We start from the raw sequence: 72,089 nt of genomic DNA, 5'->3' as shown, positions 1-72,089 counted from the left end.
CCCAAATTTTCTTATTTTAGGGTAACATCTAAATTTTGTTGGTGTAAGCCGTAGAGGCCAATACTTTTGATACTTGTATCGAATTATTTATTAATAATAAAAGGCATTTTCTTTATTATGGGTGATTAATAAAGTCCCTGGAATAGATAGTCCGTTTAATGTATTAAGTGTGACTTAATCATGAGAGCACATTAAACATAAGGACACTATTCTTAAAGTATCCGTAGTCGAGCTTTAGTGTGAAGTGGGATAACATTAAAGCATTAAGACTATTATGTTTGTAGACTGATGATCACATCTCATGGATCATGGATAAAGAGTTATCAAGTCTTAAACATAGGTATGAATATTAGTAGTAATATTTATACCGGATTGACCCGCTATGAGAATACTATATAGAAAGTTATGCAAAGTGTCATAAGTTATTCTCATGGTGATAATAGTGTATACCACTCTTCGACCTGAAACCACTATGGATCCTAGATGTAGAGTCGAGTGCTTTATTGCTGATCCAACATTGTCCGTAACTGGATAACCATAAAGACAATTGATGGGTACTCCACAAAGCATGTTGAGGGACATGAGTGTCCTAGACGAAATTTGCCCATCCTGCGTAACAGGATAAATGTCTATGGGCCCAATATTGAACTGGACAAGGATGACACGGTCTATACCTTGTGTTCAATATAGACATAAGGGCAAAGGGGTAATTATACACATAATTATTATCACAGGAGGTTTTGTCAGATCACATGACATTTTCGTGTCTTGGGTAGCAGTGATGTGTTGCTAGATACCGCTCACTGTTTATTATGTTAAATGCGTGATTTAATATAATTGCCAACGTCGCGAAAACCTACAGGGTCACACACAAAGGACGGATTGATGAGAGATAGAGTAACTAAGGAACATCGTAAGGTATGGTGTACTTAAGTGGAATACGAAATATGGTAAGGTACCAAATACTTAAGTGATTTTGGCATACTATGAGATATGAGCCAAAATACACTTAAGTGGGCTTTTTAGCTTGAAGCCCACACAAGTGGTTCTATAAATAGAACCCCTTGGGTAGAAGCATTGTCACTCCACTCAGACTCAACTCAAGTGAAGACTTGGAATTTTGTTTCCCTCTCTCTCTCACTCAAAGCCTTCATTCGTACCAGCTAGCACTGAGATTGAAGGAACCCGTTCGTGTGGACTGAGTAGAGACGTTGTCATCGTTCAACGTTCGTGATCGCTCCGTGGATTTGTATCCAAGGTTTTGTCGTTACAAGAGATCTGCACCAAAGGTTTGAATCGCCACAAGAGGTAACGATTCTATCACTGATCATGCCCATTCGTAAGGATCACTAAATGGAGAAAATTTTAAATTCCGCTGCGCCTTAGATGGCAATTCTTCTACAGTGGTATCAGAGCCACTTACGAAACCATGAATCTGATAACTGTTTTTGTTCTGTATTAATATGATTAAATACAGAATGAATCAAAGATTAAATTGAGATCGATCAAGTCATATATGTGATATATGTAATCCTGATGCAAAATACATTATATATGATATAGTGTTCTCGTTTCGTTCATTCAAACATTCAATGATTATTTTCCTTTGAGCGATCAATGGTCATTTGCTTCTTGATCCGACATTAGTATGGTGAAGCAATGACGTGTTGATCAATCATACTGAATCAACAATCAAGATGTGTTTGACGGTCTGAAATTGGTGCATCAGGGTTAGTGACGGCACAAGAGTTGTGTTGTCAGAGAGTTATGCGATTGGGGTTGTAACTGCACAAGAGTTGTGCTTTCTAAACACTTTTCCGAACAGTGTTAACCGGTTAACGCATATGGTTAACCGGTTAACGCAATACGAAATAAAAATTTTAAGGTTATCAAACAGTGTTAACCGGTTAACGCATTTGGTTAACCGGTTAACGCAAGACGGAAAACAGTTTTCCAAGAGACTTTCAAACAGTGTTAACCGGTTAACGCATTTGGTTAATCGATTAACGCGAGGCAGAAAACAATTTTTTGAACAGATTTCAAACAGTGTTAACCGGTTAAGGCATATGGTTAACTGGTTAATGCAAGGCAAAATTCACCCGTTCGGCTAACTCAGTGCTTTAAAAGTATCAAGTGTTGATGCGAAAAGCGACATTGATTTTAAATGAATTGTTCATTAAAATGTTGTGATCGGTCGTAGGGATTTAATTTGATTTTAATTAATTAAAGGAATTAATAATAATAATAAAGTGTTTATTATTGTCTTGTGGTGATCGGTTATAGCCTTAGTCTTCCTTTATTTTGTTTTGGGTTTTAAAATACGACCTGCGTGTCGTGCCTCTCTCTTAATCTCCCAAATGTAACTTCTTTTCTCATCTCACTCCCTCGTATGTAAAACGAGTTTCTTTTATGTAATGTAATGATATGAAGAAAGAAAAGAAGTCAGTGCCAAAGGAGGACAACCTTGAAGATCTTGCTTGGAGAAGCTTAGATCGTTGTTAGGTTAGCTTAGGTTCTCTCATTGGCTTGGGAGAACAATTGCACTAGGGGCCATAACTGTTTCATTATGTTTGTATGTATGTTGATGCATGTGAATGTATGTTGATGCATGTGAGAGACGGTTTATATGATAAACAAGCCGATGAGATCAGAAAAATTGCAATTCCCTCAAAATAAATATTAAGTTTATGCTTTCCAAGTTTTAACACTCATCAAGACTAGTATCGAATAATGTAGGTTTCGCCTACGCGAGGTGCATGTTCTATATTAGTAAGGTGCGATGGGATAATTGTAATATCCAACTGTTAAAACAATGGGTCAAACTTAACTAAAAACATTATAATAAGATTATATATATGTTTAGAAGCAAGAGTTGGGAATGATCCATATGATGGATTGGAATAAGGAGTTATTCACCCAACTGAAATTTTTGAGAGTTGTATGAGATACAATTGGAAGGAGTTTCTACCTAAATAACATAGTTTTGTGTAATCCGCCTACGCGGACTTAGAACAAAGTGAAATATAGATCTCGACCCACTAGAAAATCTTCCAACGGGAATTTCCGAATCAAATGATGAGGGTCATTTGTTTTGAATAAAATAGTGGGAGCATGTTTAATTAAAGGCCTAATAAATATGTCAATGATACTTATATTTTCATTAATCCTTATGTAGATAACCATGACAACAAACACCTCTAACAACATATTACGATCAAACCTTGAGAAGAAAAAATTGTCTGGGACAAATTTTCTGGATTGGTACCGAAACATGAGGATTGTCCTCAAACATGATAAAGGGAAAGGCAAGGAAGTTGCCAAACCCAAACCCACTATTGCTGCTTTCAAGCCTAGTGGAAGCATAGAAAAAGAAGGCACCTGCTTCCATTTTGGTAAGACCGCACACTGGAAGAGGAACTGCCCAAAGTACCTGGAAGATAGGAAGAATGAAGTAGAGACTCCAACTTCAGGTATTTTTGTTATTGAAATTAATTTATCTACTTCTGTATCATGGGTATTAGATACTGGATGCGGTTCTCACATTTGTACAAATGTGCATGGACTAAAAAGGAGTAGAGATTTGGCAAAAGGTGAAGTCGACCTACGAGTTGGCAATGGAGCAAAGGTTGTTGCCTTAGCCGTAGGAACTTATGATTTGACTTTACCTAGCGGTTTAATAATTCAGTTAGAGAACTGTTATTATGTACCAGCAATTAGCAGGAATATTATTTCCGTTTCTTGTTTGGACAAGTTCGGTTTTTCATTCATAATAAAGAACAACTGTTGTTCAATTTATTTGAATGATATATTCTATGCTACTGCTCAAATGAACAATGGATTATATGTCCTTGATCTTGAAATGCCAGTTTATAACATTAATACTAAAAGGATGAAACCTAATGAGTTAAATCCAACTCACCTTTGGCATTGTCGATTAGGCCACATAAATGAGAAACGCATTTCCAAACTCCATAAAGATGGACTGTTGGACTCTTTTGATTATGAATCATATGAGACATGCAAATCTTGTTTAATTGGAAAGATGACAAAGTCTCCATTCACAGGAAAAGGTGAAAGAGCTAATGATCTTTTGGCCCTCATACATACTGATGTATGTGGACCACTGAACATACCATCCAGAGGAGGTTTTCAGTACTTCATCACATTCACTGATGATTTCAGTAGATATGGTTATGTGTATTTAATGAAACACAAATCAGAGTCCTTTGAAAAGTTCAAGGAATTCAAGAATGAAGTACAAAACCAACTAGGTAAGAATATTAAAACTCTTCGATCAGATCGAGGTGGTGAGTATTTAAGCCTAGAGTTTGATGACCATCTGAAAGAGTGTGGGATCCTATCCCAACTCACTCCTCCTGGAACACCCCAATGGAATGGTGTATCTGAGAGAAGAAATCGAACCCTGTTGGACATGGTCCGATCCATGATGAGTCACGCCGATCTTCCAAACTCCTTTTGGGGACATGCGTTGTTGACAACAGCTTACACACTTAACCGTGTTCCATCCAAAAGGGTTGAGAAGACACCATATGAGATATGGAGTGGTGAAAAACCACATATGTCTTACATGAAGATTTGGGGTTGCGAAGTTTATGTGAAACGACAAATTTCAACTAAGCTTGAGCCCAAATCTGACAAATGCTTATTTGTGGGGTATCCTAAAGAAACAAGAGGGTATTACTTCTACAATCCTTCTGAGGGCAAAGTGTTTGTCGCTCGAACTGGAGTTTTCCTAGAAAAGGATTTTATTTCCAAAGGAACCAGTGGGAAGAAAGTAGAGCTTGAAGAAATTCAAGAATCACAAAGCATCGATACACCTATGGAGGAATTAGAGCAGGAAACACAAGTGGTTGTGGAAAAGCAACCTGCTCAAGTAGAACAAGACCAGCGTAGGTCAAGCAGGATACGTCACCTACCTGAGAGATATGGATATCTCATAACAAATCAAGGTGATGTATTACTCATGGATCAAGATGAGCCTGTGACCTACCAAGAGGCCATAACTGGTCCCGAGTCTGAGAAGTGGCTAGAAGCCATGAAATCTGAAATGGATTCCATGTACGCAAACCAAGTTTGGACCTTGGTAGAGCCTCCTGTAGGATTTAACCCTATAGGATGCAAGTGGGTCTTCAAAAAGAAGACTGACATGGATGGTAAGGTACATACCTATAAAGCAAGACTGGTTGCAAAAGGATATAAACAAATTCATGGGGTTGACTATGATGAAACCTTTTCACCAGTTGCAATGCTTAAATCTGTTCGGATTTTACTTGCTATCGCTGCATATCATGATTATGAAATATGGCCGATGGATGTCAAAACTTCTTTCCTTAACGGGAATCTTCTTGAGGATGTGTACATGACACAACCTGAAGGATTTGACATACCAGAAGAAGCCCAAAAGATATGTAAGCTACAAAGATCAATCTATGGATTGAAGCAAGCTTCCAGAAGCTGGAATCTTCGTTTTGATGAAACAGTAAAACAATATGGATTCATCAAGAACGAAGATGAGCCTTGTGTCTACAAGAAGGTTAGTGGGAGCATGATCGTTTTCCTGGTATTATATGTAGATAAAATATTACTCATTGGAAACGATGTCCCTACCCTGCAACAAGTAAAGTCTTGGTTGGGGAAATGCTTTTCTATGAAGGACCTAGGTGAAGTAGCCTATATATTAGAAATCAGAATCTATAGAGATAGATCGCAAAAACTGCTTGGCCTAAGTCAGAGTACATACATAGACAAAGTGCTGAGACACTTTAATATGCATGATTCCAAGAAAGATTCATACCTATGTAACATAGCCTGTGTCTATCAAAAACACAATCCCCTTCAACTAAGGAAGAAAGGGATCGCATGAATAAGATTCCATATGCATCTGCAATAGGATCTATCATGTATGCCATGTTATGTACTCAACCAGATGTCTCGTATGCTTTAAGTGCAACGAGTAGGTACCAATTCTGATCCTGGTGATGCCCATTGGGTAGCTGTCAAGAATATCCTTAAGTACTTGAGAAGGACTAAGGACTCATTCTTGATATATGGAGGTCAGGAAGAATTGGCTGTAATTGGTTAAACCGACGCTAGCTTCCAGACAAATAAGGATGACTTTAGATCGCAATCTGGTTATGTGTTTTGCTTGAACGGTGGGGCTGTGAGCTGGAAAAGTTCAAAGCAAGATACAGTTGTTGATTCTACAACCGAGGCCGAGTATATTGCTGCCTCAAGTGCAGCAAAGGAAGCTGTTTAGATCAGGAAGTTCATTAGTGAACTTGGCATAGTCCCTAGCGTTGTGGATCCCATTGGTCTCTATTGTGATAACAATGGTGCTATCGCACAAGCTAAGGAGCCTAGATCTCACCAAGGATCCAAACACATACTTAGGCGTTATCATCTCATTCGAGGGATAATAGATAGAGGAGATGTGAAAATATGTAAAGTACCTACACTTGACAATATTGCTGACCCACTGACAAAGCCTCTTGCGCAGCAGAAGCATGATGGGCATACTAGATCAATGGGCATAAGGGGTATGCCTGATTGGCTCTAGTGCTAGTGGGAGATTGTTGGTGTAAGCCCTAGAGGCCAATACTTTTAGTACTTGTATCGAATTATTTATTTATAATAAAAGGAATTTTCTTTATTATGGTTGATTAATAAAGTCCCTGGAATAGATAGTCCGTTTAATGTATTAAGTGTGACTTAATCATGAGAGCACATTAAACATAAGGACACTATTCTTAAAGTATCCGTAGTCGAGCTTTAGTGTGAAGTGGGATAACATTAAAGCATTAAGACTATTATGTTTGTAGACTGATGATCACATCTCATGGATCATGGATAAAGAGTTATCAAGTCTTAAACATAGGTATGAATATTAGTAGTAATATTTATACCGGATTGACCCGCTATGAGAATACTATATAGAAAGTTATGCAAAGTGTCATAAGTTATTCTCATGGTGATAATAGTGTATACCACTCTTCGACCTGAAACCACTATGGATCCTAGATGTAGAGTCGAGTGCTTTATTGTTGATCCAACATTGTCCGTAACTGGATAACCATAAAGACAATTGATGGGTACTCCACAAAGCATGCTGAGGGACATGAGTGTCCTAGATGGAATTTGCCCATCCTGCATAACAGGATAAATGTCTATGGGCCCAATATTGAACTGAACAAGGATGACATGGTATATACCTTGTGTTCAATATAGACATAAGGGCAAAGGGGTAATTATACACATAATTATTATCACAGGAGGTTTTGTCATATCACATGACATTTTCGTGTCTTGGGTAGCAGTGATGTGTTGCTAGATACCGCTCACTGTTTATTATGTTAAATGCGTGATTTAATATAATTGCCAACGTCGCGAAAACCTACAGGGTCACACACAAAGGACGGATTGATGAGAGATAGAGTAACTAAGGAACATCGTAAGGTACGGTGCACTTAAGTGGAATACAAAATATGGTAATGTACCAAATACTTAAGTGATTTTGGCATACTATGAGATATGAGCCAAAATACACTTAAGTGGGCTTTTTAGCTTGAAGCCCACACAAGTGGTTCTATAAATAGAACCCCTTGGGTAGAAGCATTGTCACTCCACTCAGACTCAACTCAAGTGAAGACTTGGAATTTTGTTTCCCTCTCTCTCTCACTCAAAGCCTTCATTCGTACCAGCTAGCACTGAGATTGAAGGAACCCGTTCGTGTGGACTGAGTAGAGACGTTGTCATCGTTCAACGTTCGTGATCGCTCCGTGGATTTGTATCCAAGGTTTTGATCGTTACAAGAGATCTGCACCAAAGGTTTGAATCGCCACAAGAGGTAACGATTCTATCACTGATCATGCCCATTCGTAAGGATCACTAAATGGAGAAATTTTTAAATTCCGCTGCGCCTTGGATGACAATTCTCCTACAAATTCCCCTTTATTTAAATCTTGATTTATTTATTAGGATTTCTAGAGAAGAAGGTCATGAGATTTAATGGGGGAGATTGTTGATGATTTAATGGCTTATTACTCACACGTTTTAGTAAAAATACTAGACTTGACTTTGAAGTTGCCTTGCGTTTCTATTTGTCATCACTTCTTTCACATGTTAATAGGATCCCTTATAATGAAGGACATAAAACTTGAAATCTAGAAAGCCAACGATATGGGTATACCAAGAAACCCTAGATAATGCCTCTACTTTTGTTTATAAGGGAGGCCTAGACCATGCCTTCGCGACAAAGGGACCTTCTAAACATTGAGGAGTGATTCTCCCGAAAAAAGACAAAAGGATACTGAGAAAATACAACATGTGTATCGTTCCCCTTCATGAATTCTTATTCTCCTTGAAAGGTATTCATATTACCTTCAACGATTTCGAGGTCAATGTGTTTAAAAATTTATTAATCACTCCTTCGCAATTGCATATGGTGAGTTGGGCTTGCATCAAGGTCTGATGGTACTAGTGTGAATACAAAAAGGGTGTGTTGATCACTCTGCTCTTATTACATCTCTTTAAATCTTAAAGCATATCTATTGATTCGACATAGGGTCAAGGTCTGATATCTCTATGGTAGTGTACTAAGATGTTTGAGGTCGACTCGGAGAGCGTGAAACACTTTAAAGATAAGTACTTATTGGTTACTCCCCTCAAAGAGGTGGCTCATGAGACCATGTGTATCATAGATCCTAGGCCTCTATACCAATGTTTGGATATGTTCTCCAAGTTATTGTGCTAAGGTCATTTCTTGGAGGGTTCTGTTGAACAAGTGACTCTAAGCATAAGAGCGCGGGGGGAGGGGGGGTGCGGAAGGGGGTGAATTAATGTATTCAAAATTCGTGATTAAATTCTAGTTGGCTTTTTTACTTAAGAAGCAAATTATGTTAGAATTTTTAAGATCAAAAAAGTGGAAAGTAAATTCTAGTTGGTTTTTTTACTTAAGAAGTAAAATTTCTAAGCATAAGAGTGGAAAGTAAAAGCAGTAAAATGAATAGTAGAAAGTAAAATGTAAGGGTTAAAGAGATGACATCGGAGATTTGTCCAGGTTCGGCCAAACGTTGGCCTAATCTTATCCCCACTAACCTTTGATACAAGTGAATCTAGAGATTTTTCATTGACTTATCCCCAGCCAAAAGTGAGATTTTCCATGGGTTGAACTCACAAACCGAATAGAGATTTTATAAGTTTATCTAAATAACCAAACATAACTTTTCCAAAATAAGTTCTATAACCAAACATATGTTTTTAAATGGTTTATCTCAAGAACCAAACTCAATTATTCAGGAGTATTACACTCTTCAAAATAATAACAAAGGCACAACACCAGTACAACTCTTTCCTTACAAGAAATTTTCACTCACAAGGCACTACAACAACTTTGGTGAAAAGAAAATATTTAGGGAGAGAGAGAGAGAAGAATTAGAGAAATCTAAAATTCTGGTGTAAAATGAAGAGTGGAGGCGCCTCTTTTATATAGGAGAAGAATTTGCATAAATAGGAAACGATCTATAGGCCAATTAACTCACCTAATTGATTAAATCCTAAGTCTAATGGATTAGGTACTTTAAATAACCAATTATGTGTGCCTGATATGTAAACTATTGATAGAGAGTCGTTGACAATCATTAAGAGGCTATCATAATCGATTATATAATCAATTTTGATTTATGTAATCCATTAGCCTTAAAATCTAATTGATTAGGTAGTTCAAAAATTTCTTCTAATCGAGTTGACCTAATCAACTTACTAAGGCTTAAAAACATATTTAGGTGTTTTGTTAGTAGAAATGAGGGTTTTGAAAATAATTTAAGTGTGTGTGCGCGAGTGTCCTTAGTATCTTAAGAGTTACTCTTATACTTTCACAAGACTTTGGTTACTCAAACATACACGACCATAAGAGCTTTCATATTCCTTTCTTTCATAACTCTAAGGCTTTCAGGTTCCTTTTCTAGCTACACCGATCATGTAAGCACTTCAATGAAACCTTAAGTATTTTACTCTGAGGCTTTCATGTTCCTTTTCCAGCTACACCGATCATGTAGACAATGAAACCTTAAGTCTCCTACTTGATGAGGCTTTCAGGTTCCTTTTCTAGCTACACCGATCATGTAAGCACTCCAGTTCCCAACCAACCTCATTCATTGGAGTTGAGAATAACTCCAATGAATGAGGTTGGTTGGGAATTGAAGTCTCAAAAGCTTACTCCTCCTCTTATTGGTCCTTATCAGATTCTTAGAAGAGTTAGCGAAGTCGCCTACCAAGTTGCATTACCCATATCTTTTTCAAGTCTCCATAGTGTCTTTCATATCTCTCAACTTTTTAAGTATATTCTTGTCTATTGCATGTGATTCAGCCAAATGATGTGAAAATAAGGCATAACTTAACTTATGAAATACCACCCTTGTTAATTGAAGATCGAAATGTGAAACACTCAAGAGGAAAGGAGATTCCTTTGGTTAAGGTCTTATGGGGCAAAAAAGTGGACGGTAGCGTGACGTGGGAGCTAGAAAGCCAAATGAAGGAGTCCTATCCAAGCTTATCAATTTCTGGTAAACTTTCGAGGATGAAAATTCAATAAGCGGGGGAGAGTTGTAACACACTAGATTTTTATTCCAATTTTACCTCTATTAATAATTTGCTTTTAGTGTGATTTCATGATTTTTATTATTATTAGTTTTATTATTATTATTGTTATTATTTATTATTATTATTATTATTATTATTATTACTATTATTATTATTGTTGTTGTTGTTGTTGTGTTTTAAAAGGAAAAAAATAATCTTGTTATTACTATTATTAAGGTTATTATTATTATTATTATTATTATTATTATTATTATTAATTGGAATTTATATAATTAATTAAATTTATTTGAATTAATTAGAAAATAATTACAATTTAGAAGAGTTAGTGGAAGAAAAAAGTTGGAAAGGGGTCAAAGGAATAAAAATATGATATTTTATTAATAGGAACATGAGTGAGTAGATATTTAGGGACATGGGGTTATGAGAGTCATTCTCATGACAAAACCCTACTAAGTCATTTATTTTTAACTGTGAGAAGTGTAAGTTGCTTCATTTTAGAATTTGAATGGCAATCAGTGTTTATATCGGTTGGGAAAGCAAAGTAAAAAAAATGCCAATCATGTATCGAAAGATAATGATTCGACATCCGAACGTAATTACTAAACAACTGAGTTCGAGGCGCCACTGACAAGGCGACTTGATCTCAGTTGAGAAAAAAATCAAGAATATGGTGTCACGTGACAAGGCATATGCTTTTGATTGATACACATAGTTGTGCCTAAAACACATTTGTATGTGCGAGCCACAAAAGTCCGTGTCACAAATTTTTATCTAATTTTTCTATAAAAGTAACTTATAACTTCTCGCAATTCGAACATGAATAGTCTTAGGGGTGAGTTTTGAAGGATGGTCATAATCCCATTCCTACTTTTTATTATTTCTTATTTTTAATTTCAATCTGCAATCAAATAAATCAATTTTGATCACTTTAGATAAACACATTTGAAGTAAGCAATGGTAATCACATATCTCTCTATGGGATCGATTATTTTTACTCATTGACACAACCATGCATTTTTGGTTCACACACATTCTAAAAGAAAGTAAAACATAAATGGACGCATGATGAACAACATGTGATAATATCTCATTAACTTCAGTACCTTCCTTTTGATCAAAGCCTTTAATGACTAGTCGTGCTTTGTATCTTCGATTGTCATCCCCGGGAATGCCATCTTTCTTCTTAAGATCCATCTACACCTTAATGATAGTTTTTCTTTAGGAAGCTCTGATTCAAGTTTGATTATTATTTTTATGAAGACTCTCGGTTTCTTCATTCATAGCCACTAGCCACTTGGAAAACTCAACGTAAGAAACAACCGCAATATAGCTAGCAGTAACCTCAACAATCATTTACCTCTTGTGCAATAGATAATGCATAAGTAACTAAATCTCAGGCAATGTAATAATCATCTCCTTATTGTTGAATAGGAGAAGCGATACTAAAATCACGATCATTATTAACACAATGATCATCCATGCTAAATTCATTTATACATGAATATGGGACATCGATAGTAGGAGGTTCAGGCTTCACAAAAAACTCCACCTTCTCGCTAGTACCCTGTAGATTACATGTACTAGTAGAAGAAGACAAGAAAGAATGTTTTCTAGAAGATAATAATGCATCCTCATTAAAAGTCACATCTCTAATAATAATTAACTTTTATGATTTTGAGCCAGAGCACCACAAAAGATACCCTTTTGACTTATATGCATAACCAAGAAATATGCGTTCAACTCTTTGAGGAAAATGCATATAAGAATATCTTAGACTACTAATGTTCTCTTTTTCTATTGCTTGTGGATTTGAAAAAGAGAAGATTAGTAGTCCAATATATCTTCCGTTGTTTCCAGTTTCTCACACGTGCCTTCATCCTCCACCAATTTGTGCCCCCTCTTTGAGTGTGTGAGCTCCCAAATTTTCTTATTTTAGGGTAACATCTAAATTCCCCTTTATTTAAATATTGATTTATTTATTAGGATTTCTAGAGAAGAAGGTCATGAGATTTGATGGAGGAGATTGTTGATGATTTAATGGCTTATTACTCACACGTTTTAGTAAAAATACTAGACTTGACTTTGAAGTTGCCTTGCGTTTCTATTTGTCATCACTTCTTTCACATGTTAATAGGATCCCTTATAATGAAGGACATCAAACTTGAAATCTAGAAAGCCAACGATATGGGTATACCAAGAAACCCTTGATAATGCCTCTACTTTTGTTTATAAGGGAGGTCTAGACCATGCCTTCGCGACAAAGGGACCTTCTAAACATTGAGGAGTGATTCTCCCGAAAAAAGACAAAAGGATATTGAGAAAATACAACAGGTGTATCGTTCCCGTTCATGAATTCTTATTCTCCTTGAAAGGTATTCACATTACCTTCAATGATTTCGAGGTCAATGTGTTTAAAAATTTATTAATCACTCATTCGCAATTGCATATGGTGAGTTGGGCTTGCATCAAGGTCTGATGGTACTAGTGTGAATACAAAAAGGGTGTGTTGATCACTCCGCTCTTATTACATCTCTTTAAATCTTAAGGCAGATCTATTAATTCGACATAGGGTCAAGGTCTGATATCTCTCTGGTAGTGTACTAAGATGTTTGAGGTCGACTCGGAGAGCGTGAAACACTTCAAAGATAAGTACTTATTGGTTACTCCCCTCAAAGAGGTGGCTCATGAGACCATGTGTATCATAGATCCTAGGCCTCTATACCAATGTTTGGATATGTTCTCCAAGTTATTGTGCTAAGGTCATTTCTTAGAGGGTTTTGTTGAACAAGTGACTCTAAGCATAAGAGCACGGGGGGAGGGGGGTGCGAAAGGGGGTGAATTATTGTAGTTAAAATTCGTGATTAAATTCTAGTTTGCTTTTTTACTTAAGAAGCAAATTATGTTAGAATTTTTAAGATCAAAAAAGTGGAAAGTAAATTCTAGTTGGTTTTTTTACTTAAGAAGTAAAATTTCTAAGCATAAGAGTGGAAAGTAAAAGCAGTAAAGTGAATAGTAGAAAGTAAAATGTAAGGGTTAAATAGATAACATCAGAGATTTGTCCAGGTTCAGCCAAACGTTGGCCTAATCTTATCCCCACTAACCTTTGATACAAGTGAATCTAGAGATTTTACATTGACTTATCCCCAGCCAAAAGTGAGATTTTCCATGGGTTGAACTCACAAACCGAATAGAGATTTTATAAGTTGATCTAAATAACCAAACATAACTTTTTCAAAATAATTTCTATAACCAAACATATGTTTTTAAATGGTTTATCTCAAGAACCAAACTAAATTATTCAGGAGTATTACACTTTTCAAAATAATAACAAAGGCACAACACCAGTACAACTCTTTCCTTACAAGAAATTTTAACTCACAAGGCACTACAACAACTTTGGTGAAAAGAAAATATTTAGGGAGAGAGAGAGAGAGAGAGAGAGAGAGAGAGAAGAATTAGAGAAATCTGAATTTCTGGTGTAAAATGAAGAGTGGAGGCGCCTCTTTTATATAGGAGAAGAATTTGCATAAATAGGAAACGATCTATAGGCCAATTAACTCACCTAATTGATAAATCCTAAGTCTAATGGATTAGGTACTTCAAACTACCAATTATGTGTCCCTGATATGTAAAGTATTGATAGAGAGCCATTGACAATCATTAAGAGGCTATCATAATCGATTATATAATCAATTTTGATTTATGTAATCCATTAGCCTTAAAATCTAATTGATTAGGTAGTTCAAAAATTTCTTCTAATCGAGTTGACCTAATCAACTTACTAAGGCTTAAAAACATTTTTAGGTGTTTTGTTAGTAGAAAGGAGGTTTTTGAAAATAATTTAAGTGTGTGTGCGCGAGTGTCCTTAGTATCTTAAGAGTTACTCTTATACTTTCACAAGACTTTGGTTACTCAAACATACACGACCATAAGAGCTTTCATATTCCTTTCTTTCATAACTCTAAGGCTTTCAGGTTCCTTTTCTAGCTACACCGATCATGTAAGCACTTCAATGAAACCTTAAGTATCCTACTTGATGAGGCTTGAGATATCTTCAAGTTAATAACCATTATCATTGATATGGAAGTTTATTGCCACCAACTTCAACAATTATTGGTGTTGTCGTCATTAAAATGCAAAACAGTTGTTAACTAGATTATCAACTTCATACCTACAAGCATATAGATCCATAAATTATGGATATGTTTACAAAATAGAGGATTTGTACGAAAAGGAGATTTACCTTAAAAGATAAAAAATATATTTCTTTGAGGGTCTGGGATATGTCGATGGGATTGTCCCCTCTGATGTGGTGGCAAGGAGATAAGGGAAGTGGTATATAGATACAAGATTGATGGTGGTTGTCAGCGCGAAAGAGTCTAACAGATCATTTTTAGTAAGTAGCATTATGAGGTCCCCATTTTTCCTGAATATCCTTTTAATGTTTCAATTTCTAACTAGTCTATTATTGGCCTGTAGACAAAATGAAATGTTACAAAATGATGCAACAAATGAAAAGGACTCATCGGGTCACACCTCTTATGAGGGGGTGATACCAATGCTAAGACTACTAGGGAAGTTCAGACTGCGGTCTTCCTCTTGTTCACTACTGATGTCTTTTCTCCTTATGGTCTTAGTTACAACTTCAATATCTTTCTTGGAAGATGATTTTTCTCTACGAGGAGAGCATTTTTTTGTTTGGAAAATATTCTCAGCTTCTACCCCCTCTCTTATCATTTGGGCTTCCTTCCGGGTCACCATATCCCGGAAGTACTTAGCAAGCCTCCCTTTCTTAATCATCTCTTATATTACATCCTTCATATGAATGCACTCATTTGTGATATGCCTTTGACTCTTGCGGAGACACCAATATTTAGACTTGTCTGGCCTAGATGATTTTATGACCAAGTAGGGATTCTTGATCCCGACTTCCTTGAACTCGGTGTTTTCCAACTATTTCTATATTTTCTCCCTCAAATACTTTAGGGAGTGTGTAGGAACTGAACTTGGATCAGGGTCCGCGATCCCAGTCTTCTCGAACACGGTCATTATCTCTTTATAGTGCCTGATCGTGTTTGAAGTTCCATGCTCTTCGACCTATCTCTCACTCTTTTTCTAGGAGTTCCTCATCATAATTGATACATGCATGAGCCCTATTCAACAAATTACTCATATTTCATGCTCCCTCGAGCCTAATATTTTCCTTGAACATGCAATATGATCTTAACCCCTTTATTAAACATCCAACATTTCTACTCATCATCTATGCCCCCACTACTACTGCCAGTTTTGTGAAGCGGTCAATGTACTAACAAATAGTTTTATTTTTCCCTAAAAACCATGTTTATGGATTTCCACTTTTGGTAGGTAATATGGGCTATGAAGGTGTCACATTGGACCTTCCACGAAGCATTGCTCCCATTTGGTAGGGTTTTTGAACTACATCTTTTTAGTACCAGTCAAGACTAGTGCAAAGAGCTTCGACTTCACCTCTCATCAGATGTGGTTGCAATCTAGCATCTGGTCTACATGCTCAACATGATCATATGGATCTCCTGTTGCATCATAGCTTCGTAGATTTGGAGGTTTCTCAAAAGACCTCGGTATAATCGAGGATGCGGATGGGCAATAAGTTCTTCTTTTACTCTAAAGCTAGAGTGTCTGCATTATATCTTTCCCTTTTTGGGGATGACGTTTTAGTGAATGATAAAGGTGGCGAACCCTATGAGGAGTATGATTGCCACTTCGTCCTTGGAACCGGTCGCGAGCTGGTGACTTCACGACGTCTCTCCATGGCATAAGAGTGCCAGCGGAAATCGACTTTGGCACGACGACCTGATCTCCCTAGGAGGTTGCCTCCAATATAATATTGTCTCTTGATTGAGGATTCTAAAGGTTATCTTCAATCCTGAGAATCCATCCTTCCATTAATTGTGAATTCTGCTAGTGCACCAGATTATAGACGTTGTTAAGCAAGTTTGTGACTCCATGTTCTCAAAGATTCTCCCGCAATAGCCTAAGGATTGGGGGAATTTCTTGTCCAATAATAACAGGTATAAGAGGAGGTTGATGTGATAGTTCATCTTAGTAAGACTATTGTATGGATCTAAAGAATGGAAGAGTTTGGAACGTTCCTTGTTCGACTCTTGGAGGAACAAAATCTTGTTGTGTAGGTTTATATTGAGATGCTACTAGAACATGATCGTCTTCTGTCGGATGACAATGAGGAGGAAGAGGCGGAGCTCGAATAGCTTTAGTGTCTACAATAACTTATCGTTGAATGCGGGACGAGTGACTTTGAATGTCACCATGCTTGATGAATCTGACTATAGATGTATTGGAGGAGGAGATTGAAACTTAAAGGAAGAAGATCTCGTTGAAACTTCATGAAAAAAAGATCTGGATATTTGGTGGAGAGACTGTGTTTTTTTTTGTAAAATTAGCAGAAATTAGAAGTCGATTCCCACATACGACACCACAGTTCAGTTAGAAATTAGAAATGAATTGAGAGGTAGCGAAGTTATATCTTGATGCAATGGAAAAGATGATGATTTGCAACACCAATTGAGTAAAACAAATCAAAAGTAATGTGTGAGCGAAAATGGATTTGAATACCTGAAATGAGGCACTTTATCCTTATATACTAAGAGAGGTTGAAACCGCTCGCGTATGATGTTATGTGTTGTAGTTGAAACTGACGGGGATTGTGCGTCAGATGGCAAAATTTCCCGCTTCTGATTAGAACAAAGGTCTACTTGCCCCGTGTACCTTTCAACTCGAAGTTCGATTTTGAACATCTTTCTATTGATTTTGCAAACGACACAAAACAAATATTATATTCTTTAATTTAAAAAAAAATTGAAATGTTGTATATTATAGGTGATAGTTTTGAGAAGTCAATATAATTTAAATTCCTTTTCAGTCGTGCGATATAATGCACACTTCATTTTTCGGATTTAAAAAATAGGCATAATTAGTCATCAAGTCCCTTAACTTAATTTAATGTTCTACTTTGGTCCCTTAACTAAAAAATATTACAAGTTAGTCATTTAACTTCACTTATGTTTCCTATTTGATCTCTTCTATCAATTTCTGATAAAAAAAAATTAAGTTTTGATGATGTGGCGTGATAGAAGGTCATCGGTACAAATCTGAGTCATAAAAAATTAATATATTGTTTAAACTACGAGAATTTTAAATTCGGGAAATTTCCATAGTTTAAACCGTGTATAAATTTTTAATTACATATACCGACTCAGATTTGTACTATGTCACCAGAACTTAATGTTTTTGTTTTGTTAGAAATTGATGAAAATGACCAAATAGAATAACAAAAATGAAATTAATGGATTAACTTATAATATTTTTTAATTAAAAAATTAAAATATAGCATTAAATTAAATTTAAAAACTAAAATATGTATTAAACCTAAAAAGAAATTAAAAAGATGGATTATGTACTTAAAAATCAAACTCATACATAATTCTCATTGTTGGAGCAGCCTTCTCCTATTTTCCATGCCCACCTTCCATTTAAAGACACATGTAATGACAGTCTTATTCTCTATGCCGTCTTAATTTCGATGATCGAGTTTCACAAAATTGTACGGGAGGAACATATTTTTCTTTTCATCTCTTATCTTATAAATACTAAATATTTTGTTCCTTTAAATATTTTATATATTTTTTTTAGCATTCTATTTTTAAGATACTAAGACAACATTACCATTTCCAAATTAATAAATAGATAATAACTAAATATAAAAAGTGTGGGGTCAGTAAGAGTGCAAATAGCATTGTTGGTCATTGGGATCGGTCATCGAAGGGACGAGGGTTCCCTACATAACATGTTGCATAACCACTTATGTACTACTACAAGTCTTGTCTGCTTTTTTGTCACCGTTTGCACATGTTGATATTTCCTGGTTTGGTGCTTCTAGTTCCACACCCACAAGCTTGGAGTTAAAACAGTGGATTGGAAACACGTGTTTGATTTTAACCGTGATCTCGGGGAGCCAGACATGGTGCTAAGGTGCATGCATGTTTTTTTTACTCAAAGGTGCATGAATGTTGAAAACATGATTTTTACTACCATGTATTATATAATAGAAATATACTATATATTGTCCCTCTCACGAAAATAGTTTTCTTTCCTTCATCGCATAGAAAATTTTAAGAGAATTTGTGATAACTATCATATATTTTCAGTGAGAAACAGTAAAAACAATGTCTAAAGAAATTTCCCTTATGAAGTTTTGTCCATCTTGAAAATATTTTTTTTTACAAAATTATTATGTTTGTTGATATAAGGGATTGTCATAAATAATATGTATTGCAAGATGTCATGATATATGTTTGAGACATTCGGTTCGGTTTTTATGAGTTCAAATTATAAGATAAAGATGTGGAGTAAGATGTTACACATATTCAGGATCGGTTCTTTTTCTGTGCAGTAGCACAGTGCCTCATTTTTTGTGGGGCTTCAAATTAACTATTATTAGTGAATATAAAAAAATTAATAAATAAAAATATTTTTGTATCACATATAATAAATAAAATATTAAATGCTGAAAAATAGGATATTTTGAAACCAAACGTTTTTTTTCTCCTTTCTCACACGTTCTCACTTCTCTCCTCTCAAACGTTATTCTCTTCTCTCTTTCTCTGTTAGAGCTGTTTGAAACCAGAAAAGAAATCTTATTTTTCCTTTTCAATCCTCTCTTTTATCAGGTTAATTTATTCAATTAGTTACTTTCCATTTATTTTTATTATGATTATTTGATTTTGAAGGTATAAAAAATAGTAATTTTAGATTTATTTTAAATTTTAGGGTGAAATCCTATTTTAGTTCCTGTATCAATATTGATTTTAGATTTTAGATTTTAGATTTTATGGTGGAAATGAGGGTAACTTGTGTTCTTTATAAAATTATAATATATAAATAAATAAAATTTTAGGGTGTAATGGGATACTAGTATACTATATATACTACTTAGTAGTATCAAAATTCAAAACAAGAATATTGTTGGTGTTGGTGACGATTTTTATACCTACTTTTTCTCATAAGACCAAATTGCAATTTGGAATCTTTCAAAGCAAAATTAGTATGTATTAGTATTGATATTTTTTATGATTAATGTATAATTTATTTAATTAAATGTAATTTATTTTCTTATTATTAATTTATAATTTTCTTTTAATTTATAATTATTAATTTTTTATGATACTATATTAGAGAAGAACACAACATAATAAAATATAATTGAATATTAATTAAAGTCTTTTCTCCATGATTTAATTATTAATAATTTTTGATGATTAATTTATAATTTCTTTTATTTTATGTAATTGATTTTTTTTGTTATTGATGTAGGAACACAATTTCACAACAGGATAATTAGTAGATCATCGACGGACACAAAAGACATTGTGAGAAATTTCAGATTTTTCTTATTATGCCTCCTAAGAATAGAAAATTTGAATGTGGAAATGATAAACGTAAGAAAAAGAAAAAAATTGAAGAGTTAATTCAATCTCAAGTAGGAGCTCTTGATAAATTTTTAATCAAAGAACCACAAGTTTCAAATGAAAGTCGTTATGTTGATAATATTGATAGTTTGCCTATTGAAAATGATAATCTTGATAGTGTGCCTATTGAAAATGACAATCTTGATAGTGTGCCCATTGAAAATGATAATCTTGATAGTGTGCCCATTGAAAATGATAATCTTAATAGTGTGCCCATTGAAAATGATAATCTTGATAGTGTGCCAATTGTTGATGAAGTTAATAATGATGAGGATGTCGATGATGATGATGATGATGTTGATTATGATATATTTGATCCAAGAAATTGGGCGAAGGAGAATGGCGATCCAAAATGCAGCGGAAATTAAAATTTTCTCCTTTAGTGATCCTTACAAATGGGCATGATCAGTGATAGAATAGTTACCTCTTGTGACGATTGAAACCTTTGATGCAGATCTACGGAGCGATCACGAACGTTGAACGATGACAACGCCTCTACTCATTCCACACGAACGGATTCCTTCAATCTCAGTGCTAGCTGCTCCGAATGAAGGCTTTGAGAGAGAGAGAGAGAGAGAGAGAGAGAGAGAGAGAGAGAGAGAGAGAGAAAGAGAGAGAGAGAAAACAAAAATGCAACCGCATTGAATGCTTCTGCACAAGGGTTTTATTTATAGAACCACTTGTGTGGGCTTCAAGCTAAAAAGCCCACTTAAGTGTAAGTGACCCATATTTTATAATATGCCCAAAATCACTTAAGCGTGTGGTACCTGACCATATTTCGTATTTTACTTAAGTACATCGTACCTTACGATGTTCTACAATTCATCTAAGTGCACTATATCTTATGGTGTTCCTTAGTTACTCTATCTCTCATCAATCCGTCCTTTGTGTGTGACCCTGTAGGTTTTCGCGGCATTGGCAATTATATTAAATCACGTATTTAACATAATAAACAATGAATGATATCTAGCAACACATCACTGCTACCCAAGACACGAAAATGTCATGTGATCTGACAAATCCTTCTGTGATAATACTTATGCGTATAATTACCCTTTTGCCCTTATGTCTATATTGAACACAAGGCATAGACCGTGTCATCCTTGTCCAGTTCAATATTGGGCCCATAGACATTTATCCTGTTATGCAGGATGGGCAAATTCCATCTAGGTCACTCATGTCCCTCAGCATGCTTCGTGGAGTACCCATCAACTGTCTTTATGGTTATCCAGTTACGGACAATGTTTGATCAGCAATAAAGCACTCGACTCTACATCTAGGGTCCATAGTGGTTTCAAGTCGAAGGGTGGTATACACCATTATCACCATGAGAATAACTTATGACACTTTGCATAAGTTTCTATATAGTATTCTCATAGCGGGTCAATCCAGTATAAATATTACTCTTAACATTCATACCTATGCTTAAGACTTGATAACTCCTTATCCATGATCCATGAGATGTGATCATCAGTCTATATACATAATAGTCTTAATGCTTTAATGTTATCCCACTTCACAATAAAGCTCGACTACAGATACTTTAAGAATATTGTCCTTATGTTTAATGTGATCTCATGATTAAGTCATACTTGATACATTAAACAGATTAGCTATTCTAGGGACTTTATTAAACAAACATAATAAAGAAAAGCTTTTTATTATTAATAAATAATTCGATACAAGTACCAAAAGTATTGGCCTCTAGGGCTTACACCAACATTGGGATCGTCTTCAACCTAAACTGATTGATTTATTAGTTGTGAAAGGTCCTAAAAGAGATAATTCTATTGTGAAGGGCCCTAGAGATAGTTTGAATAGACGTTTTACGGCTAATTTGTATACTAGAGCTTTAGCAAATGGAGAGGTGTGTGATAGAGATTGGCTTGTTTATTCGAAAGAGCTTGATAGAGTATTTTGTTTTTGTTGTAAAGTTTTTAAAAATGGGATTGTTAGGGGACAATTACCAAATGAGGGTTATAGTGATTGGGTACATGTTGGTGAAAGAATTAAAGAGCACGAGTTAGGCATGGAACATGTTAAAAATATGACTACTTGGTATGAGTATCGCAAAAGGCTGCAAAAATTTCAAACTATTGATAAAACAACTCAAAGATTAATTGAGAAAGAAAAGGATCACTGGAAAAATGTTTTAAAAAGAGTTATTTCAATATTGAAATTTCTTGCTAAACATAATTTAGCCTTTCGTGGTTCTAAGGAGAAATTGTACGAAGATAGCAATGGAAACTTTTTGGGTTTGATTGAAATGTTAGCTGAATGTGACCCAATCATCCAAGAACGTGTTAGACGTGTTACAACTCAAAAAGTTCATATTCATTATCTTGGGCATAACATACAGAATGAGTTGATTTCATTGCTTGGTTCTGCGATTAAAATTGAAATCATTAGAAAAATCAAACAGACAAAGTATTTTTCAGTGATACTTGATTGTACTCCTGATGTTAGTCACCAAGAGCAGATGTCTTTGATAATAAGATATGTGGATATTTCTTCAGCTTCTGTTAGTATTGAGGAATCAATTTTAGGATTTTTGAATGTGAATGATACAAGTGGTCATGGGCTTTTTGATGTTTTACAAAATGAATTTAAAGAACTTGGTCTCGACCTATTTGACGTGAGAGGGCAAGGTTATGATAATGGGTCCAATATGAAAGAAAAACACCAAGGTGTGCAAAAGAGATTTTTAGACATAAATCCGAGAGCCTTTTATACTCCTTGTGATTGTCATAATCTTAATTTGGTATTGTGTGATATGGCTAACTCTTGTATTAAAGCTAGGAATTTTTTTGGAGTTGTTCAACGCATTTATACAATTTTTTCCAATTCTACTAAGAGATGACAATTTTTGAAAGATAATGTAAAAGGGTTGACTCCAAAATCATTGTCATCCACTCGTTGGGAGAGTCGTGTAGAAAGTGTCAAAGCTATAAGAACTCATGTGTTAGAATTTACAGAAGCTTTGCTTGAAGTGTCAGAAAATGATCTTGATCCTAAAATACAAAATGAAGCTAAATCCTTAGCAACAAATGAGCTTGGTGATTTTGAGTTTTTGATGGCTATAATTATTTGGTTTGAAATATTATCTGCAATTAATTCTGTTAGCAAGCTTTTACAGGAAAGGGATATGCTTATTGATGTTGCTATGCAAAAAATTAAGGGGTTGATTTCGTATTTTGAGGGATATAGAGAAACAGGTTTTTATAAGGTATTGATTAATGGTAAGGAAATTGCGGTGGAATTGAATATTGCCCCAATATTTCCTCAAAGGCGTATAATTAAAAGAAAAAGGCAATTTGATGAGAATTTGAATATCCCATCAGTCGAGCTATTAGAAGAAGAATCATTCAGGGTTAATTATTTTCTTTACCTTGTTGATCAAGTTGTTGTTTCTCTTAATAAGAGGTTTGAGCAATACCAAGAGTATGAAAGTATTTTTGGTTTCTTGTTTACTTCTCACAAGTTACAATCATTAGATGATGCAACTTTGAAGTCTTGTTGTACTAACTTTGAGCAGGCATTGAAACATAATGAGCAATCTGATATTGATGGGAATGAATTTTTTGCAGAGTTGAAGTTACTAAGAGAAATGTTGCCTGAAGAAACCATAAGACCTACTGATATATTATTATTTTTAAAAGGCTTGGATTGTTTTCCTAATACAGTTATTGCATATAGAATCTTATTGACTATTCTTGTGACAGTTGCTTCTGCAGAAAGAAGTTTTTCAAAATTGAAGTTGTTAAAGACTTACTTGCGGTCTACCATGTCACAAGAAAGGCTTAATGGATTGGCATTAATAGCTATTGAAAATGATATTTTGGAGACAATAAAATATGAAGACTTAGTTGACGATTTTGCTTCAAAAAGTGTTCGTAGGAAGGCTCTTTTTATGTAGTTAGATAATTTAAGTTGTAAGAAATGGTGTTAGTAGTTTAAACGATACCTTTGAACTTTTTGGTACTTCATTTGGTTAATATATAATTTTATCTTTTCTTTGTCATTTTTAATCATTAAAATTATATATATATATATATATATATATATATATATATATATAATATATATATATATATATATATATATATATATATATATATATATATATATATATATATATATGCCCATTTTTAAAATTAGAACAGGGCCTCTGAATTGATTGGGTCGGCCCTGCACATATTGAGGAACATTGTGCCAGCTGCGCATAAGTAAATTTTACGCTTTATTTGTTTTTTTAATTGAGTGATTGATTATGTACTTTTAGAAATAAGGAAAGATTTTTTAAAAGATCAGTTAGCAAGACCAAATAAGATTGATAGAGATTTAGTTTATAATAGATTGCAAATCAAATTAAATCAAATTATTAAGTTGTGCTTTTTATTTTACTTCAGCCAAAAGTTTGAAACCCTAACGCTTTATGCAGTTATCTATTTTACTATTTAAGGATAAATTCTCCATATTAGAAGACTCAAACCTTGAGATATAAAACAAGGCGTGTTTAGTAGGTTGAGTCAATGAGTTATTTTTCGCTTTTTGTTTTGGGAAACTCTATTCATTTAAACCATTTATATATAGAGGAATATAGTTTGATTTTTTAAGATGTAATAGTTTCAGGATTCAAACTATTTGTAATTGTTCAAACATTAGTGTTGTACCTCGGAAAAGAAATGAGAGAACGACTTAGCGAAGCGCAATCGCACGTCGCAATGATGGACTGAACAGAGTTGCCACCGAACTTTATTTATTTCTAAAAAGGAAAGGGGAAATATCGATAAAACCCAAGAAAGAACGACAATCAATATGGTCGTCGCAACCAAATCAGGGTTTGGGAGTCGATTACGCAAGGGGAAGGTATTAGCACCCCTCACGTCCATTGTACTCAACGGGAACCATTAGGTTAGTTGTGCGCGTTAGTGTTAGTTTGAAATGTTCGGCTTTTCAAGTTATTAGGTGGGAAAGAGAGAATAGAAGAGAGAAGAAATGTTTTTTTGGATTTTCAACGAAGGGGACTAAACCTAAGTTTTTTTATTAGTGGGCCTGACAAGATTTATAAATTCTGCTCCTACGTATCTCAATAGAGAACTCAAGGCTTACGTAGTTCTGGGTAGAAAAATGTTTGTTTGTTTGTTGGTCGATTTTAGCGAAAGTTACTTTGTGTTTGTAGCGGGGTTTTCGTTACCTTTAGGTTTATTGACTAAACCAAAAGTCAACATACAATTCGAGTCACCACCACACTTTTATTTGTCCAAAGGAAAAGCTAAAAAGCGAACAAAAGCCAAGTAAGAAGTTTTTCAAATAAAAAACTAATAAAAATGTCAGAGATCTAGGTAAGGGGGTTGGTTATGAAATGGGAAGGTTTTACGCACCCAAAACATCCTTAGTACTCTAAGGGAACCCTTTTTGCAAATATGTGTTGTAGGTTGGTATTTATGAAAAGATTTGTGCAAAAAGATTGGAGGGATGAGAAGAGAATAAATTATATTTACAAGTTTTGTTGTTTGAATGGATGAACCCATTGCCTACGTACCATCACAAAGGAGAATCAAAACCTCGTAGTTTGGGGTAAAAATTTCAAAGATGGGTGAATTGATTTTAACCAAAAGCCTTAAGGTCTTTTGTTATCAAAGGGAGAAAACTCAACCTAAATCAACAATCCATCATATGAGGAAGGCTTCAACATGCTAGTGAGGGGTTAACCCTATAATAAGCATGGAAGGCTTATAATCCAACACTAAGGATGAGGTGAGATTTACATCAACCACTACGATAACTCAAACCTATGACTAATGTTTTGAAAATGTTTTAACAAGTGGCCATTGGAACAACAAAACAACTTGAAATGGGTTATATTTACAAGTTAAATTTATTTACAAAATGAAGTCAAAGTAGGATTAAAGTTTATTTACAATGAGTATTTATGAAAAGAGTTTTGAAAAGTCAAAGGCTTAAGGCCTAGGTTTCTAATTTGAAACAAAGTTAAAGTTTTGAAAATAATTTTTGGCTTGGTTAGAGTGGAGAGAAGAGAGAAGGGCTATTCCTAAAGCATACAAAGATAAGAGGGGAAAGATAACCCTTGGAGTTCCTTTTCTTGGAGTCATAGAGATGACTCAAGATGCTCCTTTCCTTTGGACTTAACACACAAACAAGCAATCAATAAGTTGAATTCAAGCTCCTAGGATCTCTATTTGGCTTGGCTCTTAACTTGGCTACTCATGACAATGGTCCTCTTTTCACAATTTTGAGATGGGATCCTTATCACACAAAAACAAACATCAAAAAAGCTCATAACACAATAAAGGGAATTGACAAAGAATAAGTTTTAAGAGAAGTCCTTTGAGATCAACTTTGAATTTTAGCATTCTAAAGGCATGAGGCCTAGTTGCTCTTCAACAAATTTTGCATTCTAAAGGCATGAGGCCTAGTTGCTCTTGAACTCCTTTAAGAATGGGTAAATCCTAATTCTAAGTCCTTTCTCCTTTTGCATTTGGTTCACATCAAAACAAACACAAACAACACAAAATAACAATATATTTATATACAATAATGAGCTCAAATGAGCAAAAGAAAAATGACATAAACATAAAATATGTGCTCAAGTGAGCAAAGATGAAAATCAATATGAATAATGAGCAAGAAATAAATGGAATTAAAAGTAAATGGCAAGAAATTAAAAGCTCAAATTAAAGTTAGTAGTTAATAAGGTTATGTTAGCTTGTCATAAGACAATGTAGCGCTATGTTAAGCAATCGTAAGTGGACTAATGTAGTAGTCACACCTATCTGAGGCCGGTCAATAAGAATATAGGCAAAGAACACAAGTTAGAGATCATGACTAGTAAGCCAAGCTCCATAAACTTGTCATGCCAAACAAAAAGGGAAGGACCTTGTATTGACTTTTGGTTATTTGCTTGACCAAGAAGTAATCTATCTTTGACACAAAATAACTCACTTGATCATGGATCAAGTTGAGTTTGGTTTGGATCAAAGAAGGTTAAACTTCTTATTTGTCAAGACCAACCTCAAGACTTTAACTCATTGGCCATTGATGGAAAGAAAGGGATGAAGATGAAAGGGAGGGGGTAAGAAGTCCACAAACAATTCCAATTGATCAAAGTCAAATCAAACTTAATCAACACCAAACAGAAGAGAAATGAAGATAACAAGTCAATGATATTTTTTTGGTATTTTTTGAATTAAAATAAAATACAAATAAAAAATAAACAAACCAAATGGAACCTCAAATTCAATTCAAAGCAACTTCAAAAAGTCCAATTAAATTCTCATAGGTTCAACATAGTCAAACAAACTTTGACTAATTTTCTCACAAATTTTTGAAATCAGAAAGTAATTAAAATCAATTAAAACAACTAAAAAAAGAGCATAATATGAATTAAAATCTCAAATAATCTCAAAACAATCAAGAAACTGTTGAGACTATTTTTCATTAACTTATCATGATCCATAGATGCTACGAAAATATTTTTGTATTTTTTAAAAGTCAAAATGTATTTTAAAATGAATTAAAAACATTAAAAACCAAGTAATTCATAAAAAATATCAAATGAAGTCACAAAAATAATTAAAAATCATAATATGAAACTAGATTTTTTAAGAATTTTTTTGGAATTGGTCTCATATTTTTCTGACTTCAAATGAATTTTTAATGAATTTTCGAAAATGAAATGAATTAACAGAAAATAAAAAGAAAATGAAAATAAGCGAAAAATGCACAGCCACATGATGCACTTCATTAATTGACGTGGCACAAGGCAATGGTTCAGATCTGATGATGCACGCTACACTTGAGTCAAACGCGAAGCATGGTGCATTAAATGAAGTATTTAAAATGAATGAACAAGATTATATCGTGGCATGGAGATCCAAGGGCCACAAACATGCACACGTGGTGGTGGTGGAAGCCACCATCTTCTCCGGCGAAGCAACAAATTCCGGCCACCAGTTGCAGAAAATAAATCATAATGAAAATTAAAAACAAGGCCATGGAAATGAAGCTCGTGTGATGGAGATCATCATTGTACCAATGGATTTCTCTCACCCTTCCTATATTGAGAGAAATGTGAAGGAGAAAATCATGGTGTCCACACGGATTGCTCATGAAATGGTAAATTAAATGCATCAACATCTTGCCTCAAGTGTGAGGACTTCAGAAAACCACAGAAACACAAGCAAACTACATTGAATTAATAGTTCTAGATCCAAAAAGTTTGAGATTATACCTTTGAATTTATGAACTTCTGACCATGAATTCTCCAAGATCCTTGCTCCTTCTTGATCTATGAATGTAATGGAAGTGATTGGCTAAGGAATCAGGCTTTAAAATTCAGCTAATGATACTGAATTTCAAGCTCGAAAGTATGAAATTTTTTGAGTGATTCCTTTGGTGAGGGCTATGGTTTCACTTCTGCAGCACTTGGGATCTCCAAAAGGTTAGCAAATGAATGAGAGGAAGCCTCTATTTATAACTGAATGCAGCTGATCATCACACTTTGTTCATGTGCATGGCAAATGGAATTTGAATTGCATGGGCCTTTGCAGGCGTGTGGAAGTCCCAGTGATGACTGAAGCAACATGCTGAGATCAGGTGAAATGCATTTGGACGTGCACATTGGACTGAATAAGCTTGCAATTCAAGTTTCATCATAAAATACCAAAATGCACATAAATGAAAAGAATTTTGAAACTCCCAAATGGCAGATCCCATGGACTATGGTGAGTAATGGTTGGAAAGCCCTTGAAATAAGGAAAAAAAGTTATGTTGGGAATAAAATCATTTGGCATGTTCAAATTGATCAAAACTGGCTTGGAAAATTCAAGTACAAAACATATTCAAATCACCTTGAAAAATTTCACCAAAAGCAAGCTTAATCAAACCCCTCTGTTTTCATGATGCAAGCTTCAAATTAAACAATCTCCAACATCAAAGTTGTATATCTTTTCAATATGGTCAATCTAGACTAAAATTTTGCATCATTTCGATTTTCCATGACAAAGTTATAGGCATTTGAAGTTAGGTACTTTTTCAAATTCAATGAATTAGGTCCAAGATGACCTATAATGTTTTGCATTATCACATGTATTTATTTTTGGATTATGAAATTTTGTCCAACATAAAATTTTAAATATTTCCAATTCATTTGGTCTCACTTCCAAATCATAAAAATTAAAGAAGTTATGCCCTTGGTAAGTTGACCCAAAATTAGGGTTTCAGTCAAAATGACCTATAATGTTTTGAAATGAATGATGACCTTCCAAGCTTCAAATGAATTTTTAATTAACATGAAAGTTGTTCATATGGTTCTTAAGAATATTTTTTCTCTTGGGGTCATCTTCATTTTTCAAACACATCAAACATTATATCTCATTGAACCTTAGCTTAGTCAGATGACTGGACTGGTCAACTTTTCAAGGCCAAACTTCCAATCTTAATGAATAAATGATTGAGGGGTCTCAAATAGGATCATATATGCATAAAATGATGAATGAAATAACTTCCCTTGATTAAATTTGATCATAGGTTGAAATTGCTTCATGGGCAAGGCACAATCAAGCACAGTGAAATTAGGGTTTCCTTGGGGAAACAATCTTCAAGCCCTTTGGGTTATCTTGATCAAATTGACAAATTGAGATACTTGGGAGACATATATGATGATTAGGATCTTTGTGTACCATTTTCATGCTTTCTCTCATCTTTATCTAACTATTTCATTGGACTTAGGAGCCTCCTAGGAGCATTGTGGAGCATATGATCACTTGAGCTTCAAAACAAAAAGAGTTAGTGACATATTTTTGTGCTTTTGGTTAGTAATCAAAAAGGAAAAGCAAATAATATACAATACAAGCATGCTTGGTGATCTCAAAACACTCAAACAAGTCCCAACCCTAGGGTTAAGGAGCCAAACATGCTATGATCCTTGAGGCAATGCACTTGTGCAATAACATGATGCCATGAGGGATCTTAGGGTCAAAATTAGGGTCTTATAGTGTCAATCGATGAAAACATTGTTGGACTACCCAAAACAAGTGGAGAAGGGGACATTTGCATCACGGCCGAATGAATTTACAAATCATCATTCGCGGGCAACGTCGCAAGCTTGCTCACACGTTCAATTGGACAAACCATTGCTTTTCATTGTCTTGAAACAAAATACCTTTCGTTTGAGAAAGGGTTTAAGGGTTAATCGCACGGCGGCGAGAAAAGAATTTGATTGGTTTGATGTGTTTTGAGTAATGGCGAGAACTTGGATGAGCGAGATATCCATCTCGAATCCTAGTCTCAAGAGTGCGTGGTATCCACCACGTTCCATTTCCATCTTATTTACGAAAAGGTTTGATATATTTATGTGTTTTTGAGATTTGATTGAGAAAAGGGTTTGACAAAACTATGTTGACAAGCTTGAATGATGGCGAGAGCTAAGATAGGCGAGATATCCATCTCGAATCTTAGTCTCAGGAGTGCGTCGTATCCACCACTTTCCATTTCCATTTTTATTGAAAAGTATTTGATAAGCATTAAGTATCTTTGAGTTTTATTAGGAAAATGACTTGACGTTGGATCAAGTATTTGATAGACATTTAAGAAAAATTTGAATGAAGGCTTGAGAGAAATGGAGTAGGTAGGTTGGGATGATGGCAAGAGCTAAGATAGGCGAGACATCCATCTCGAACCCTAGTCTCAGGAATGCGTGGTATCCACCACGTTCCATTTCCATTTTTTTATTAAAATGTCTTAAATATGAATCAAGTTCTTTTGAGTTTTTATTGTGAAAATGGCTTGACGTTGGATCAAGCAATTGATGGGATGATTGAGGAAGATTTGAATGACATGGTTTGAAAGAAATGGAATAGATAGAAATGGATGAATAGAACTGGATGGATTTGTTTATTGAGAAAATACTCGATGTTGGATCGAGTTTTTATTTTTTTGATCTTTTTCTGAAAAGAAATTGATTTTATTCTCGTGTTAGTAACTAGCTAAACAATCAAGCAAATAAAGAAATAAAATGGTAAAATTATTACACATCATGGGAGAGGAGGTACATTTTTGTCGAATGGGGATTCAAAGTAATGACATAATTAAATCGGACCTAACCAACAAGCAATGCAATGTACGAGTGTAGGTGCAAAGGAACCGTTTCATTGTAAGAAAGCCCAAGAGTAAGCTATGTGAGGTTGATGGCGACGCTTAAAAGCAACCAACTTACAAGGGTGTGGAGATGGGGGAGTTACAACTAAGTTATGTGCTCAAAAACTGGTTTATGCATCATGACAATCATCGAATGATCATGTGCGACAAATCGAAATGCGGTGAAATTCTATTGTTATATCGGTAACCTAATCATGGATAAACAACATAAGGATGGTTGGATCCATAAATTAAAATCGATACTTTATTGGAAAAAAAAGGGTAAACATTAAAAATAATGAGTATCGGAGAAATTATAATAAAACATAAACATGAGAGGATTAAAAAGAATAACGTAAAAAGAAATTAAAATGCTACAAAACCAAATATGCCACACACAGGTATCGAACCCACAACTAAGAGGGAGATGAACTATCTCCATTTCCACTCGGCCATGACTTGCCTGCTGCTAGACTAAGACCAACAAAAACCTAAGTGCTAACCAGAACCTTCCAAAGAAAAAAAAATAAACAAAAAGGCCAAACATGGGCCATTGGATTAGGTTTGTCTAAGGCCCACGAACCTAAGTCCCAGACTCGGGTCAGTGGAGGCCCACTTCAACAGTGTCCAAATGCGAAAAGGGCCAGGAGGGAAGCTCAACGGTCACCCTAGCCGCCTGGCTGTTGGGTGACCGAAATGAAAAGTCTGCCAACAATAATGGTTGGTCTGCGGGCTTTAATGAAAAAAAGCAGATAAAAGTGAGAAGCCAGCCTTGGGTACTACGAAACGTGGAATTCATTATTTTAAAACAAAAAAAAGCTGGTAGTACCGATGAACACAACATAAGGGAAAAAAATATGAAAAACACAAAAAGAAGGTAACGTAACCAGATAACCCTCTCCCTCTCGAGAAAAACAACTTGCTCCCCATCCCAAGGAACTTCTCTCCCTCTTTCTACAGTTGCGAACGGGAGGAGAGCAACCACCATCAAAAACGAAAATCATGGATCGCGCATCAACAATATTTAGAACGACGAAACAACAAAGCAAAACTAGAAGCTAAACATAAATAGCTCTCTCTCTATTTCCGATCAAGCAGGAATCATCATCGGTCGGGAGCAAAATGGGAACCAATCGTGTGTAGTCAGAGAAGAAAGAAACTCACCAGTGGAGACAAAGACGGTCCACGAAACGGACAAGTAATCCTGGCCAATCCTTCCTCCGAACGCCTATCTAATGGCTTGTTCTTCCTCCCTGTGAACCTAACACGCGTGATGTTTTGCAGAGGTCTAGTCCGACGAGAACGGGGATTCTATGTGAAGTTCTGTTACTAACTCTCAAAGAAATTTTGAACTCTAGGGTTTTGTTCCCCAAACAATCCTGCAGAACTCTCCTTTTTTCATGAACAGTAGCGGCTCCCTCCTCTCAAAATAAGGGTTTGTGCCTTCTTATACGCGTGAACAATAGGGACTACGGGAGTGGATTGGAATTTTTCAGTAGTACATAGTTGCTTTCTCAACCTTGTGTGGTCCCTCTTCTCAACTCCTCCACTTACTCTTTTATCGTCGGTAATAACCAATTTACCTCTATAAACTCACTTAGACGAATAAGGCTATGCGTTTTTGGCATTATATTGATTTTGTGTGTTGTGTTGTACCAGGTTCTCTTTTATTGTGGCTAGTAGACCATCACTCTACTGCTACGGGTTAGCCTAATCGACATTGCGGAGAAGTTGGCATTCAGTGTAGCAATCCTTGAGTAAAAAGGACGTCCTCCCAAACTTGATGAGGCCCTATTTTGATGTGTTTGTATGCGGCTATTACTCTCAGGCGAGGACGAGCCGGTGAAGAATTATTATGTATTTTTTCAGTGTTGTTGATGCACGAGATTGTTGGTTCACAGAATTTAACCATGGTTGATTCAGGTTCTGTTGCGTCATCGACATGCTTGGCAATTGCATTTTATGTTGCTGATTTGAGTTGACCTCGCTCATGGAGGATTGCAATTGCTGCAATTGATGATGGTGTTGCTGCAGGTTTGGGTTCCGCGACCGGTGTTGTGGCTTTGCTTGTGTTTAGCAGTTGGGGGTGTTAACGTTAGCAACTTTGTTTCATTTTACTGTTACAAGCTTCTGTTGCAACTTTGTTTCGGGAACGGTTAGGGATGATTAGAGAATTAGCGGGTGTTACGGTTTATTACACAACTTTTTTGTGTTGAATTGTTTTGGCTATGTTGCATGTTTCAGGACTGTAAGCGTACATTTGCACAACTATTTACCGGTTGCAAATTAAACACCTAAAAAATTTTAAGAAACCAATTGCTCTAAAATCTTAATATATTAGTAGAATTGAAGTTAGTCCTAACCAGCACTTCACTTTTTTAAAAGAATTCAATTGCCAAAATGGTAGAAGATGATCCATTAATAAGAAAGCGTGAACTTTTTCCATTTTGTAAGTATGGCACTTACATTCTGAATCAAGCTATCAGCTGAACTATGGGGCATGTCTGTTGCATACTTCATCATTGCATAAAATAAAGCTCCTACACAATCATCAGTTATTTTATCGTACTACAACTTCAAAGAGTTGATTTCTAAAGTCAAAATGGACGTCTTGTATGTTTTCATGCACAACTCTGAAAAAATTTGCTTCAAACTCCTTATCAAAGTCATCTCTTGAATCGTCATTATGATCACCATCTGAGTCATTGGCATTAGGTATCAACTCCCTAGAAGGTGGAAGAGTATTGCCATCGTGAATTAACTCCAGTTCATCTTCCATAGCTTTCACTACCTCCACAATTTTATCTTCAGTAACAGGTGCCACTGAATGCCTCCACTCTTACTCACATTCACATTTTGGCCAAACATAACCAAACCCCACCAAAAACCTAGCTCTAAAGTAGGGTTAAAATGCATCCAATGATTCAGAAGCAAATTCTTCATATGACTTATCCACTGTGCTTATGATGACACTAGTACTATCAGCATATTCGAGCTCTTCATCGCTATATTCCTCAATTGTCTGTTGTAGTAGCGATACTTGTGAATAAGGAGGAACAAAAAATTCATGCCCAACTATAACCTTTAAAAACATTATTGCACCCGATTCCGGAATAGATCCTGATTTCGTAATCACCCCATCACATACAATGGAATGCCTAAGTTCACAACCATCTTCTATGGTGACATTGTCCCATATGTATCACTCCCCTATGTGTACATTTGACCCGATTTTACAATCTCCTCCAACAACAGAATTTAAAATATTAGTGTTCTGGCCAATTTTGGTGCCGGATCCTATAACAAAGAACGGGCCGACAACAGCTGATTGTGATTGGGAAACTTCAGAGCCATGATATATTCCCTGTCTTTCAAGCTTAGTAGTTGTGTTGCCAAAATTCATAATATCAGGAACCAGTGAATATGTCCATCTATGAATTATATCTTTGCTGATTGTGGCATAGCTCCAAAAATTATCGACCCTTGCAGCATAGTCTTGAGCGGATTTCATGCACAAATATTTTATATCCCATTATATCACCAACGAGCAGTCCCTTGACAAAATGACGGCGAAGATGTTGGTAGTCAAAATTGTCTATAAATAGGGTAGGGACTTCTGATTTTATCAAATGATAATGGGTTCCATGTCTTGCTTGACCAAGGGGAAATAATCACCCCATACCAAGACGAATGGCTAGGCCCAAAGGTTTATGGAATAGCAGGTGGTAGTAGGTCAAAACAATGGTGGATACCTTTGTGACCAGATGAAATGGTCATGAGGAGAAATGTAAATGAATGATTGATGGGAGAAAATTTCAAGACCAAAATTAGGGTATGACAGTTGCCCCTATTTAAACATCCCCAACCAGAGGAATATGAAACGACACCTCTTCATTGGATCGCAGTGGGGGATGGTTAAATAACATGGAGACCCAGATTTTGATCCTGAAAAAAAATGCACATGCTATGATATGATATGAATGGGTGAAGGACTATTTTCGTGATTTTTATCTGCTAGAGATATGATGAATCCTGGTAGGGTATTTTATGCAAGACAGACAAATCTGTGGGGAATCACAGACACCAAGGTATTGATGGGCCACCAGAAACGACAAAAAGGGTAGAAACTCATTGGGGATGACAGTCCTACTGGAGAATCAGACACACACTGGGGAGTACTCAAAGTGAAAGTTGATAAACGACACTTAGAATACAAGAGATTTCGTCAGTAAGTTCACACATGACTTACTAACAACTCAAATATTATTAAGAGAATTTACACAACAGGTTCATACATGACCTGACAACACTGGAATAATCAAAGAAAAAAGTTCTTCAAAAATAGGTTCAGACATGACCTGGTAATACTGGAATAAAAGGTTCAACAACAGGTTCATACATGACCTGACAATGCTGGGGAATATCAAAATAATTCCGACAGCAAGTTCAAACATGACTTGACAACATTGGAAAATTCAAAGAGAGTATATCAATATGTCCATACATGACCTGATGACAATTTGAATATTCTTGACAAATTCGGAGATTTCTCATAAGAAAATCATCCGATTAAAAATTCTGGAAATTACTGTCAATGAAAGAGTCAAAATGACAACTTTCTAGGCAGTGCTAGGGCCAACAGGATAGAAAACTTTATGTAGGTGCCAACAACAATTGGACTTATACCATAAACATATGGTACAACTCTCTTCAAACAGATTAGTGCCAGTTACAACATGGACTTCAAGGGTGCTGGTGACGACCAGACTTAAAGATACCATTTACAGATGGATTTTATAGATATTGGTGACAAACAGACTTTAAAATGATACCAGTTACAACTGGATTGCGAGGGTGCTGGTGATGACCAGACTTAAAGATACCATTTACAAAATGGATTTGACAGATGCTGGTGACAACCAGACTTTAAAATGATACCAGTTACAACTGGATTTTAGATGCTGGTGACAACCAGACTTAAAGATACCATTTATAAATGGATTTGACAGATGCTGGTGACAACCAGACTTTAAAATGATACCAGTTACAACTGGATTTCAGATGCTGGTGACAACCAGACTTAAAGATACCATTTACAAATGGATTTGACAGATGTTGGTGATAACCAAACTTTAAAATGATACCAGTTACAACTGGATTGCGAGGGTGCTGGTGACGACCAGACTTAAAGATACCATTTACAAAATGGATTTGACAGATGCTGGTGACAACCAGACTTTAAAGTGATACCAGTTACAACTAGATTTCAGATGCTGGTGACAACCAGACTTAAAGATACCATTTGCAAATGGATTTGATAGATGCTAGTGACAACCAGACTTTAAAATGATACCAGTTATAACTGGATTTCAGATGCTGGTGACAACTAGACTTAAAGATAACATTTACAAATAGATTTGACAGATGCTGGTGACAACCAGACTTTAAAATGATACCAGTTACAACTGGATTTCAGATGCTGGTGATAATCAGACTTATCAAACAACGCTAGTAACAACTAGTCTTAGCTCCATGGAACATTACAAATTCTGAAACTGGCAACGGGAAAAGGTTTACATTGAATCAAAATGACTACTCCTATCCCTAATAACAATGACTCCACGAGACTTCGCTTCTGAAGGGAGCAGTCGGATTGATCTTCTACCTTTAGCTCTTCTATGTTTATCAGTGACAACTGGTGCAGTCTATGCCTTTTGTCCTTAATTTTTTCCTGGATCGCCCTTTCGGGTTTTCAATCCACCAGGACGCTCTTTTTTGCCTAAGTCGCCCTTTCAGGTTTTCAACTTAGCGAGCTACCATTTTTTATTATCCCTAACTTTTGCCTACACCGCCCTTTTGGGTTTTCACTCCACTAGGTTTTTGTTAGGTATAATATCTTTTGACTGCATCAGTGTTCACAGGGTGAATGAGCTCTTCTCCATCCATAGTTGTGAGAAACAGAGCACCTCTAGAGTATACTCTTTTTACAACGTAGGGGCCTTCATAGTTAGGAGTCCACTTCCCACGTGAATCTTTGTGTACTGGCAAGATCTTTTTGAGCACGAGATCCCCTTCCTTGAACTCTCGAGGACGGACCTTTTTGTCAAATTCTTTCTTTATTCGTTGATGGTACAATTGTCCATGGCACAGAGCGGTCATACGCTTCTCATCAATGAGGTTAAGTTGATCATAGTTGTTCTGGATCCATTCAGCTTCGTATAGCTTGGCCTCCATCAATATTTTCATTGAAGGTATCTCTACTTTGATGGGAGAGTTGCTTCCATCCCATATACCAAGGAGAATGGGGTTTCCCCTGTTGAAGTGCGAACTGAGGTCCGATATCCATACAATTCAAAGGGTAGCATCTCGTGCCAATCCTTATAAGTTTTCACCATCTTTTGCAAGATCTTCTTGATGTTTTTGTTGGCAGCTTCAACAACACCGTTAATCTTTGGACGATACGGAGAAGAATTATGGTGGTCAATCTTGAAACTCTCACATAATTTTATCATTGTCTTGTTGTTCAAGTTTGAACCGTTATCGGTGATGATCTTGCTTGGGATTCCATAGCGGCATATAATCTCCTTCTTGATAAAGCGAGCAACCACATGTCTTGTCACATTGGTGTAGGAAGCAGCCTCCACCCATTTAGTGAAGTAATCAATGGCGACCAGGATGAAGCGGTGACCATTGGAAGCCTTAGGCTCTATAGCACCAATCATGTCGATGCCCCATATTGAGAAGGGCCAAGGCGATGTCAAAACATTCAGCAGTGTTGGCGGTACATGCACTTTATCAGCATAAATTTGGCATTTATGACATTTTCTAGCATAGCTGAAACAACCGGACTCCATGGTCAACCAGTAATAACTAGCTCTCAAAATTTTCTTGGCCATGGCATGCCCATTAGCATGGGTTCCAAAGGATCATTCATGAATCTCCTTGATTAACATGTTTGCTTCGTGTCTATCCATGCATCTGAGTAGAACCATGTCATGGTTTCTCTTGTAAAGCACATCATTACTAAAAAGAATTTGGAGGACAACCTCCTCGGCGTTTTCTTATCCAACAATGTAGCATCTTCTGGATACTCCTGACTTAGAAGATATCGCTTGATATCATGAAACCACAATTTACCATTAGGGTCTTCTTCAATCCGTTGACAGTAAGCAGGCTTATCTCTTTGCTCAATTCGAATAAGTGGGGCTTCATTACAAAATTTGACTTGGTACATTGATGCTAATGTTGCCAAAGCGTCAGCCACTTGATTCTCTACTCTTGGGATGTGATGGAAAGTGATATCATCAAAGTATTCTATCATCGTTACAACATGAGCACGATATGGGATCAGCTTCGCATCACGAGTTTCCTATTCTCCTTTGACTTGATAAATCACCAAGGTTGAATCTCCATACACCTCAAGGATCTTGATTCGGAGATCAATTGTGGCTTCAAGACCAAGGATACAAGCTTCATATTCTGCGACATTATTCGTACAATCAAAGCATAACCTTGTTGTGAAAGGGGTAAAGCCACCATTTGGATTCATCAAAACAGCTCCCACACCATGACCACTGTAATTGGAGGAACCATTGAACACGAGCTTCCATCGAGATCCTGGTTCTGGTCCTTCATCTGGGCCTGGGATTTCACAATCCTTTATCACCATGATATCCTTATCGGGGAAATCAAACTTCAACGGCTGATAGTCTTCAACTGGTTGATGAGCAAGATATTCTGCTAACACACTTCCCTTGATTGCCTTCTGGGTCACATACTGGATGTCGTACTCTGACAAAAGCATCTGCCAACGGGCAAGTCTTCCAGTCAAGGCAGGTTTCTCAAAGATATACTTTATTGGATCCATCTTCGAGATCAACAAAGTAGTATGGCAAATCATGTACCGCCTCAAACGACGAGCGGCCCATGCTAGCATGCAACAAGTCTTCTCCAAAAGAGAATATCGACTTTCATAATCAGTAAACTTTTTACTCAAATAGTAAATAGCATGTTCTTTCCGACCAGTTTCGTCATGTTGGCCCAGCACGCAACCCATTGACCCTTCAAGCACAGTCAGATACATGATTAATGGCTTTCCTGGGACAGGTGGAATCAAAATAGGAGGCTCTTGCAAGTATTGACGAATCTTCTCAAAAGAACTTTGACAATCAGAATTCCATTCGATAGCTTGATCCTTTCGAAGCAATTTGAAGATAGGCTCACATGTGGCCATCATATGTGAGATAAACCTTGAGATGTAATTCAAACGCCCAAGGAACCCTCTGACTTCTCGCTCGGTGTGTGGAGCAGGAATTTCTTGTATAGCTCGGACTTTGTCGGGGTCCACCTCAATTCCTCGTTGACTAATGATGAAACCAAGCAACTTCCCTGAACGGACACTAAATGTGCATTTTGTAGGGTTTAATCATAATCTAAACTTTCTGAGGCGTTCAAACAGCTTCTTCAGATGGTTCATATGATCTTCTTCATTCTGAGATTTAGCGATCATGTCATCGACATAGACCTTTATCTCCTTGTGAATCATATCATGGAAAAAAGTGACCATAGCTCTTTGGTAAGTTGCCCCGACATTTTTGAGACTGAAAGGCATCACCTTGTAGCAAAACGTGCCCCAAGGGGTAATAAATATGGTCTTCTCCATGTCATCTGGAGCCATCTTAATTTGATTGTATCCAGAAAAACCATCCATAAAGGAGAATACAGCAAAACTCGCAGTGTTGTCTACCAGAGTATCAATGTGTGGTAGAGGGAAATCGTCTTTTGGACTAGCTTTGTTCAGATCCCTATAGTCAACACACATCCTCACCTTTCCATCCTTTTTAGGCACATGTACAATATTAGCTACCCATTGTGGGTACTTCGCCACTGCGAGGAAACCATCATCAAATTTTCATCTGACTTCTTCACGAATCTTCAGGACCATATCTGGTTTTGTTCTTCGGAGTTTCTGTTTTACTGGCGGGCAGTCTGGCTGAAGTGGCAGCTTGTGCTCAATGATGTCGGTGTCCAGGCCTGGCATATCCTGGTATGACCATGCGAATACATCCACATATTCTTGTAGCAGCTTGACTAATCTCTCTTTGACGCTTGCTTCAAGTGTGGTCCCGACTTTGACTTCTTTCTTCTCTTCCTCTGTGCCAAGGTTGATTGTTTCCACCGGTTCTTCATGTGGCTGAAGGGCTTTGGACTCGTGCTCAAGCAGCCTTGCCAATTCGTCGGGGATGTAGCAATCTTCTTCACCCTCTTCTTCCGCTTGGTAGATAGGGGAGTCAAAGTTATGAGAGGGAGTATAGTCATTGGATTCAACGGGGTTATCATTTATTCTGCATGTTTGAATGATTGATTTTTTTTAGAAAAGTAAAAGGTAAAATATGCATAAATGAAAAGTTTTTTGTTTGAAAAGATTGCCATTTTCTTAAGAGAAAGCAAATAAATGAATAATAAGAATTTAACAAAATATCTTTCATTCACTGATAATGATTATTTGAAAATGAAAAGGGGCCCTACAACATGATCCATTAGCCTTGGGAGGAGCTAAGGATTTGAAAGGAAAGAAACAACAATTATTACTTTGACAAAGGAAAAATTTCGGGGATCTCAACTGTAACACCCTTCTAAAATACCCCAATAAATAATTAAAACAACCAAACATAAATCAGAGTATATATGCAATTTAAGGGTGTCACACTTGACACTTCACACCATGTTCCAATTTAACTCGTCATGCTCATTTATTCATCAAAATAAACATTTGCATAATTCGCAGCGGATAGAAATTAACAACGACATGCAAAACATGTAACACATTACATGTAAGGTTATTCAACAACCAAACCGAAAACAAGGCAAAACATCCCGTCCCGATGTTACATCTACCAGAGCATGACTCACTAAGGAACTACACTAGACTCCAAGGACTAGCTTCTACTCAATCACTGCACGTTACCTGAAACATAGTTGTAAGGGTGAGTTCCTCAATCGATATAATAAGCATTATAAAATATTATGTAATGCTAAGTAAATGAACACATCTCATCACCCTAATCAGATCACACATTCAGTAACGGCAACATCAACTCATACTCATAATCATGCTCAACATAAACATCAAAACACACGTATAATATTGGAACACATCCATTCATATTATACACAATACATACATTATGCAATGAGACTCCATGCATGCAGTACCGACTATTCGTGAACACATAGTTCAACCTCACCGATCAAATCCAGATACGGCTACCAAGCTCACTAGTCCCACTCATTTGAGACCTAGTGACTCACATCACTAATTCCTCACCATGGGAATTAGCTACCACCCCAAGGGCTATGCTATGCACGCTAAATCACCTAGCATGCAAACATCAACAACAATCCACAATAACTCATCACTAATTCCTCACCATGGGAATTAGCTACCACCATAAAGGCCACAATATGCAAGCTAAATCACTTAGTCATGCAAACATCAACAATCATCCACAATGGACATATGCTCACACTCTAAGCCATAAACAGTCCATTCGCAATTGCATACATAATAGATACATCCACAGCATTATGCATACAATCATACATCATCCACATATTTATCACATAATCATATCATACCACATAATCAATCACAGTATTAGCACGCTCTACTAATACCCCTACCGCTCAAAACAACGAGTAATGATCCCTATTATATCATACGCCAATATAGGCCAAACATCAAACATGCACACCACATTTAAATATAAATTTTTCACTTTTCACACAGTGTTAACCGGTTAACGCCCTGGGTTAACCGGTTAACGCAACACAGAACACGCTTCCTGGCAATTCACAACAGTGTTAACCGGTTAACACCCTGGGTTAACCGGTTAACGCAAACAGAACAACAACTTCTCATAAATCACAACAGTGTTAACCGGTTAACACCCTGGGTTAACCGGTTAACGCAAGACAGACAGCAATATTTCCACAATTCATAACAGTGTTAACCGGTTAACACCCTGGGTTAACCGGTTAACGCAAGACAGAAAGCTGTTCCTGCGCTAACACGAAGCAGAATGCAGAATTCTCCGCATTTTCCGTCGTTGGAGGACTTCCGGACCTCCGATTCCAATTCCGTAAAAAGCTACACTTTCGGAAAATCAAGACTCATCCAATTACAGATTCAATTACAGCTTTAACATAACTTATTCTTCTCAATTTTTCAGCATTCAACATCCCGATTAGGGTCAAATCAATGGCTTATCACTACCCATTACATGTTAATCCATAATACCCATTAAACGATGATAAACCCCCCTTACCTGAGTTAATCCGGCAATCCTAAAGCTTCAAGCTTTTCCTTCTTCAACCTTCTTCTCCTGCTCTTCCTCTTTGCCCTTTCTCCACTTTCTGTCGCTTCTCTAGTTTTCACGTGAAAAACCCTTTCTTTACCAAATGGAACTCTTATATATTCCCACTTTATATTATTCCAATAATAATAATTCCAAATAATATTCCAATAATAATCTAATTATTTAATTAAATTAATAAATATACTATTAACTTAATTTAAATAATTATCATATTTTATCGGGGTGTTACAACTCTCCCCCACTAAAAGAGTTTTCGTCCTCGAATACATACCTCAAGCGAATAACTCAGGATAAGACTCCTTCATCTGAGTCTCGAGTTCCCAAGTCACATTGCCACCTGCTGGTCCTCCCCAAGCTACCTTTACCAAAGCAATCTCTTTACCCCGCAATTGCTTCAACTCTCGATCCTCGATCCTCATAGGTGATGTTTCAACAGTCAGGTTATCTCTCACCTGTACATCATCTACTTGGACCACATACGACGGATCAGGAATGTACCTCCTCAACTGAGACACATGAAAAACCTCATGCAAATTCGCAAGTGACGGCGGTAAAGCGATACGATAGGCTACCTCCCCTATCCTCTCCAAAATCTGATAAGGACCAATAAATCGAGGTGTCAACTTCTTCGACTTCAAAGCTCGACCAACCCCAGTTATCGGAGTAACACGAAGAAACACATGATCTCCCTCTTGAAACTCAAATGACTTCCTCCTCTTGTCGTGATAACTCTTCTGACGACTCTGAGCAATCCTCATCTTCTCCTGAATCATCTTAATCTTTTCCGTAGTTTGTTGAACAATCTCCGGTTCAACCACAACACTCTCACCGGACTCATACCAACATAAAGGTGTCCGACATCTCCTACCATACAAAGCTTCAAACGGTGCCATACCAATGCTCGAATGAAAACTATTGTTGTAGGTAAACTCATTCAAAGGTAAATAACAATCCCAAGCACCTCCCTTTTCTAAAACACAAGCCCTCAAAAGATCCTCCAGTGACTGAATCGTCCTCTCAGTCTGACCATCAGTCTGAGGATGATATGCAGAACTCAATCTCAACTTAGTTCCCAAAGCCCTCTGCAAACCTTCCCAGAACTTCGATGTAAATCTAGGATCTCTGTCCGAAACAATACTCGACGGAATACCATGCAAACTTACAATTTTCTCAATATACAACTCAGCTAATCTCTCTAACGGATAATCCATTCTGATCGGAATGAAATGAGCCGACTTTGTCAATCTGTCAACAATCACCCAAATAGCTTCAAAATTCTTAATTGTCCTCTGTAAACCAGAAACAAAATCCATACTGATACTATCCCACTTCCACTCTGGAATAGCCAACGGTTGCATTAGCCCAGACGGCTTCTGATGCTCAATCTTTGACTTCTGACAAGTCAAACAAGAATAAACAAAACTCGCAATTTCTCTTTTCATTCCTGGCCACCAAAATAACTTTTTCAAATCATGATACATCTTCGTAGCCCCAGGATGAATACTCAGGCCACTACGATGTCCTTCCTCAAGAATGCTCTTCTTAAGTTCGGTAACATCCGGAATACACACCCGATTAGCAAATTTCAAAACACCATTCTCATCAACTCTGAATTCACCACCTTGACCTTGATTGACTAGAGTCAACTTATCAACCAAAAGCACATCGGATTTCTGACCCTCTCTAATCTCATCCAGAATACCACTCGTTAACTTCAACATTCCCAATTTAACACTATTGTGAGCACTCTCACACACCAAACTCAAGTCTCTAAACTGTTCAATCAAATCCAATTCTTTAACCATTAACATAGACATATGCAATGATTTCCGACTCAATGCATCAGCCACTACGTTTGCTTTACCCGGATGGTAATTCAAACCAAAGTCATAATCCTTCAGAAACTCTAACCATCTCCTCTGTCTCATATTCAGCTCTTTCTGATCAAACAAATACTTTAAACTTTTATGGTCACTGAAAACCTCAAATCTTGACCCGTACAAGTAATGCCTCCATAACTTCAGAACAAATACCACAGCTGCCAACTCTAAATCGTGTGTCGGATAGTTCCTCTCATGAACCTTCAGTTGTCTCGAAGCATAAGCTACAACCTGCTTATTCTGCATCATAACACCACCCAAACCCAACAATGAAGCATCACAGTAAACCTCAAATGGTTCCGATGGACTCGGTAATATCAGAATAGGAGCAGTAGTTAACCTTCTCTTTAACTCTTGGAAACCTTCTTCACATTTTGAGTCCCAAACAAACGCTTGCCCCTTTCTAGTCAACATTGTCAACGGTAACACCAACTTAGAAAATCCCTCAATGAATTTCCTATAATAACCTGCAAGTCCAAGAAAACTCCTTATCTCAGAAACTGACTTCGGAGCTTCCCACTTAGATACCGCTTCTATCTTAGAAGGATCAACAGCAACACCACCTCTTGAAATCACATGACCAAGAAAACTAACCTCTTCTAACCAAAATTCACACTTGGACAGTTTAGCAAATAACTTCTTTTCTCGTAGAACTTCTAAAACCACTCTCAAATGCTCAGCATGCTCTTCTTCAGATTTCGAATACACCAAAATATCGTCAATAAACACCACAACAAACTTGTCTAGGTACGGATGGAAAATCCTATTCATATATTCCATAAATACCCCAGGCGCATTAGTCACACCAAAAGGCATTACAGAATACTCATAATGTTCATACCTCGTTCTGAAAGCAGTCTTCTGAATATCCTCAGTTTTCACACGTATCTGATGATACCCCGATCTCAAATCTATTTTGCTGAACACACTCGCACCAACCAACTGATCCATCAAATCATCAATCCTCGGCAAAGGATACCGATTCTTGATCGTCACTTTATTCAGTTGCCTGTAGTCCACACACAACCTCATAGTACCTTCTTTCTTCTTAACCAATAACACTGGTACGCCCCACGGTGACACACTCGGACGAATAAATTTCTTATCCAACAGATCTTCCAACTGACTTTTCAATTCAGTTAACTCAACAGCAGACATACGGTACGGAGCCATCGATATCGGCCTAGTACCAGGTACCAAATCAATCGAGAACTCAACTTCACGCTCTGGCGGTAATTCATTCACCTCTTCAGGAAACACATCAGGAAAATCACACACCACGGCTAGATCGCAAATCACCAGTTTATCTTTAGCCTCCAAAGTCGCTAACAGCATAAACAACTCTGCCCCATCTGCTACTGCCTCATCATAGGGAGTGTAATACTTCGACAGCTCTGTGAACTTAGCAGCATACTCAGTAACAGACCGGTTGCCCTGCTTCAATTCTAAGAACTCTATCTCTTTCTTTCCTCTGACATCCTCTGGAAAGTACTTCCTCAGGAATCTCTCTCTGAACACCGCCCAAGTGATCTCAGCATTCCCAGCAGCTTCCAACTCAGTGCGGGCAGCAACCCACCAATCATCTGCTTCCTCTGACAGCATATGCGTACCGAACCTGACCTTCTGGTTATCGGCACACTCAGTCACTCGGAAGATCCTCTCGATCTCCTTCAACCACTTCTGAGCACCATCTGGATCGTATGCTCCCTTGAACATTGGAGGATTGTTCTTCTGGAACTCACTCAGTTGACGAGCAGCTCCCAGTCCCACAACATTCGGATTCCCTCCAAGTACTCCAGCTAGCATACCCAGAGCCTCAGCAATTGCAGCATCGTCTCTACCTCTTCCAGCCATCTCTATTCTGAAAACCCAACAAGCTAAAACAATAAGTATTGATAGGGTTACACAACGCCTATCACGTACAGGGAAACAGAATAATTACGACTCGACTCGACCGACTATGCTCTGATACCACTAATGTAACACCCTTCTAAAATACCCCAATAAATAATTAAAACAACCAAACATAAATCAGAGTATATATGCAATTTAAGGGTGTCACACTTGACACTTCACACCATGTTCCAATTTAACTCGTCATGCTCATTTATTCATCAAAATAAACATTTGCATAATTCGCAGCGGATAGAAATTAACAACGACATGCAAAACATGTAACACATTACATGTAAGGTTATTCAACAACCAAACCGAAAACAAGGCAAAACATCCCGTCCCGATGTTACATCTACCAGAGCATGACTCACTAAGGAACTACACTAGACTCCAAGGACTAGCTTCTACTCAATCACTGCACGTTACCTGAAACATAGTTGTAAGGGTGAGTTCCTCAATCGATATAATAAGCATTATAAAATATCATGTAATGCTAAGTAAATGAACACATCTCATCACCCTAATCAGATCACACATTCAGTAACGGCAACATCAACTCATACTCATAATCATGCTCAACATAAACATCAAAACACACGTATAATATTGGAACACATCCATTCATATTATACACAATACATACATTATGCAATGAGACTCCATGCATGCGGTACCGACTATTCGTGAACACATAGTTCAACCTCACCGATCAAATCCAGATACGGCTACCAAGCTCACTAGTCCCACTCATTTGAGACCTAGTGACTCACATCACTAATTCCTCACCATGGGAATTAGCTACCACCCCAAGGGCTATGCTATGCACGCTAAATCACCTAGCATGCAAACATCAACAACAATCCACAATAACTCATCACTAATTCCTCACCATGGGAATTAGCTACCACCATAAAGGCCACAATATGCAAGCTAAATCACTTAGTCATGCAAACATCAACAATCATCCACAATGGACATATGCTCACACTCTAAGCCATAAACAGTCCATTCGCAATTGCATACATAATAGATACATCCACAGCATTATGCATACAATCATACATCATCCACATATTTATCACATAATCATATCATGCCATATAATCAATCACAGTATTAGCACGCTTTACTAATACCCCTACCGCTCAAAACAACGAGTAATGATCCCTATTATATCATACGCCAATATAGGCCAAACATCAAACATGCACACCACATTTAAATATAAATTTTTCACTTTTCACACAGTGTTAACCGGTTAATGCCCTGGGTTAACCGGTTAACGCAACACAGAACACGCTTCCTGGCAATTCACAACAGTGTTAACCGGTTAACACCCTGGGTTAACCGGTTAATGCAAACAGAACAACAACTTCTCATAAATCACAACAGTGTTAACCGGTTAACACCCTGGGTTAACCGGTTAACGCAAGACAGACAGCAATATTTCCACAATTCATAACAGTGTTAACCGGTTAACACCCTGGGTTAACCGGTTAACGCAAGACAGAAAGCTGTTCCTGCGCTAACACGAAGCAGAATGCAGAATTCTCCGCATTTTCCGCCGTTGGAGGACTTCCGGACCTCCGATTCCAATTCCGTAAAAAGCTACACTTTCGGAAAATCAAGACTCATCCAATTACAGATTCAATTACAGCTTTAACATAACTTATTCCTCTCAATTTTTCAGCATTCAACATCCCGATTAGGGTCAAATCAATGGCTTATCACTACCCATTACATGTTAATCCATAATACCCATTAAACGATGATAAACCCCCCTTACCTGAGTTAATCCGGCAATCCTAAAGCTTCAAGCTTTTCCTTCTTCAACCTTCTTCTCCTGCTCTTCCTCTTTGCCCTTTCTCCACTTTCTGTCGCTTCTCTAGTTTTCACGTGAAAAACCCTTTCTTTACCAAATGGAACTCTTATATATTCCCACTTTATATTATTCCAATAATAATAATTCCAAATAATATTCCAATAATAATCTAATTATTTAATTAAATTAATAAATATACTATTAACTTAATTTAAATAATTATCATATTTTATCGGGGTGTTACATCAACCGCCTTCCAGTTGTTCAAAGTTGTCTCACACCGGTAAACCAAACATGGCTCATCTTCATCTTCTGTGTTATCTCCAATTGCATTGACTTGATCTCCATGGATGAATCCTGTACTGAGGAATACTTCCTGGATGCTTCGGGTGTTGTCCTTTGTAGGGACTCGGGCTCCTTTCACAGCGGAAGGCACATATCCTAGACCAAAGCGATCATGCTTCTCACGAACATCAATAAGCTGACCCCAACCTTCAGGGTTTCCTCCTTCAGTGCTAGACTTTGTGCTTTTCAGAGAAGCGAAATATGAACACGCTTTCTCAACAGGGTCCTTTATTTCCATAAAAGTGGCATTGGCTATTTCAATAGCTTGGAAAGAAGTTTCCAAAGCGTCCTCATCAGCCTCGATATATTTGAAGGATGAAAGATGACTAACCATAAAGTCCTCTTCCCCATAAATGATGATCAATTGATTGTCCACCAAAAACTTCATTTTCTAATGTAGAGTGGAGGTAACTGCCCCTGCAACATGAATCTAGGGACGCCCCAATAAGTAGTTATACGCCGGATTAATATCCATGACTTGGAAATTAATCGGGAATATATGAGGGCCAATCAATATGGGCAGTTCAACCTCTCCAATCACGGTTCTCCTGGAACCGTCAAAAGCTTTCACGATCAAGGCACTAGGCTTCATAGCTGGTCCTTGATAAGATAACTTGGCGAGTGTTCTCTTTGGCATAACATTCAAAGAAGATCCGGTATCAACCAAAACTCTTGCCAAAGCATCATCTTTGCATTTTACTGAGATATGGAGAGCACGATTGTGATTTTGTCCATCTTCAGGTAATTCTTCTCCACTAAAGCTTAAAGTATTGCAAGTTGTGATGTTCCCAACCACCCCATCAAACTGGTCTACTGTTATGCTTTGAGTCACATGAGCTCGGGCAAGCACCTTCAACAAAGCCTCCCTATAGGCTTGGGAGTTCAATAGTAGAGACAGAATAGAAATCTTAGATGGTGTCTGATGCAGCTGATCCACAACTTTGTAATCACTTCTCTTGATCAACTTCAAGAATTCAACAGCGTCTTTCGGTTGGACCACTTCGGGTTCTTTAGTGGGAGATGCAACTGTTGATTCCTTGGTCGGCCCTTGAGAAGTCACATTGAACTCAGGCGTATAGATTCAACCACTCCGGGTCATTCTTCTCATTCCTGCAATATTGGTGACATCCTCACTCACAGCTTCTGTCACTTCAACGCCTACACTTCCTTCAACAACCTTGGCTACAACGGTAATCTCATATTTCCAAGGCACGGCCTTGGTGCTCTCATATGGAAAAGGCGTGGGCATAGATATCTCAACAGGCGACGGATGAATATTCTCAGGCGCCACTCTTCTACTATAGTAAGGGATTTCAACTCGTTCGGGTAAATTGAAGCAAGGTTCAATTACCAACACATTCTCATTCTTTGTAACGCTAGAGATCTGAAGCACTCCTTTATTCATCAAGTCTTGAATATTATCTCGTACCACCTAACACCCCCTTGGGTATGTGGCACACTCTTCACAATTTTCATGACTAACATTAATCAGGACAACTTCCCCCAATCGGACGTGGAGCGCTGCCAAAGGAATCTTGACATCATCCACCTTCTCAACCATAACACCAACAAAGACATCTTTAATGGTGTTCACTGCAGGGTCTCCATGGGGAGGAAGAGGATTGTTCTTCACATTCGGTCCCATATCCTTAAAAGACAGGATCTTGCTGTCAATCAGCTCACGAACCCTATGCTTCAAAGCATAGCAACCCTCTAGGTCATGCCCGGGGGCACCTTCATGAAAAGGACAATGTGCATTAGGGTTGTACGATGGAGGTAGACGATTAGGTGGAGGTCCCATAGGTCTGGGAACCACCAAAACCTTTTGCAACAGGGAGGGATAAAGCTCAGTGTACGACATTGGAATTGGATTGAAGGTCGCCCTATCCCCTTGCCTCCTATTCTGGTTCTGAGCATTTTGCCTTTGAGCTTGAGCTCTTGGTTGTTGATAGACAGGAGCTGCTGGTGCTTGTTTTTAAACTGGAGGAACCGCAACACGTTGTTGCACTGGAGTTGGTTGATAAATTGGAGGCACTTGATGAGCCTGAGAAGGTTGTTGATTGAAGACGGGCGTTACAGCAGCTATGTACGGTTGCGGGGTGTACTGAATGGGATATGTGGGCTGCTGATAGGGAAAGGGTTGTTGAACATACTGTTGTGGTGAATATTGTTGTTGTCTCCTTCTTGGAGTGGCTCTTTCTTGGCCAATAGTCACAACATTTGTTTCACCTTCCTTCTTCCTGGGAAACCCTCTAGAGAACTTCTTTAGATTAGCATTTGAAGTTCTAGCTACAGCCGCAGGTTTGCCATTTCTTAAACCATATTCGACACGAGCCCCTATAGCAACAAGCTCGGAGAATCCCAAAGAAGCACTTCCAACTATCTTTTCATAAAATTGGGGTTGGACAGTGTCGATGAATAGTTTAGTCAACTCCTTCTCGGCTAGAGGTGGTTCAACTTGAGAAGCCAGCTCCCTCCATCTCTGAGCATATTCCTTAAAAGACTCTTTGTCATGCTAGAATATGCTTTGCAACTGTCTTCTGTCAAGCGCCATGTCCATGTTGTATTTGTAGTGTTTTATGAACACGTCTTACAGGTCTTGGAAACATCTGATCCTATTTTGATTCAGACTTAAATACCACTTGGAAGGAGCCCCACTCAAGCTATCTTGAAAACAATGGATCATCAACTTGTTGTCTTCCACGTGAGCAGCCATTTTACGGTAATACATGATGAGATGGCTCTTTGGGAAAGTATGCCCCTTGTATTTGTTGAAGTCTGGAGTTTTGAATTTGGTCGGAATCACCAACCCAGATACAAGGCACATTTCTTTGGCAGCAGATCCAAAGACGTGGTCTCTTTCTAGTGCTCGGAACTACTTCTCAAGGAGTTGCATGTTGTCCTTCACTTCTCTGAAATCTTCAAATCTTACTCCATCCCCAACAACGGTTGAGTCGACAGTCTGATACATGTGATGTTGATCTTCAAAGTGCGGAATGTGCCTAGCATAGGCAGCTGGTGGAGCAACGGTATGGACGACTGGGCATGCATCGGTGTAAACCGGTTATGGCAGAGCTTGTTGGACAGATTGCCCCATATCATGCACTACTTTCGCTCGAGGGATGAAGTCGTAAGGTAGCCCATATGGAGGAAGGGTTGAAGTTAACACCCTCTGAAGCTGGACTTCAACTGCTAGGCCCGTGGTCTTTGAAATCACGGTCGCTTGCGGAGCCTCAAATCTGAAGGTTAAATCTTGCAGCATCTCTCTCATCTGGGACATGCCCCCTTGATCTCGTCTAATTCAGCTCTAACTCGGGAGCTCTCTTGCTCTTGTTCAGCCATCCTTTGTCTTGCTCGGGCGCGAGTATTGTACGGGTGTTGAAGATTCAGTGTGAAACTGGTAGAAGAAAGGACAGAGTGAGACTCTATTTTGAAAATGTATGAATGCATGTATGGGTGCATCTTGTTTGCAAAACTCTTGGTTAGTTTCAATCATTCATTTCAGAAATGCCACAACATTTGTTCGCAAGTATTTAAAGCAATAACGCAATAAAACACAATAAAATGAATCCCAAAAGCGATTTTTTCATTAATTTAAAAACAGAGTTCAAATACAAACAAAGTGCTCATGGCTTATGGGCTTTCCGAACCGTAGCAAGGTCGGTAGTCAACCCTTCCAACATCACCTTACAAAATTTAATGAAATTAAAAACTTGATGTGGGGTGTTCTTTGGACACATGCACCAATTAGCTTCTTGCAATTTCTCAGGTAGCTCTTGCATGACGAAATTTGCAAATTTGGACAACCTCAGAAATTTTCCCTTCCACTCAGTGTAAAGTCCTTGGAGGTCTTGAATGATGCGCAAGTCTTCAGCCTTGGTCACCTCTATGTCCCTATAGAGGTTTCTCCAATATCTGCACTCACCCAATAACATCAGATAGGCAGCATCCTGATCCACACCTTCAAGTGCCTGGATTCTAGCATTGGCTTGTTCCAACTGATAGTTCAATCGTGTGCAAACTCTTTCCGACTCTTCTGTCCTCAGCTTCTCACGTTCCCAAGCATCCTAGTATTTCCGAATGGTATTCTCAAGTTCACGAGTACGAATCTCAGAAATCAATCGTGCTTCCCTTTTCATTTCAAGAGTCAACTCTAGAATTTTGTTGAGTTTTTGAATCTGGAGTAAAGCTTTATCCAACTCCTCCTCCTTCGTCTTGAACACGGATTTAGTACTATAGAGCGCTTGTCCGAACTTTTCTTTCCTTTCCTCAGACTCCCTATCCCTTTTTTTGGAAATTTCGAGTTCTTTGTCCTTCTTCTGTTGACCATCTTTCAAGTTCCCATTCTCTACCGAGACTCGACCGAGCTTAATCCTTAAGTCAGCATTCTCCAACTCCAGCTCCTTAATACGGGCATTAAGCTTTTCCACCTCTTCAGGTAATATGGGTTCTGGCTCAGGAACCAACGGATAGATAGAAGGATCAAATGGAAAAGGGAGTTTAACCATTTGAACCCTCTCTCTCACCCAACAAGTATAAGGCTCTCGAGCGATGACATTTCTCTTACCCAATTCCTTACCCTTTCTGATAACTGCTTTCCATGACCTCTTGATCTTCTTCACCATGGGGTGATCTGCTTCAGCACTGTGTACGATGAAAGGCTCTAAAGCTTCATCTTTTGGAGGGCCATTCATAGGGTAACCATGCTGCCTCAAAGTTAACATGGGGTTGTAATTGATGCAACCCTTGGTTGCTATCAAAAGTACATTGGGGAAGTCTCCAATGCTGAAAATAATATCCTCGGTTTCCTAATCCCTAATATACCACTTAACATGATTGGAGGTGAGAGAAGCTAACTTCTGAGAGGGCTTGAGTTCCTTGGAGACAAAAGGGCATTCTTCGGGCATATGAGATCTAAACCAGGCATGCAACAGCTGCGTATAACATAAAATGGTTCCTCCCTTCTTCTCATGACGTTCATGGAGAGCATAGTGGAGGTCTGCCAGGAGGAACGGTAAAGGGTTACCAGAGAGGAAGATTCTCACCGCCAGGTGGTCCACAAAATGGTCAATATTTGGGAAGAGAATTATTCCATATACCAACACAGCTAACACAGCATAGAAAGCTTTCCAATTTCCTTCTTTTTCCATCTTCTTAGCTTGATCTTCCAAGAACTTCCTAGAAAAACCATTGAAAGCTCCCTTCACATCCCAATTGTCCACGACTTCAGAAACTTTCAGACCCAAAGCTAATGTTATCCTCTTGGGAGGAATACCTTCATCAAACTTCGGAAATGGATTATGATCAAATTCCGGCCTACAATCCTCTCAAACTCTTCCAAGGTGGGAGCCAACTGGAAATCATAGAATGTGAAATAACGTAGGGGTGGATCATAGAACTAGGCAATAGTCACCGCAGTCATCATGTCCATCTTCTCATTTAAGATGTCCAGAATTCTCCCATAGTCTTGCACAAAGCTGTTGAGTTTGATTGGTGTTACTTTGGCACTCAACTTCTGCAGGCTGGCAAGGTCCACGTTCTTGTATTTGAACTAAAAAGTGCTTCTTCTCTCAGGATTCATTTTGCTAACAAGTCTTGGCTTCCTAAAATAATGCGAAATAAACTAAGAGTTTTGCTTTTTATGCATATGCAATGAATGGATGGATGCAATGTGTTTTTTTTTACAGGTTCAAAGGTCTGAGGTATGGATAAATCTGATTGCTTTCTAAAACGGGGTTCTCATCGGGTATGATCTAGGGTTTTGTTACAAAGGATCCCCAGAGTCATTGATTTGCAAGAATGTTTGACGCTTGCGGAAAATGCTTTCCGGTCATCAACTCCATCAAGGGAATCTATTCTGGGTGAGGTTCTCGTATCGACTCTTACGAAGTATTCACCTCGGGAGTCCATACTACGCAACCATCGACTTTGGTTCTAGACAGGGTACTTAGAGTCACAGATTCAAAAGAATGTTTGACGCTTACGAAAAATACTTTCCGATTGTCAACTCCATCTAGAGAATCTATTCTGAGCGAGGTTCTTGTACTAATTATTACGAAGTATTCACCTCGGGAATCCATACTACGCAACCATCATTCCTAGTTGGCCAAAGGTTCAATGTTCTAAAGGTCCTTAGAGTCATGGACCCCTTTGACATATTGAAGCTTACAAAGTATTCACCTAGAGCGACAATATTTACAAAAGGATCTACTTTAAGTGAGGTTCTCATACCGGCTCTTAAGAAGTATTCACCTCGGGGGTATGTACTACTCAACCATCATCCTATCTTATGTTTTTTTTCACTCTAGACTCAGGTGTAGAGTCTTTCCCTCATGATTTGCAATCAGGATACCGAAATACCAACAATCACAATGGAACCAATATACAACAGATATATCAATATAACAATAAAGATAATAAAAGCAATAAAGAAAAGCCACACAATTAAACAAACAAAGGCACACAAACGTCCTAACTAGGATTGACTCACTTAGGGAACGGCGTCCCCAGCAGAGTCTCCATCTGTCATACCTCGGAAAAGAAATGAGAGAACGACCTAGCGAAGCGCAATCGCACGCTCGCAATGATAGACTGAACAGAGTCGCCACCGAACTTTATTTATTCCTAAAAAGGAAAGGGGAAATATCAATAAAACCCAAGAAAGAAAGACAATGACTATGGTCGTCGCAACCAAATCAGGGTTTGGGAGTCGATTACGCAAGGGGAAGGTATTAGCACCCCTCACGTCCGTTGTACTCAACGAGAACCATTAGGTTAGTTGTGCGCGTTATTGTTAGTTTAAAATGTTAGGATTTTCAAGTTATTATGTGGGAAAGAGAGAGTAGAAGAGAGAAGAAAGGTTTTTTTTGGATTTTCAACGAAGGGGACTAAACCTAAGTTTTTTTATTAGTGGGCTTGACAAGATTTATAAATCCCGCTTCTACGTATCTCAATAGAGAACTCAAGGCTTACATAGTTCTCGGTAGAAAAATGTTTGTTTATTGGTCGATTTTAGCGAAAGCTACTTTGTGTCAATCGATGAAAACATTGTTGGACTACCCAAAACAAGTGGAGAAGGGGACGTTTGCATCATGTCCGAATGAATTTACAAATCATCATTCGCGGGCAACGTCGCAAGCTTGCTCACACGTTCAAGTGGACGAAAAATTGCTTTGCATTGTCTTGAAACAAAATACCTTTCGTTTGAGAAAGGGTTTAAGGGTCAATCGCACGGCGGCGAGAAAAGAATTTGATTGGTTTGATGTGTTTTGAGTAATGGCGAGAACTTGGATGAGCGAGATATCCATCTCGAATCCTAGTCTCAAGAGTGCATGGTATCCACCACGTTCCATTTCCATCTTATTTGCAAAAAGGTTTGATATATTTATGTGTTTTTTAGATTTGATTGAGAAAAGGGTTTGAAAAAACTGTGTTGACAAGGTTGAATGATGGCGAGAGCTAAGATAGGTGAGATATCCATCTCGAATCCTAGTCTCAGGAGTGCGTGGTATCCACCACATTCCATTTCCATTTTTATTGAAAAGTATTTGATAAGCATTAAGTATCTTTGAGTTTTATTAGGAAAATGACTTGACGTTGGATCAAGTATTTGATGGACGTTTAAGAAAAATTTGAATGAAGGCTTGAGAGAAATGGAGTAGATAGGTTGGGATGATGGTGAGAGCTAAGATAGGCGAGACATTCATCTCGAACCCTAGTCTCAGGAGTGCGTGGTATCCACCACGTTCCATTTCCATTTTTTTTATTAAAATGTCTTAAATATGAATTAAGTTTTTTTGAGTTTTTATTGTGAAAATGACTTGACGTTGGATCAGGCAATTGATGGGAAGATTGAGGAAGATTTGAATGACATGGTTTGAAAGAAATGGAATAGATAGAACTGGATGGATTTGTTTATTGAGAAAATACTCGACGTTGGATCGAGTTTTTATTTTTTTGATCTTTTTCTGAAATGAAATTGATTTTATTCTCGTGTTAGTAACTAACTAAACAATCAAGAAAATAAAGAAATAAAACGGCAAAATTATTACACATCATGGGAGAGGGGGTACATTTTTGTCGAATGGGGATTCAAAGTAATGACATAATTAAATCGGGCCTAACCAACAAGCAATGAAATGTACGAGTGTAGGTGCAAAGGAATCGTCTCATTGTAAGAAAGCCCAAGAGTAAGCTATGTGAGGTTGATGGTGACGCTTAAAAGCAATCGACTTACAAGGGTGTGGAGATGGGGGAGTTACAACTAAGTCATGTGCTCAAAAACCGGTTTATGCATCATGACAATCATCGAATGATCATGTGCAACAAATCGAAACGCGGTGAAATTCTATTGCTATATCGATAAAATAATCATGGATAAACAACATAAGGATGAATGAATCCATAAATTAAAATCGATACTTTATTAAAAAAAAAGGGTAAACATTAAAAATAATGAGTATCGGAGAAATTATAATAAAACATAAACATGAGAGGATTAAAAAGAATAACATAAAAAGAAATTAAAATGCTACAAAACCAAATATGCCAAACACAGGTATCGAACCCAGGACTAAGAGGGAGATAAACTATCTTCATCTCCACCCAGCCATGAGTTACCTGCTGCTAGACTAAGACCAACAAAAACCTAAGTGCTAACCGGAACCTTCCAAAGAAAAAAAAAATAAACAAAAAGGCCAAACATGGGCCGCTGGATTAGGTTTGTCTAAGGCCCATGAACCTAAGTCCCAGACTCAGGTCAGTGGAGGCCCACTTCAGCAGTGTTCAAATACGAAAAGGGCCAGGAGAGAAGCTCAACGGTCACCCTAGCCGCCTGGTTGTTGGGTGACCGAAATGAAAAGTCTGCCAACAATAATGGTTGGTCTGCGGGCTTTAATGAAAAAAAGCAGATGAAAGTGAGAAGCCAGCCTTGGGTACTGCGAAACATGGCATTCATTATTTTAAAACAAAAAAAGCTGGTAGTACCGATGAACACAACATAAGGGAAAAAAATCTGAAAAACAGAAAAAAAAGGTAACGTAACCAGATAACCCTCTCCCTCTCGAGAAAAATAACTTGCTCTCCACCCCAAGGAACTTCTCTCCTTCTCTCTACAGTTGCGAGCGGGAGGAGAGCGACCACCATCAAAAACAAAAAGCATGGATCGCGCATCAACAATATTTAGAACGAATAAACAGCAAAGCAAAACTAGAAGCTAAACATAAATAGCTCTCTCTCTCTATTTCCGATCAAGCAGGAATCATCATCGGTCGGGAGCAAAACAGGAACCAATCATGTGTGGTCAGAGAAGAAAGAAACTCACCAGTGGCGACAAAGACGGTCCACGAAACGGACAGGTAATCCTGACCAATCCTTCCTCCAAACGCCTCTTTAATGGCTTATTTTTCCTCCCTGTGAACCTAACGCGCGTGATGTTTTGCAGAGGTCTAGTCCGACGAGAACGAGGATTTTGTGTGAAGTTTCGTTACTAACTCTCAAAGAAATTTTGGACTATAGGGTTTTGTTCCCCAAACAATTCTGCAGAACTCTCCTCTTTTCATGAACAATAGCGACTCCCTCCTCTCAAAATTATGGTTTGTGTCTTCTTATACGCATGAACAATAGGGACCACGGGAGTGGATTGGAATTTTTCAGTAGTACATAGTTGCTTTCTCAACCTTGTGTGGTCCCTCTTCTCAAGTCCTCCACTTACTCTTTTACCGTCGGTAATAAGCAATTTACCTCTATAAACTCACTTAGACGAAATAGGATATGCGTTTTTGGCATTATATTGATTTTGTGCATTATGTTGTAGCAGGTTCTCTTTTATTGTGGCTAGTAGACCATCACTCTACTGCTACAGGTTAGCCTAATCGACATTGCGGAGAAGTTGACATTCAGTGTAGCAATCCTTGAGTAAAAAGGAAGTCCTCCCAAACTTGATGAGGCCTTGTTTTGATGTGTTTGTATGCGGCTATTACTCTCAGGCGAGGACGAGCAGGTGAAGAATTATTATGTATTTTTCAGTGTTGTTGATGCACAAGATTGTTGGTTCACAGAATTTAACCATGGTTGATTCAGGTTCTGTTGCGCCGTCGACATGCTTGGCAACTGTGTTTTATGCTGCTGATTTGAGTTGATCTCGCTCATGGAAGATTGCAATTGCTGCAATTGATGATGGTGTTGCTGCAGGTTTGGGTTCCGCGGCCGGTGTTACGGCTTTGCTTGCGTTTAGCCGCTGGGGGTGTTAACGTTAGCAACTTTGTTTCATTTTACTGTTACAAGCTTCTGTTGCAACGTTGTTTCGGGAACGGTTAGGGATGATTAGAGAATCCGCGGGTGTTACGGTTTATTACACAGCTCTTTTGTATTGAATTGTTTTGGCTATGTTGCATGTTTCAGGACTGTAAGCGTACATTTGCACAACTATTTATTGGTTGCAAATTAAACACCTCAAAAATTTTAAGAAACCAATTGCTCTACAATCTTAATATATCAGTAGAATTGAAGTTAGTCCTAACCAGCACTTCACTTTTTTAAAAGAGTTCAATTGTCAAAATGGTAGAAGATGATCCATTAATAAGAAGGCGTGAACTTTTTCCATTTTGTAAGTATGACACTTACATTCTGAATCAAGCTATCAGCTGAACTATGGGGCATGTCTGCTGCATACTTCATCATTGCACAATCAGCAGTTATTTTATTGTACAACAACTTCAAAGAGTTGATTTCTAAAGTCAAATGGACGTCTTGTATGTTTTCATGCACAACCCTGAAAAAAGTTGCTTCAAACTCCTTATCAAAGTCATCTCTTGAATCGTCATTATCATCACCATCTGAGTCATTGGCATTAGGTATCATCTCCCTAGAAGGTGGAAGAGTATTGCCATCGTGAATTAACTCCAGTTCATCTTCCATAGCTTTCACTGCCTCCACAATTTTATCTTCAGTAACAGGTGCCACTGAATGCCTCCACTCTTACTCACATTCACATTTTGGCCAAACATAACCAACCCCTACCCAAAACCTAGCTCTAAAGCAGGGTTAAAATGCATCCAATAATTCAGAAGCAAATTCTCCATCTAGCTTATCCAGTGTGCTTGTGATGACACTAGTACTATCAATATATTCGAGCTCTTCATCGATATATTCCTTAATTAGCTGATGTAGTAGCGATACTTATGAATAAGGAGGAACAACAAATTCCTGCCCAACTATAACCTTTAAAAACAATATTGCACCCGATTCCAGAATAGATCCTGATTTCGTAATCACCCCATCACATACAATGGAATGCCTAAGTTCACAGCCATCTTCTATGGTGACACTATCCCATATATATCACTCCTCTATGTGTACATTTGACCCGATTTTACAATCTCCTCCAACAACAAAATTTAAAATATTAGTGTTCTGGCCAATTTTGGTGTCGGGTCCTGTAGCAAAGAACGGGCCGACAACTGCTGATTATGATTGGGAAACTTCTGAGCCACAATATATTCCCTGTCTTTCAAGCTTAGTAGCTTTGTTGCCAAAATTCATAATATCAGGAACCAGTGGATATGTCCATCTATGAATTATATCTTTGCTGATAGTGGCATAGCTCCAGAAATTATCGACCCTTGCAGCATAGTCTTGAGCGGATTTCATGCACAAATATTGTATATCCCATTATATCACCAACGAGCAGTCCCTTGAGAAAATGACGGCGAAGATGTTGGTAGTCAAAATTGTCTATAAATAGGGTAGGGACTTCTGATTTTATCAAATGATAATGGGTTCCATGTCCTGCTTGACCAATGGGAAATAATCACCCCATACCAAGACGAATGGCAAGGCCCAAAGGTTTATGGAATAGTAGGCGGTAGTAGGTCAAAACAACAATGGATAGCTTTGTGACCAGATGAAATGGTCATGAGGAGAAATGTAAATGAATGATTGATGGGAAAAAATTTTAGGACCAAAATCATGGTATGACAATTAGGGATAACGGTTGATAGAAAATGAGAGGGGTCTCATATTTAGGGGGACTCCTAAATAGAAATTTAAGGGTAGTATTAAAAAAAGGCATTGAACAAGAAAAGACCATCTAAGACTAATTTGTACTCTTACTATTAAGAGTGTATTTCCTTTATTGGATTAACGCCCTCCAGATGTAGGTGACATTGCACCGAAATAGGTTATCATCTCTGTGTGTTTATTTTACTTTAATTTCCTTTTAAGTGTTACTATTTTAATCTTGTCACACGCATTGTCTGGCACAGTGTGTCTAACATCTTTCTAGAAGGAGAACAAAATTTCAATTGGCATTAAAGCAGGCGCCCTGTTCTGGTAGGGTGAGCTCCAAGAAATCTATCAATTTTATTCAAATGGATAAGACTAAAGAACGAGCATCTATTAACTGGCCACCTATTCTAGATTACACAGACTATGACTATTGGAAAGCTCACATGGTTTCCTTGATCAAATCCATGGACGCCAAAACCTAGAAGGTAGTCATTAAAGGATAGGTACCCGTAATGGTTACTGCTCAAGATTCCTATGAGTCCTTGAAGCGAAAAACATATTGGTCCAAAGAAGAAGATGAAGAATCTCATGGAAATTATCATCCTCTAAACACCATATTCAAAGGAGTTTACAAAAATGTTTTTCGTTTGATAAACACATGTATAAAAGAAAAAGAAGCACGTGAGATTCTCAAAACTGCACATGAGGGGACCTCAAAACTTAGTATGTCAAGACTTCAACTTTTCACCAAAAAAGTTTGAGAACCTAAGAATGAAAAAAGAAGAAACCATTATTGAATTCTATGTGTGTGTTCGTGGCACAACTACTCTTTTGCCCTTGGTGAAAAAATGTCTAGAAAAAAAGCTAGAAAGATTCTCAAAACTCTTCCAAAAAGATTTGACATGAAAGTTACTACTATAGAAGAAGCTCAAGACATCAGTTCTATCAAAGTGGAGGAACTTATTGGCTCATTGCTAACATTCGAAATGACGATCAATGAGAGAACTAAAAAGAAAAACACGGGTGTTCCTTTCAAAGTTGATGTGGAAGATGACAAGGAGCAAGAAGAAGATGATATTGATGATAACTTGTCCAACTCTATTGTATTACTTGCAAAAAAAATTGGGAAGATTATGAGAAGACTTGACAAGCGATCTAGGAACAATGTTATGATGAACGTCAAAGACAAAATGCTGACAACATAAAAGGCTTCAACTCCCAACATAGAAACAAAGAGGGAGACAAAATGAACAAAGGCAAGGGAATACAATTTCATGAGTGTGAAGGGTTTTGACACATTGAGTGTGAAAGGGGTACTTTGTCACACTTTTAGATGAAGAATCTGAAGATGAAAGTGGTGAAGAAAAGGCCAATTGTGTAATTACATTCACTACTCGCTTAGAATATAAAACAAATGATCATAACGATGGTGAATCCAACGATGAAGAACTCTCATATGAAGATGTTACTTAGGACGACAAACTACTGTATGTCAAATGGAAAGAAGAATGCATGGCTGATGAGAAAAAAAGTCTCAAATAAATATCATTCTTCAAGAAAAGTTAATCTCACAAAAATCATCTTCGACATGAGGAAAGAAGTCGCACTTCTAAACTCTAAGATTGATGGTATGACCAAGTGAGTTCACATGGTAAACTATGGATTTGAAATTCTTGATGAGATCCTTGTTGTGGGAAAATGGCTAGAGACATGAAAGGTATTGACTTTGATTATAATTCTATGAATGAAGAAAATAAACGTGTTTGTCTAGAAAAGAAAAATGAGTTCCGAATGATAAACTACATGTCAAAATAACCTACTCGGCGTTATTATCATTGCATAAGTCCCTTCAGAAAACATTTTTGGAGATTCCACTATTGTGGCTAATTTGGGCAGATTCGACCTTTCTGCTACAAATTGTATGGTAGACCCTACTATCCTTACAAACAACAACTAACCAATAAGACATTTAGAAATGATTGTGTCCAACATGTTTGGAAATTTAAGGAGGTAACTACAAGTCACATTGCTCACAGTTCTCTAAGAGCATTCTCTCGTGAAGATAAGTACTTTGATAATGGTTATTCTAAACACATGATATGAGAGAATATATATTTAAAAGAGTTAAAATCCTATACTAATAGTCATGTTACTTTTGGTGATGGTGCTAAAGGCAAGATCATGGGAAAAAGGAAAGTGGTTTATCTAGGCCTCCCAAATTTAGAAGATCTTCTTCTAGTTGAAGGTTTGACTGATAGTCTCATTAGTATCAGCCAACTGTGTGATCAAGATCTTTGTGTTAATTTCAATCGTTTTGAATCTATTGTCACAAACAAAAGTCATAAAGAGATCATGAGAGGTATAAGGTCTTATGACAACTATTACATGTGGAGATCTCGATCAAACGATCAACCCTTAACTTGTTTGATCACTAAAGAGGGTGAAACCAAGTTGTGGCACAAACGACTTGGCAATTTGAACCTTAAAAGCATGATAAAGATTATATCTACAAAGGCTATTGATGACACTCTGCCATTATGTAATATTACGAGCAAAAATCAGTGTAATTATGAGAAAAAGCGAAGCCAGAGTGTGAAAGCATTGAACAAAGTTGAATATGAGTGAGAAATATGGACTTAGTGAAAAATTGAAGAAAAAAAGGAAGAAAAATACTAAGTTTTCTTTTGGAATCCTCACGGGCGTGAATGTTACTTCGTGGGCGCGTTGATGTCATATCGCGGTCACAATGAGAACCAATGCGGGCGCAATGAAGCAAAAAGCCTGTCACATTTTACAACTTTAAATAGAGAATTCATAGAGCTTTTTGGGGTTCCAAATTTTAGATTGAAATTGACGGCTAGGAGATTTTTGAGCATAATTTTGGTGGAGCATTGAAGTCATTGGAGAGCTTATTTTCCATAAATTTTGATGAACACCCCTTATAAACTCATGGTAATTGTTATTGTCACTCTGAGTAGCTAATTTGTTTTAGATTAGGTCTTTTGAGATAAACCTAATTTTATTCTATTGGATCATATGTCTATTTGATATTATTTGAATTCCTTTATGTTATTATCTTACTTGTGTCCATTGCTTTTTGCATTTTGATGAGCATGTGAATTGGTCTAACAAATTTGAAGGATAACTCGTTCGATGGGCAAGCAATCAGAGATCCTTGGGAACATCTCGAAAAAGTTTATGAGACATGCTTTATGTGCAATCCAAGTGGTAATATCTCCGAGGATCAGGTAAAATTACGTTTGTTTAGTTTTTCCATGATAGGTCGCGCAAATGATTGACTGTAATGCATCCCAAATGGCACTATTCAGACCTAGAAAGAACTGGAGAATGTGTTTTTAGAGAGGTATTACTCAAATGCTCAGTTTGTGTAGAGAAAATCTACAATTTCTAACTTTGATCAGGAAGATTCTGAGTACTTATATGATGCATGGGAAAGATTTAAGTTGTTACTTCGTAAGTGTCTGAATCATAATATGAGTGTTATGGAACATATGATATAAACAAGAATATTTATCGATGCCTCGGTGTAGCGTGTATTCGTTACCATTGGAGATATTGACTAAATCCAAGGTAAATCATACAAAGTCGAGTCACCACCGCACTTCTATTTATCCAAAGGAAAGGTTAGAAAGCGAACAAAAACCTAAAAGTTTTACAAACAAAACTAGCAAAAGAAACAGAGATCTGGGTAAGGGGGTTGGTTATGCAATGAGAAGGTGTTAGGCACCCAAAACATCCTAGGTACTCCTAGGGAGCCCTTTTCATACTTGTTGCAAAGGTTATTTGTTTTTGTGAAATTTTTATTTGTGCAAACATGATTGAAGAGATGAGAAAAGAATATACAAGTTTATTTACATTTTGTGTTTGGATGGATAAACCCATTGCCTACGTACCCTCTTATGAAAAGATTAGGATCAAAACCTCGTAGTTCGGGTAAAAAATTTCAAAACAAATGAGTGGATTGATTGGTCCAAAAGCCTTAAGGTCTTTTGTTATCAGAGGGAGAAAACTCAACCTGAAAAACCACAAGTCCACCATGTGAGGATAGCTTCAACATGCTAGTGAGGGGTTAACCCTGTAATAAGCATGGAAAGCTCATTGTCCATCACTAAGGACAAAGGTGAGTATTACATCTACCATAAAGACAACTCAAACCTAATAGCTCAAGGTTATAAAAAATTTGATTAAGACGTGATCATTGAAACCACAAAAGAAATTTGAATGGGTTATATTTACCAATTAGAAGTATGTACAAAATGGTCAAAGTTGACTTAAAGATTCGATTCAAAATGAGTATTATGAAAAGAAAGTTTGAAAATCAAAAGCATAAGGCTTAGGTTTCTAATGTTGAAAACAAAGTAAAATGTTTGCACAAAAGGTTTTGGTTTGGGTTAGGATGGAGAAATGAAGGAGAAAGGGTGAGAGGTAAGAAATGAAACCACATTAGGAGTTCCTCTCTTGAGATCATATAGATGATCCAAGTAAGTTCCCATCCTTTGGAATAAGCAAGCACAAAGCATAAGCAATCACACAAGTCTCATAAGAGATCCTCAATAAAAAGGAAACAGAATGTCAATACATGGACTTATATCCGACTCCCAACCACAAAAAGGAAACAGAATGCCAATACATGGACTTATATCCGACTCCCAACCATAACAAACAAACATCAAAAGCAAACACATCAAAAGTTCACAAGCAAACAATCATCACACACTATATACATACAAGAGGCTCAAAACAATGGGTGGGCTTTAGTCAAGAGGGGTCATATTAACCTCGACAAACAAGCCAAACCGTACAAGGGTAATTTGTAGCTCTTAACCACTAACATGGAGAGTTAGGGTGAAGCTGATCAAATATGGAAATGAGCATGAGACCTCGTGCTCTTAACCCTGGCCTGGGTGAGCTCATGATAAAGAAAGCGTGGGGATCCAGAAATCGAGATCCTATTCCACTTGACAGACACAGGACGAAGATCTTGGGTACATGTTCAAAAGCATCAGCACGTAGTGCGAGCATAATGAACGACTCACTGAATAACGGGGGATTGGCTACTAATCCCTTTTATCCATCAATTGCCTCAACTCTTTGAGGTCTTATCAAGTAACATATGCCTCATCTTGGAGGTCTTTGGCACAATTGTAAACAAACACAAACAGAGCCTCTTAAGGAGGACTTGCCAGCAAAATGCCTGCCAAAAAGGTGACAGGACTTCCAGACTACATGGAGTAAGAGGATAACTACCTAAGTGGTGTATCAACCACAATCCAAAGCTCAAGTAAGAGCTAAAAGCAAGCAACTAATGTACCTGTACAAAAGCTAAACAGTTAATATTTCAGTCAGAAAATCAACAGACAAACAGTGAATCTTCAACAGTTACACAATCCAATGAACAATGCTCAAGCACTCAAATGGACTTATGAGCTCAAGCACATCACTTAAAATCCTACAAAACAAACAAAAGTTAGAACTCAAATCATTTGCATCTCACAAAGTGAGAACAAATCAACCATCAATGCTAAATGTCCAAACCTGAAACACAAAGCACAATTAGTATATGCACAAAACACTAGTACAAAGACTAAGTTCAAAACAAAACCAAATGATCAAAACAGAACTCAATCTTCCACATAATGCACATTCAAACATGTTACAAAATGTCCTCAAGAGGACCAGCATCAATTCAATAAGCAAATATCTCAAATGGCCTATGCTATGCAATGATCACAAAATATGCACAAAGTGAACTTCCAATTTAGAAAATTCAAATCAAAACAGAAAAGAATACAAAGGCTTTGAAATTTTTTATGCAAGCTTCTTATATCATGAAAAATCACTATGCAAAAAGTCAAATCCAGAAAAGTTCAAATGATAGATGAACAAAAATGCACAAATGCAAGGTCAAAAATGTGACACAAATTGTCACATACATCTTCATGTGTCAAAAACAATGATAGCATATGAGAAAAAATCCAAACCAGTGCTCAAAAATTCACATCATGTATGATCATTAAGCACACAAAAAATTAGATCAATTGGCTCAAAGATAAGGATTTCACAAAGCATTGAACACAACATATCAATTTAACACAATGTTCAATAAAAAATTCACAATTAAACAATCAGACATCAACAATCCACACAATTAATACCATAAAAAACTAGACATTCATACAAAACTAGGAAAAACAATTGGAGTTAATTTGGATCATTTTTCTATTTTTAATGAATTTTCTAAGATGAGCAAAATAAATGAAATAATAAAAAGATATGGAGGGAAATTCAAATATTTGAATAAACTCAGAATATTCATAGCCACACGATGAGGCGCGAAAAGCAAATCAACGGATCACATTCAAAGGACAAAAACGCATCACTTCATTAAACAGTCAGCATGCTCAGTCACTACACACATCAGCATTCAACGGTACGCATGGCAAGGTCAAACAAATGGTATCCAATCAAACTGCTACGCTAGCGCACACATGGAAGCCACGCAAGCGAAATGAAACGATGCGTTTCATTTAATGTGTTGGCATGCTTAATCATCATTCAAAGCTCGCGTGGCAACAGTCAAAGGAAATACAACCAATCAAATGGACACGCAACAAACACATCAGCACACAGTCATCAAAACCCTAAGATGAACCAGACGCCGGAGCTACAGTCTCCGGTCATGCATGCGGTGGCTCCGCCGTGCAAATTTACAGAATTCAACAAATCATATACCAATCGAATCCTCTTCTCACATACATTCCAAATATCATAACCAAATCTCCTAATTCCTCATGAATTTTCCAGATCGAAGCAAAACATATTTGAAATCAAAACTTTCAGTTCATCATACAGCCTCAATACTTGATCATTTTCAATTCTAAACATGTCTACATAACCTACACAGCAAGATCTACACATCTATGTACATAAAATAGCAAAAAGAGAGATCGAATTTCGACTCACTTGGAAATGCAACTTTCTATTCACGCGTCCTCAAGCTCTCAAAAGCACCAGATCTACTCCACGGAACTTGCCTTGAAGCTTTATGCAAAGATCAACAGTTGAAATCACCTGGATCCACTTCAATTTCCAACTTCCATCAATATGAGAGTGCACACGAACAACTTGAATTATTGCTCAATTGATCAAAATAATGGTTGATTCTTGCTCAGAATTTCATGAGGATCAAGATCTACAAAAATATTTGGTGTTTGTATGAAGAAAAATGAAATTCGAAGAGAGAGAAAAATGAGAGAATTCTTGAATTTTTGATCTGAAATTTTCTGTTATTGTGGTTATGGATTAGGGTTTGGCTTTTATATGCCCTGTTAATCACACTGAAAACCAATTAAGCCATTCATTAATCATGATTAGTGAGAATTGGATCAAAGTGCAAAAATGCAAAATGGGTTCATTATGGACATGCTACACGTGAGACATCCCATGCAAGGCTTGAATTCACTTAAAATCAACCAAGGATCATGACGGAAATGGTATTTTGCTTGTATCATAAGCCAAATTTGAATTATGGAAATTCCCTCCAAAATGATCATATGAGAAATGATGAGCATACACACTTTTCCCATGCATGGCAATGGTTCATTTGAAATGTCTTGAACATGAGGAGCATTTTGCAAAAAGAATGGACCAAATTGGAGCTCTGTATCAAAAGTTAGGCCATTTTGAATTTCCATGCACACCTTGTGATCAAATGACCATAACTTCTCAACCATTCATCATATGGACATGAATTAGGACTTTTTGGAAAGGGGGGACAAAGATCTACAACTTTCATTTTCACCAAAAATCCATTTGAAACTTCTTTGACATTGATAAGTCAAGTTGAATGTGAACTAAAAACTTGCCAAATTTGGAAACTTTGAATTACAGGTCATTTTCCATTTTTAGTAACTTTTGCCATGACCTTTGAATCTTCAAGATGGAAGTTTAGAATGAAGAATAGGCCTCATTTGAACATGATTGAGGTGTTTCAACTCATTTCCCCCACCTCATAGCCCTCAGTTGACTGCACAGTTGACTTTTTCTGGTCCTCAGATGACCTTGAAATGCCTTGATGAACTTGAGCCTTTATCTCTTGATGAAATTGCTCCAAAATGGAACCCTAGATCATGTAAGCTCTTTTGTAATGACCATGTGGTCCTCATCTCAAGAAAAGTACCTCATCTCTTGCACAAAGGATCTTCTTGAAGCCCTTGACCTGGTGCTTGCTTGAGCTACAAACAAAATGTAAATGACATATTTTTGTGCTTTTGGTTAGTAAACAAAAAATGAGAAGAGCAATGATATACAATTCAAGCATGCCTGGTGATCTCAAACCACTCACAAGGAGGTCCCACCCAAAGGGAAAGGGAGCCAAGATGCTCAATGATCCTTGAGGCTATGCAATGCAATGCTATGATGTCATGAGGGATCTTAGGGACAAAATTGGGGTCTTACAGATGCCCCTATATAAGGTCATTCTAGCCGGAGAAGTGAAGGTTAAAATCTTCTTCTCGACGAGGTAGAATGGGCTTAAATAATAACAAAGAGACAAATTTTGGTCCCTAATAGACCTCATAATGCAAATGTATGCAAAACAAACAAGCTTTGTGGGGATATGTGTCCACAAAGAAGAAAAGACATCGGGAGAAACTGACAATCCATATGAGTAATACACTCACTAGGGATAGAGACTCCAACGGGGACTCTCATGGGGATAAGAAAATAAATGCGTGAGCAGGTCACGACTCAGAACTTGGGGAGTGAAGGACTGACACCGCGTGAGCAGGTCACGACTCAAAGCTGGGGGAAAGAGTTTCCAAAGGGAATAAATCCGTTGGAAAGACACGAGCTGACTCAAAGGTGCATGTATTGGGGAATATGCCGACATAGCAAAACTATCCGCAATGGATACTTCGGATAAAAATCCGGACTTAGGCTGGGGAAGGATATGAACAAAATATCCCTGCCGGGGAAAATGCATGTATTGGGGAAAATGCCAACACAGCAAAAACTATCCACAATGGATACTTCGGATAAAAATCCGGACAAAAACAATCCACTAAGGGACTTCGCTGGGGAGGTCTAAAAAGACTCTCCTGGGGGAGCAGCGGAATGAGGTGTTACCGGTTACTGGGTAACAAGCTTGGGAAGAATGAATATCTAAGACCGGTATAAGGGTGAGAGATATCAATCAACCAAAACATCTGAGGAGGACCTAAAAAGGTATATCTCCACTCAAGAAAATCTGACTCCACAGGGGACCAAGGTCATAATAGGGAGCAGAAGGAAGGAACACCAGGGATACCGGTTACTGGGCATATAATAGGTGACCAACCAAAGCGTGAATTGGGGAATATTCCCAAAACACTCATCATCCAAAAAGGAGGGCTAAAAAAGCAAACTCAACTTACAGGATGGACATTCGATTCCGCAAAGGGAATACGAATCTTACTCGAATGGGGAAGGACAGAAGGCTTCAACCAAAGAGTGCATGAGATATATTATCTATTACCGTCAGAACGTAGATAATATACTCGCATGGAAGATTATCCACAACCGATTACTGGGTTAATAAAGGATAAATCGACCGAAAAAAGAAAGGCATCGGGATACCAAAACTAAGTATATAATGATGACCAATCAAAGGTAGAAACAATCATTATCAACAAAGGATAAATGAGAGCTGACTCACTGGGGATACATTGACAAAGGCAACGATCCGGGAGACATATCACCAGTTACTGGGAGATATGCTCAAAAAAGGGGAGTAACAAACATCACCGGCAAACGGTAAATGAAAGAGGACCCACTGGGGATAAAATTGCTTAATCAGAGCAATTATCCGAAAGAGGGAGGGAATATCAATACCGAATATCGAATAATGATAACCGTCAAAGAGGGGATTACATCTACCGGATACTGGGTAGAAAACCACGGAAAAGTAACCGTCATCAACTAGGATGAACAACAAGGATTAACTCTGCAGAGGGGAATGAATCTTACTCAACCGGGAAAGGACAAAAGGCTTCGGCCAGAGAGTGCATGAGATATATTATCTATTACCGTCATAACGTAGATAGTATACTCGCATGGAAGATTATCCACTACCGTTTACTGGGTTAATAAAGGATAAATCAGCCGAAAGAGAAAAGGCATCGGGATACCAAAACTAGGTATATAATGATGACCAATTCAGGAGAGAAACAATCGTTACCAACAACAACAGGGTAGACGAAAGATGACTCGCCGGGGATAAATCGCGAGCACAAGGCAATTATCCAGGAAAAAGAGGGAATATCAACATCGACTACTGGATGAAGATAACCATCAAGGAGGGGATTACACCTACCGGTTACTGGGTAGGAAACCACGGAAGAGTAACCGTCATCAACTAGGATGAACAACAAGGGTTAACTCTGCGAAGGGAGGAACATAGGGTTTACAACTACCGGTATAAGGGTAGAAAACCACAAACTCCGTTAGGGGAAGAAAGTAGGATTTACAACTACAGGATACTGGGTAGAAAACCACAGACTCCGTTGAGGATAAGGTGAATAATTACTGATTATTGAGCAATTATTCATTTACCATAGGGAAACGCCAGAGACAGTCACAAAAGGCCAATTTAGGATCAAACCAAAAAGGCAAACTGAATCAAGACTCGTCCTAATGAGGATATAACTCAATAGGGGAAACCATCCCAATATATGTGTTGGGAGGAAACGGAAACAACCGTCGTCCACGAGGATATAACTCAGTGGGGAATACAAAAGGAAAGATAAACACTTTCTGCTTATGGGGCTGACTCTATATGGAGAGATCAGACACACATATGCTTGGGGAGATATATATATATATATATATATATATATATATATATATATATATATATATATATATATATATATCACCAAATAGCAGGAGATAACAAACAAAGATATATGGCAAAGAATGCAACATGAATATCTGAATGTTATAATTATGCATGTATATGCATGATTTATGTTTGATGAATGCTGACAAACAGACATATCTAACACAAACAGGTCCAGGAATCAACCACCCGGTACTACATCTCAAGAGAGAAAGCCAGGATCACCGGAGAATATCCAATCTTCCGGGGATCAGAGACAACAACACCTCTGCAGGGATGAATCATCAGTCTCAGTTGATAACAAAAGCTCATTGCACAGGCAAAAACTACCACAAAAGCAACTCTACTGGAAATCCATCTGAGGGAGATAAAGGAAAATTGGTGATCCAACACCAAGGACCAAACTCACCAAGGAAATCACACATGCTGAGGATAAAAGATCGCACAAGTAGAATCTGCCACACAAACAACTCTACTGGGGATTAGATATGCCAGGAAACAGCAATATCTCTGCAGGGGATAACATCATCAAAGATAAGATCCAACACACCAACAACTCCG

At 37.5% G+C, this 72,089-nt stretch overlaps 1 protein-coding gene and 4 pseudogenes across 1 annotated transcript; 2 read left to right on the top strand and 3 right to left on the bottom strand.

Annotated features, from left to right (window-relative positions):
* Positions 1-10,100: 10,100 nt before the first annotated feature.
* LOC127129878 (uncharacterized) lies at positions 10,101-10,609 on the top strand. The gene is made up of 2 exons (XM_051058990.1): positions 10,101-10,271; positions 10,385-10,609. Exons 1-2 carry the CDS (start codon positions 10,101-10,103, stop codon positions 10,607-10,609), a joined length of 396 nt encoding a protein of 131 aa, XP_050914947.1.
* A 9,462-nt stretch (positions 10,610-20,071) lies between these two features.
* LOC127129877 (uncharacterized) lies at positions 20,072-24,060 on the top strand (annotated as a pseudogene).
* Positions 24,061-33,722: 9,662 nt separating this feature from the next.
* Positions 33,723-49,013, bottom strand: LOC127129876 (uncharacterized; annotated as a pseudogene).
* A 10,187-nt stretch (positions 49,014-59,200) lies between these two features.
* On the bottom strand, positions 59,201-60,811 carry LOC127129874 (uncharacterized; annotated as a pseudogene).
* Positions 60,812-64,026: 3,215 nt separating this feature from the next.
* Positions 64,027-64,127, bottom strand: LOC127134169 (uncharacterized; annotated as a pseudogene).
* Between the last annotated feature and the right edge of the window lie 7,962 nt (positions 64,128-72,089).

The sequence above is a fragment of the Lathyrus oleraceus genome, chromosome 3 (assembly GCF_024323335.1).
Source record: "Lathyrus oleraceus cultivar Zhongwan6 chromosome 3, CAAS_Psat_ZW6_1.0, whole genome shotgun sequence".
NCBI lineage: Eukaryota > Viridiplantae > Streptophyta > Magnoliopsida > Fabales > Fabaceae > Lathyrus > Lathyrus oleraceus.
This window is presented reverse-complemented; position numbering and strand designations above follow the sequence as displayed.

What these genes read in the sequence shown, in the direction of transcription:
- LOC127129878 (XM_051058990.1), top strand. Translation starts at nt 10,101, where the DNA reads ATGAGGCTTTCAGGTTCCTTTTCTAGCTACACCGATCATGTAAGCACT. An exon ending in CTTATCAGATTCTTAGAAGA is followed by an intron (nt 10,272 to 10,384) that starts GTTAGCGAAGTC and finishes CATGTGATTCAG; the next exon opens with CCAAATGATGTGAAAATAAG.